The 72,089-nt window shown below is 42.2% G+C and overlaps 4 protein-coding genes across 7 annotated transcripts in view; all 4 read left to right on the forward strand.

The window, feature by feature from the left end:
* Window positions 1-11,703: 11,703 nt before the first annotated feature.
* On the forward strand, window positions 11,704-21,842 carry rnf168 (ring finger protein 168). The gene is made up of 7 exons (XM_023966976.2): window positions 11,704-11,780; window positions 12,205-12,645; window positions 12,869-12,939; window positions 13,168-13,332; window positions 18,296-18,393; window positions 18,769-18,844; window positions 20,854-21,842. Exons 2-7 carry the CDS (start codon window positions 12,306-12,308, stop codon window positions 21,607-21,609), a joined length of 1,506 nt encoding a protein of 501 aa, XP_023822744.1. The 5' UTR covers window positions 11,704-11,780; window positions 12,205-12,305; the 3' UTR covers window positions 21,610-21,842.
* Window positions 21,843-33,253: 11,411 nt separating this feature from the next.
* Window positions 33,254-36,108, forward strand: LOC139022754 (transmembrane 4 L6 family member 1). The gene is made up of 5 exons (XM_070433892.1): window positions 33,254-33,430; window positions 33,908-33,976; window positions 34,425-34,579; window positions 34,793-34,985; window positions 35,073-36,108. The coding sequence occupies exons 1-5, from the start codon at window positions 33,254-33,256 to the stop codon at window positions 35,085-35,087; spliced, it is 609 nt and encodes a 202-aa protein (XP_070289993.1). The 3' UTR covers window positions 35,088-36,108.
* Window positions 36,109-52,086: 15,978 nt separating this feature from the next.
* Window positions 52,087-58,113, forward strand: LOC111949651 (P2Y purinoceptor 14). 2 transcript variants are annotated; one of them, XM_023966992.1, is made up of 3 exons: window positions 52,087-52,383; window positions 54,009-54,079; window positions 56,806-58,113. In XM_023966992.1, the coding sequence occupies exons 2-3, from the start codon at window positions 54,011-54,013 to the stop codon at window positions 57,739-57,741; spliced, it is 1,005 nt and encodes a 334-aa protein (XP_023822760.1). In that variant the 5' UTR covers window positions 52,087-52,383; window positions 54,009-54,010; the 3' UTR covers window positions 57,742-58,113. The 2 variants fall into 2 exon arrangements, with proteins under 2 accessions (XP_023822760.1, XP_023822761.1); XM_023966993.1 differs by having other exon boundaries at window positions 52,087-52,331.
* Window positions 58,114-68,729: 10,616 nt separating this feature from the next.
* The window catches only part of gpr171 (G protein-coupled receptor 171), a 6,273-nt gene continuing 2,913 nt past the window's right edge, over window positions 68,730-72,089 (forward strand). Inside the window, exons 1-3 of one of the 3 annotated variants that reach the window (XM_024014131.2) lie at window positions 68,730-68,843; window positions 70,350-70,781; window positions 71,329-72,089. The exon at window positions 71,329-72,089 is cut by the window's right edge and continues 1,311 nt beyond it. In XM_024014131.2, the coding sequence (XP_023869899.1) occupies window positions 70,420-70,781; window positions 71,329-72,067 (1,101 nt within the window). In that variant the 5' untranslated portion in view covers window positions 68,730-68,843; window positions 70,350-70,419 and the 3' untranslated portion in view covers window positions 72,068-72,089. Of the gene's footprint in view, window positions 68,844-69,091; window positions 70,782-71,328 lie in introns of those variants that run through there. The other 2 variants (XM_024014130.2, XM_024014132.2) reach the window with 2 other exon arrangements.

Consider the following 72,089-nt stretch of genomic DNA (forward strand, 5'->3'; position numbering starts at 1 on the left):
ATCATTGGCAGATTGTCCATTTGTAAATTCAGAGCGTTTCGCTCTCGGAGCGCACACTGGACCCTCGGGCCTAGCAGTAGGGTTGATTTGAGCGTTCTGAACTTACAACAGCAGTCAAGCACCCAAGTTAACATTGGCTAGCTTTCTAGCTACTTCCAGACACAAATGAGACCACTCTGACTATTTTACTCGCCCTAGTAGTTTTCATGTTATCCAGAGCGTTGGTGAATGGAACTGTGCAGCTGGCAACAATTTAATTACGCTTTTTTGCCGACATTTACTGACACTGGCCATATTCAACTGGTGTTGAGTGCTCCTAAATTCATTATTCTGCACTCTGGTACACAGATGAGAGTGCTCTGAAATCGGAGTAGATAGCCAGAGCGAACGACTATACCATTTAGCTCAGCTAAGAATTACAGAAATAACCAAGTCAATAAACGTTGGGTAGTTAGATAGCCTGTAGTTAATATACTGTCAAGTTTGATGTATAAGTAGCCAACTAACCATAGGTAGCTAGCTAAAAACATACCGGTACATACTGCTGTAATGATAAGGTACAGTGGGGAGAACAAGTATTTGATACACTGCCGATTTTGCAGGTTTTCCTACTTACAAAGCATGTAGAGGTCCCTGTTAATATTATCTATAAGGTACACTTCAACTATGAGAGACGGAATCTAAAACAAAATAGCCAGAAAATCACATTGTATGATTTTAAGAGTATAATTTGATTTTTATTGCCTGGACATAAGTATTGATACATCAGAAAAGCAGAATCTAATATTTGGTACAGAAAACCTTGTTTGCATTACAGAGATCATACGTTTCCTGTAGTCTTGACTAGGTTTGCACACACTGCAGCAGGGATTTTGGCCCACTCCTCCCTACAGATCTTCTCCAATCCTTCAGGTGTTCGGGCTGTCGCTGGGCATACGGACTTTCAGCTCCCTCCAAAGATTTCATTGGGTTCAGGTCTGGGACGGCTAGGCCACTCCAGGACCTTGAGATGCTTCTTACGGAGCCACTCCTTAGTTGCCATGGCTGTGTGCTTCGTGGCGTTGTCATGCTGGAAAGACCAGCCACGACCCTCTTCAATGCTCTTACTGAGGAACGAGGTTGTTGGGCAAGATCTCGCGAACATGGCCCACATACCTCCCCTCAATACGGCTGCAGTCGGTCCTGTCCCCTTTGCAGAAAAGCATCCCAAAGAATGAGTTTCCACTCCATGTTCACGGTTGGGATGGTTCTTGGGTTGTACCATACTTCTTCTTCCTCCAAACACGGCGAGTGTTGGAGTTGAGACAAAAAGCCTCTATTTTTTCTCATCAGACTCACATGACCTTCTCCCATTCTCCTCTGGATCATCCAGATGGTCATTGGCAACTTCAGACAGGCCTGGAACAACTGGCCTTAAGCAGGGGACCTTGCGTGAGCTGCAGGATTTTAAATCATGACGGCGTAGTGTGTTACTATGGTTTTCTTTGAGACTGTGGTCCCAGCTCTCTTCAAGTCATTGACCAGTCTCTGCGTGTAGTTTGGGTGATCTCCTCACCTTTCCTCATGATCATTTGATGCCCACGAGGTGAAATCTGCATAGCCCCAGCCGAGGGGTGATTGAGGGTCATTCTTGAACTTCTTCCATTTCTAATAATTCTCCAACAGTTGTTTCCTTCTCACCAAGCTGCTTGCTATTGTCTGTAGCCCATCCCAGCCTTGTGCAGGTCTACAATTTATCCCTGATGTTCCTTACACAGCTCTCTGGGTCTTGGCCATTGTGGAGAGGTTGGAATCGTTTGATTGTGTTGTGGACCAGTGTCTTTATACAGGTAACGAGTTCAAACAGGTGCAGTTAAAAGGGTAATGAGTGAAGAACAGGAGGCTTCTTAAAGAAAAACTAGGTCTGTGAGAGCCGATTCTTACTGGTTGTAGGTGATCAAATACTATATGTCATGCATAAAATGCAAATTAATTATTTAAAAATCATTACCAAATGGATTATTCTGGATTTTTGTATATCTATAGGAATTCCCGTCTCTGCACAGCCTTTCAACGTGTACCTATAATAAATTACTAACCTCTACATGCTTTGTAAGTAGGAAAACCTGCAAAATCGGTAGTGTATCAAATACTTGTTCTCCCCACTGTATGTGGTTAATAACCTCTTGAAGCTAGGGGGCAGAATTTTTATGTTTGGAAAAATAACGTTACCAATGTAAGCTACCTATTTCTCAGGTCCAGATACTAGAATATGCATATAATTGACAGAGTAGGATAGAAAACACTCTAAAGTTTCCAAAACTGTCAAAATATTGTCTGTGAGTATAACAGAACTGATTTTGCAGGCGAAAACCTGAGGAAATCCAACCCGGAAGTGACTCTTATTTTGAAAAATCACTGTTCCATTGCCTGCCTTTCGTCCATTTAAAGGGATATCAACCAGATTCCTTTTCCAATGGCTTCCTCAGGGTGTAAACAGTCTGTAGACATAGTTTCAAGCTTTTATTCTGAAAAATTAGCGAGATTTATCAAAACGCGTCAGTGGATACATGGATGTCCTTACATTAGTTCATGCGCACTGGTTGCTCGACATTTTCTTTCTCTCCAGTATTTTACAGTCCGGTTGAAATATGAATGAACTGCCTAACTATACACACTTGCTGAAATACTCATATAGTAACTCATTCAGTGGATAGAAGACACGGGTCTTGACAACTTCTGAAGTTACATATCTTGAAAATTTGAGTGCTGACAGTCCCAAAATGTTTTGCTTATGTCAACAATGGACTAATGAAACAAATACCAAAATATTGTTTTGGGGTGGAATTTTCCTTCAAATTTGAGACAAATCAATTGGCTAGCTAACCACTGTACTAACTAAACGTTAGCTAGGCTAGTGTCTGTTCTGCACACCATACAGAGAAAGAGGCAGCATGTGCATGACTGACTAAGTAGTAGCTAGCTAGCTAAGTTACATATGGTGTTTTATGAAACTAGCTAGCTACTTATTGTTGTCTATGAACATTTTAAAATGTGATCTAATTTCGTTGGTGGAGTTTAAACACTTGATCGAGGTATATATCATAGAAGAGTGTAGTTGTTTTTAGGCCAGCTGTTTTTAGTCAAGACGTTTGTGTTTGTAATGTAAAATGTTTGTTGTACTGTATGTGTGTTTATAGTTTTGTTTAATGTTGTGTTAGTGTATGTAAGTTGTTTTGTCTGAAACGTTGTTCCCTCTGCTGCTATTGTACGAGGTCTCTCTTGAAAAAGAGATGTTATCTCAATGAGAAAAAACCTGTATAAATAAAGATAAAATAAAAAATATAGCTAACTTTGTTACTTAGGGGGGCTTACTTTAAGATGTCCAATGTTAGCCTAGCTAGCTATGGATAAGGGAAATGTTCATTAGAACAGAACAGTGGATGACTGATTAAATGAATGTAGCTAGCTTACTGTGTAAATAGATAGCTATGTTCACTATATATACAGTTGAAGTCGGAAGTTTACATACACTTAGGTTGGGAGTCATTAAAACTCGTTTTTCAACCACTCCACAAATTTCTTGTTAACAAACTCGTTTTGGCAAATCGGTTAGTATGTCTACTTTGTGCATGACACAAGTCATTTTTCCAACAATTGTTTACAGACAGAATATTTCACTGTATCACAATTCCAGTGGGTCAGAAGTTTACATACACTAAATTGACTGCCTTTAAATAGCTTGGAAAATTCCAGAAAATGATGTCATGGCTTTAGAAGCTTCTTGGATGCAATGCAATCAGTTTAGTCAATTGGAGGTGTACCTGTGGATGTATTTCAAGCCTACCTTCAAACTCAGTGCCTCTTTGCTTGACATCATGGGAAAATCAAAAGAAATCAGCCAAGTCCTCAGAAACATTATTGAAGTCTGGTTCATCCTGGAGCAATTTCCAAATGCCTGAAGGTACCAACTCCATTGTGTCCTCCTCCAGAGTGCTAAGAACCTTGGCGTGATCCTGGACAACACCCTGTCGTTCTCAACTAACATCAAGGCGGTGACCCGTTCCTGTAGGTTCATGCTCTACAACATTCGCAGAGTACGACCCTGCCTCACGCAGGAAGCGGCGCAGGTCCTAATCCAGGCACTTGTCATCTCCCGTCTGGATTACTGCAACTCGCTGTTTGCTGGGCTCCCTGCCTGTGCCATTAAACCCCTACAACTCATCCAGAACGCCGCAGCCCGTCTGGTGTTCAACTTTCCCAAGTTCTCTCACGTCACCCCGCTCCTCCGCTCTCTCCACTGGCTTCCGTTGAAGCTCGCATCCGCTACAAGACCATGGTGCTTGCCTACGGCTGTGAGGGGAACGGCACCTCCGTACCTTCAGGCTTGATCAGGCCCTACACCCAAACAAGGGCACTGCGTTCATCCACCTCTGGCCTGCTCGCCTCCCTACCTCTGAGGAAGTACAGTTCCCGCTCAGCCAGTCAAAACTGTTCGCTGCTCTGGCACCCCAATGGTGAACAAACTCCCTCACGACGCCAGGTCAGCGGAGTCAATCACCACCTTCCGGAGACACCTGAAACCCCACCTCTTTAAGGAATACCTAGGATAGGATAAAGTAATCCTTCTAAACCCCCCCCCCTTAAAAGAGTTAGATGCACTATTGTAAAGTGGTTGTTCCACTGGATATCATAAGGTGAATGCACCAATTTGTAAGTCGCTCTGGATAAGAGCGTCTGCTAAATGACTTAAATGTAAATGTAAATGTACCAAGTTCATCTGTACAAACAATAGTACGTAAGTATAAACACCATGGGACCATGCAGCCGTCATACCGCTCAGGAAGGAGACGCGTTCTGTCTCCTGAAATGAACGTACTTTGATGCGAAAAGTGCAAATCAATCCCAGAACAACAAAGGATCTTGTGAAGATGTTGGAGGAAACAGGTACAAAGATCATACTTTTTAGGGAAAAATGTCCTCTGGTCTGATGAAACAAAAATCGAACTCTTTGGCCATAATAACCATCATTATGTTTGGAGGAAAAAGGGGATGCTTTGCAAGCCAAGAACACCATCCCAACCGTGAAGCACGAGGGTAGCAGCATCATGTTATGGGGTGCTTTGCTGCAGGAGGGACTGGTGCACTAAACAAAATAGATGGCATCATGAGGGAGGAAAATTATGTGAATATATTGAAGCAACATCTCAAGACATCAGTCAGGAAGTTAAAGCTTGGTCGCAAATGGCTCTTCCAAATGCACAATGACCCCAAGCATACGTCTGTCACGTTCGTCATAAGGAGTAGACCAAGATGCAGCGTGGTATGTTTCCATCCTTTATTTTGGAATAGAAAACTTCAAAGAACAGAACAAAACAACAAAACGAACAAACGAACCGTGAAGCTAGAATAATGCTCACGGGCAACTATACATAGACAAGATCCCACAAAGCACAATGGGAAAATGGCTACCTAAATATGATCCCCAATTAGAGACAACGATAAACAGCTGCCTCTGATTGGAACCATACTAGGCCAACATAGAAATATAATTCACCTAGATAACCCACACTTAATGACACCCTGACCTAACCAACATAGAGAATAAAAGCTCTCATGGTCAGGTTGACAACTTCCAAAGTTGTGGCAAAATGGCTTAATGACAACAAAGTCAAGGTATTGGAGTGGCCATCACAAAGCCCTGACCTCAATCCTATAGAAAATTTGTGTGCAGAGCTGAAAAAGCGTGTGCGAGCAAGGATGCCTACAAACCTGGTTCAGTTACACCAGCTCTGTCAGGAGGAATGTTCCAAAATTCACCCAACTTATTGTGGAAAGCTTGTAGAAGGCTACCTGGAAAGTTTGACCCAAGTTAAACAATTTAAAGGCAATGCTATCAAATATTAATTGAGTGTATGTAAACTTCTGACCCACTGGGAATGTGATGAAAGAAATAAAAGCTGAAATGAATAATTCTCTCTACTATTATTCTGGCATTTCACATTCTTAAAATAAAGTGGTGATCCAAACTGATCTAAGACAGGGAATTTTGACTAGGATTAAATGTCAGGAATTGTGAAAAACTGAGTTTAAATGTATTTGGCTAAGGTGTATGTAAACTTCCGCTTCAACTGTATATCTAATACAAAATGTTGGCTAGCTATATTAAAGTTAACCTAAGGCTTGCTAGCTATTGATCGTTAGAACGACTGTCAGTTAACGTTAACGTCCTGGTGCTAGCTGGGGTAGGCCTAGTCTATGCGCACAGATATGTAATTTTTTAGACAAATTGACTCGCCTCCTGAAGTGCCACCATACACAACACAGTCATTGGTTAAGCAGTACAAAAGGGTTTACATCAGCAAGAGCAGGGCAGGCCACTGCTCATGATTGGGAAYGGCTATCCATTGCAGTGTGTAATGCAGTTTAGCCTAGTTTTATATACTCCATCCCAGCAGCGCAAAAACTCGGGAAAGAAGTACATTTTCTCAGAAATATAACTTTACCTTGTGCTTCTCCGGGCATGCTCTTCGTATAGCCTAGACCTATGGCTATGGATCATTTTATTGAGACCACACAAGGCACACTTGATATTGCGCACCCAGCAGAGAATCAGGGATGAGGGGCATCATNGCCTAGACCTATGGCTATGGATCATTTTATTGAGACCACACAAGGCACACTTGATATTGCGCACCCAGCAGAGAATCAGGGATGAGGGGCATCATCAGGCACACATGAGATATTGTAACAAGCAACTAATTCTCAAACACTGAGCAATATGACATTTAATTGATTACACATGGCATGACCCTCCCCTGGACTAAATTTTTTAAATACTAAACCCTCCCCCTGACTGAAATTGAAAAGGCATGACCCTCCCACATTTTCCTCCAGGTAACTACTGTGTACATTTCAGTGGAGGCTGGTGACTTGAACATTGAGGAGGATGGGAGACCCACAATATAGGCGCGGAACACACGGAGACCACAGTGTGTTTCAAAAATCGTCAAAGACTAATTATTTTAATCTAAAGCATTTAATAATTACATTTATAGTACAATATTATGAGGAATGAGAAGGCTACTTACAGTGTTGGAAAGGGATCACAACAGTGATTGAATGAGGGTATGAGGCATGAGTTGAGGTGTTCAGAGGCTTGACCAGTGCAGGACAGGATTTTACTGGGAAGACAAAAATCAATAACACAAGACACTACACAGTTAGACAAAAGAGCTRAGGAGTTAGTCCGATTAAGGAGCAAAATCTTTMATGTTTAATAATGTGATTGTGTATGTCATTGACTCTACATACAGTAATGAGAGATAATTGATAGGGGTACTCACAGTGCCAGTGGATGAGCGTGACATGAGACGTCAAGCCTTCAGTTAATAATGTCAGGAGAAAGTTGACAATGGTAGTGGAGTGGAGTAGTCATCACCTCTTAATCAGGGAACATGATGGGACTTAGCTGTAAATACGAATAGCAAATACATTCCATTACAGCTGCGCCATCGTAGGTTTGGACAACAAGTTTCTCTATGAAGTTAAACTCAGACATCTCAAAATTCATAAAGTCAAACACAGACTGCGCATCTCGCCCACTTGACACATCAAAGCAGCTCAAGAAACGTTCCTGAATAAAGCCCTGATCATCCACATACCTGATGATAACTGACAACTGCAAGCAGACTGGTGGCACCATGGGTCCCAGAGCGGTGGGGCAATTTTTACCCCCTGGGGCCTGGAGTTTTTCCTTATATTTTAACCCAACTAGGAAAACTCTGGACCCTATAAACTATAGACAGTGATTAATCAGTTGTAAAATGGTTTCATATGGGCTATGATGGGACCAGTTTTTCTTAATCAGGTCACATGGTTATAAAAAAAACTCCTGAAAAACACTCCTGGCACTGGGGGGATGAACCCGTTCAAACTCAGCTACCTTATATTTGTTCATATAAATTATATTTGGAATTAAAAACGTATAGGCAGGCACATTTTCTCCTGACACACAAATGGACTATAAATACATAACSTTACCAATTAGTTACCCTGACCAGCTGGACAGGCTGTATGCAGCTGCTCTTACTAGTGGCCTATAGTTGACCAGACGGAAAAATAGTCTTGTTTTCATCCCATACAGCATATCAGATTTCTAATGTTTAGGTGTAGCCTAGGCTGCTGCAACATTTATGTCATGAGTTTTTGCTTGTGTCTGTCCGGAGTGATTATGTTCTATAATTATAATCTTTGCTAAATAAATACCGGAGGAAAGTGCAAAGGCTACTTGAGTGCACGCGGAAAAATGTGCTGCGTCAACCTTTCTCTTTAATCTAACTTTTAATGGATGATGCAATGGAAGCTATCAAATCATTCAGAATTGTTTTCGACATCCCAGAAATTATGTTCAGCATGTAAAGAATCTTAACATGCAATTACAGGTGGCTTGATGATAGGCGCCATGTTAACTAGCTATACATTTGATATCAGTTGGTATTGAACGCCCTCACTTTTTCATCCTTCTTCGTGAAACTGATCTCAGGCAGAGGTCGACCCTCGCTTTTAATTTGCAACTTTTCCGTGTAACCCAGAGAATGAAAGGGGTTCTTCAACAAAAAAGTCCACAACATTTTCGGCAGCGTTGGCCATTCAACCATTCTGGCGAAGAAAACTGCACACTCGCGCTGGTAGCTANATATGGGCTATGATGGGACCAGTTTTTCTTAATCAGGTCACATGGTTATAAAAAAAACTCCTGAAAAACACTCCTGGCACTGGGGGGATGAACCCGTTCAAACTCAGCTACCTTATATTTGTTCATATAAATTATATTTGGAATTAAAAACGTATAGGCAGGCACATTTTCTCCTGACACACAAATGGACTATAAATACATAACSTTACCAATTAGTTACCCTGACCAGCTGGACAGGCTGTATGCAGCTGCTCTTACTAGTGGCCTATAGTTGACCAGACGGAAAAATAGTCTTGTTTTCATCCCATACAGCATATCAGATTTCTAATGTTTAGGTGTAGCCTAGGCTGCTGCAACATTTATGTCATGAGTTTTTGCTTGTGTCTGTCCGGAGTGATTATGTTCTATAATTATAATCTTTGCTAAATAAATACCGGAGGAAAGTGCAAAGGCTACTTGAGTGCACGCGGAAAAATGTGCTGCGTCAACCTTTCTCTTTAATCTAACTTTTAATGGATGATGCAATGGAAGCTATCAAATCATTCAGAATTGTTTTCGACATCCCAGAAATTATGTTCAGCATGTAAAGAATCTTAACATGCAATTACAGGTGGCTTGATGATAGGCGCCATGTTAACTAGCTATACATTTGATATCAGTTGGTATTGAACGCCCTCACTTTTTCATCCTTCTTCGTGAAACTGATCTCAGGCAGAGGTCGACCCTCGCTTTTAATTTGCAACTTTTCCGTGTAACCCAGAGAATGAAAGGGGTTCTTCAACAAAAAAGTCCACAACATTTTCGGCAGCGTTGGCCATTCAACCATTCTGGCGAAGAAAACTGCACACTCGCGCTGGTAGCTAGCTAGCTACTGAAGTTAGCAAGACAAATTTAAATAAATTGCACTAACTGGACACAAAAATAAAGTTCTAAAACCAAGAAAACAATGTATAATATACCTCGTCCTGTAATTTGAAAAAAACGAATTTGAATTGAATAATGTCCAAAAAAATGCTCAACTATCACTCTTCACTCTTAATCTCTATTCAACAATGTCACCAAGCTTCTCACACACCCCCATAATGCTCTGTGGCACAATCCCAATACAACACAGGTTCATTCTCTGATCCTACATCTATGATTGGATGGACAACATGTCAGTTCATACTGCAAAAGCTTTGATTGGTTGAAGGACGTCCTCCGGAAGTGGTCATAATTGCCATGTATGTCTATGGAAGGGGGTGAGGCCTACCAGCTTCCTAGGTTTTGTATTGAAGTCAATGTAGCTAGAGGAGGATAGAAGCTAACTGTCCTCCGGCTACACCATGGTGCTAGCCCAGATTGTGCTGTTGAAGTTACTGTAGACCTTCATTGCAAAACAGTTATTTGGTGACATGACTATATTTAGTATAGTTGTATCTATAAAGGATAACTTTTTWAATGTTTCACTATTTTTATTTTTATGAAATTTCACTGAGGAGGATGGTCCTCCCCTTCCTCCTCTGAGGAGCCTCCACTGGTACATTTCGATCTCTCCCTTAAAGGTCAGCAACACTTCATATTATTCAGAGCCCCCTGAAATGACACCATATATAAACTCAGCAAAAAAAAGAAACGTCCTCTCACTGTCAACTGCATTTATTTTCAGCAAACTTAACATGTGTAAATATTTGTATGAAGATAACAAGATTCAACAACTGAGACATAAACTGAACAAGTTCCACAGACATGTGACTAACAAAATGGAATAATGTGTCCCTGTACAAAGAGGGGGTCAAAATCAAAAGTAACAGTCAGTATCTAGTGTGGCCACCAGCTGCATTAAATACTGCAGTGCATCTCCTCCTCATGGACTGCACCATATTTGCCAGTTCTTGCTATGAGATGTTACCCCACTCTTCCACTAAGGCACCTGCAAGTTCTTGGACATTTCTGGGGGGAATGGCCCTAGCCCTCACCCACCAATCCAACAGGTCCCAGACATGCTCAATGGGATTGAGATCCGGGCTCTTCGCTGGCCATGGCAGAACACTGACATTCCTGTCTTGCAGGAAATCACACACAGAACGAACAGTATGGCTGGTGGCATTGTCATGCTGGAGGGTCATGTCAGGATGAGCCTCGAGGAAGGGTACCACATGAGGGAGGAGGATGTCTTGCCTGTAACGCACAGCGTTGAGATTGCCTGCAAAGACAACAAGCTCAGTCCGATGATGCTGTGACACCGCCCCAGACCATGACGGACCCTCCACCTCCAAAGCAATCCTGCTCCAGAGTACAGGCCTCGGTGTAACGCTCATTCCTTTGACGATAAAAGTGAATCCGACCATCACCCCTGGTGAGACAAAACCGCGACTCGTCAATGAAGAGCACTTGTGCCTGTCCTGTCTGGTCCAGCACTGTCTTAGGCGTCTCACAGTACGGACATTGCAATTTATTGCCCTGGCCACATCTGTAGTCCTCATTCCTCCTTGCAGAATGCCTAAGGCACGTTCACGCAGATGAGCAGGGACCCTGGGCATCTTTCTTTTGGTGTTTTTCAGAGTCMGTAGAAAGGCCTCTTTAGTGTCCTAAGTTTTCATAACTGTGACCTTAATTGCCTACCGTCTGTAAGCTGTTACTGTCTTAACGACACTTTCCACAGGTGCATGTTCATTAATTGTTTATGGGTCATTGAACAAGCATGGGAAACARTGTGTAAACCCTTTACAATGAAGATCTGTGAAGTTATTTGGATTTTTACGAATTATCTTTGAAAGACAGGGTCCTGAAAAAGGGACATTTCTTTTTTTGATGCGTTTACGTTCTACAGACCTTACTGAGTATTCCCTACAATACTTTTACTGGAAGTTTTAAAACCCACATTTAATACAAATGTCACTCAAATATGAATCATCGTTAGACWATTTTTTTCATGTCTCATGAATAGATACAGGTTATTTATTTATTTATACACTTTTCTACTATTACGTGGGGGACTTTTATTTGAATTTTTTWAATCTGAGAAACGGAAGTACTTAGTGCTGCTGACGAAACGCGGATGATTTTCCCGGTATTTCTAGCGCTACACCTATGTTTTTCTGGGGCAGCAAACACAACTCTTGTAAGTAGATGTCAATGTACAGACATTAAAAAGCTATTCATTTCTAAATTCTATCAGAGTTTGTAATATAACTTGTTTTTCGATAGCCAACAATTCTCAACTCCGTTGTTCGTGCTTGAGGTTTAACGTTTGCGCTGATACAAAACTGGCTACCTTGGCTTTAGTTCCGAACTGTATAACGTTAGTTGGCTGGCTAGCTAACGTTAGCTAGCTAGTTAGTTCTCTCAATTGTATTAGGTAGTCATTTATATAGCTAAGCTTACCTAACCAGTTAAATCCTTTAGTTATGGTTTGTCTGAGCATACTCTATTTTGCTAGCTAGATAATTACCTAGTTACATAATTACCTAGCTACATGTCAGTAAATGATTTTAGCAAGCTAATGTGGCTACTGCTTGATTACTTTTACTGTTCCTCCCACAAAGAATTAGCCACTGAAACAACACAGGGACCACAGAACCACTGGTGTGCATTTGGACTTGGCACAACTACAGAAGGAGGCATCCACAGAAATACAAGCGGAGGGATGCCGCCAGTGTCTGAAATAGAGATGGCCGCGCCAGAGGGGGGAGGCACGGGGGGGTTGTCCCGAGCCGACTGCCTCTGCCCTGTGTGCCTGGAGATCTTCCTGGAGCCGGTGACGTTGCCGTGCAGCCATACCTTTTGCAAGCCTTGCTTCCTGGAGACGGTGGACAAGGCCAATCTGTGCTGCCCGCTGTGTCGCAAGCGGGTGTCCACATGGGCACGACTCAATGGCAGGAACAAGACGCTGGTCAATGATGAGCTGTGGCAGCGGGTGCAGGCTGCGTTCCCCATGCAGTGCCAACGCAGGCTCAGTGGACAGGAGGAGGAGGAGGATGAAAACAGTTAAGTGACTGACACAGTGTTTTTCATTTAACAATGAGTGACTTCCAAATGGCTTGTGTCCTTTAGTACAGCTGGGTTGGGTATGCTTTGAGGTAATTACGGGTCCACACGGCACCTTGGAATCAGACAAATCTATTTCTTCTCACTGTTGGGTGGGTTATGCGAGGTCGGTTGACCTGCCGTTTCTCTGTTTGTTTACCTGCCGTTTCCCTCTGCCTCCAGTATTGGTCCCCGGACCCAAAGTCAGTCTGCCTGGAGAGGTACGGAGAGAGTATGAGGATCAAATCAGCAAGGTGAATTCTCAGGGTACACTATACCTCGGGTCCTGAGTTTTTCCTGACCATGTAACGTGACCAGGAAAAATTCTGGGCCATAGGTATGGACCTAGGTTCTACAGTTCTTTCTGGTCTGATTGTGGCCTCATGGAAAACTCTGGCCCCAAGTTATAACGCAAGTTTACATTTTACTATACTCTTCAGTCACATAGAATACACTTGACATGACCTCTGACCCTTTTCCAGATATTAGAGGAGAAGCGTGCCCTGGAGGAGGCAGAGAGGAAAGCAAGTGAGGAGTACATCCAGTGCCTCCTCGCAGACGAGGAGGAGCGCCTGGAGAGGAGGCGGCACGAGGAGACGCAGCTGGAGAATGACAGCAAGCTGGCCAGACTGCTCAGCCAGGAGCTGGTGGGTTTAAGTTCTCCCTCGTTTTTAGAGCCACACAGACCACTTTCACTTTTTCATAAGAACATATAGTTTATTGCTGACAAAAAGGCAAATGGCAATACTGTATCATTTCAATTGATTGGGTTTGTATRGTAGCAGATCAGGTTTACAGGTTGGGAAAGTGCAATTAGTGTTCTAATCTTAAAAGCTTGCATTAGCTTTTCAGGTCGGTGACATGGGCGAAATCTGAAACCAATAACGGAACAAAATGTCYGAAAAACAGCATAGTTCCAACTTTTGAAATGCATTTGGTTACGAACAGTATTGGGGGCAACGCAGAGTATTACAGAGTAATATAACAGTACTGTACCAATTTGAGGAATAATATTACATTTACTGATCAAAAATAGGTTGTTACTTTTGTTATAATTCCTTTCCTATTAGTTATTTATCCAAATAAATATTTGTGATTAGTATTACCCCTGTTTGCACAATATGAAGAAAAACACGTGAGGTTGGGGGTAGCACCCCCTGAAAAATCTTAATAATAAAATATTTGTTTTGATGAAGAAATATATATTTTTAAATCACTGAGGTAGTGCACTGGGCCTTTACTAGTCCTTTATTGGCGGACCGATATAGCCACTGTAACGTCGGCAATAAAACCTAAATCTGGGCCCCCCCCTATGCAAAAGTAATATAACGAGTAGTGTAACTAATTACTTTTTCCAGGGAGTAATAAGTGAAGTAATTTCTTACTGTTGAAAGAAGTAATAGGTCATTTTTGTTTTTTGTAACGACCCCAACACTGGTTACAGATCAATATACATCCATCAATTCAACAATAAAATCAGTAAGCGTAACTCCCGGTATATGCACCTCACACGGGGCTTCTCTCTTACATTGGGGAAAGGGGGATACCTAGTCAGTGGTACAAGGAAAATTATCAACTTGCTTGTACTGTACAACTTGCTAAAAAAATGTATTTGCAAACCTGTAAAATGTCCCTCAATGGCCTCTTGTCTTAAATATATCCTGGTAAGGTAGTTGATTTGCTCTTTTAAAATAAGAAAATACCTTAATACATAAGGCTGTCCCCGACTAAAGAAAATCTTGGTCGACCAAAAGTMGTCTGTTCTTTCTACTGATCAATTGGTCGTAATTGAAAAAATATTTTTCCATATAGACACACCCTATGTGTTTTAATATAATAAACGATATGCAATGAGCTTGTCTGATTCTTTAAACTTACAATTTTTATTTTATTTATTTGTTTACCCCAGTGTCTCCCCAATTTCGTGGTATCCAATTGGTAGTTAGTCTTGTCTCATCGCTGCAACTCCCGTACGGACTCAGGAGACGCGAAGGTCGAGAGCCGTGCGTCCTCCGAAACCCAACCAAGCCGCACTGCTTCTTGACACACTGCCCACTTAATGTGTCGTAGGAAACACAGTGCACCTGGCTACYGTGTCAGTGTGCACTGCGCCCGACCCACCACAGGAGTCGCTAGTGCTCGATGGGACAAGGACATCCCTGCCGGCCAAACTCTCCCCTAACCCGGACGATGCTGGGCCAATTGTGCGCTGCCCCATGGGTCTCCCGGTCGTGGCCGGCTGTGACAGAGCGTTAACTTATTCTTTGATGAAATAAGACACAACTGACTCGAGGGAGCCAGAGATTTAGATAACCAAAAGAAAAAACCTTAACCTGACCTAACCATTCTCCTCCTGCTGGCTGTTGAAGATTCTACCATTACTCTCCTGAAGTTGCCTGTAATGGGCTACATGAGAAGTTTACAACCTTTCTCATGTAGAGTGCCCATTTCTACCGATCTGCGTTTCAGTTTCATAATGTTTTCATATGTCAATCATTGTCATGTTGTTAATCAAAGTTCTATCTATATAAATGAAAATGATACAAACTTAAAAAGTWACTTCTATTGCCAACTATGTAAAAATAGACTAATCCAACAAATAAAAAGATTGTGCAGGTAGAAAATATCCTAATAATGTTTTTGCCTATAAATCACATTGCCTTGTCTGCAAAGAACTTGAAACATTGTATCAACTTGGGTCAGGGCGCCAAGCTTGTGCTAGACAACATGCAACATTGTATGAAATATTCTGGGCCTTCAGAGTTTCCCGGGACAGACAGCTGTAGCCGGTTTGCACAAGGGATAAGAAACAGTGCTTGACTTAGGCAGGAGCTCACCAGAGACGAGTACCGGCACCTCAAATTGTCTGCAGCTTGAGCTTCTGTTCCTCTAATAGAATATTAGCTGAAAAGTATTGTGGAGCTCCTGCACCTAAATAGAAACAGTACCAGCGCCAAAAATGAGAACCGGAACCTATTTCAGTCCAAGTCGAGCACTGATAAGAAGTAATCAAGTAGGCCTTTTTTTAACGTTTCAATTGGATCAGAGCATGACATTTTKTCCTTTCAAGCTGAGTGGTTATCGAAAGGGAGAGCTGGAAATATTTTTCTAATGCATTAAGGAACTATTGTCATTCTCAAAAATGTAAAAATATAATTTAATTTGCTTGCTGTTTGAGGTGGAGAAAATATTTACTATGAGAAGCTCCACAGCTCATTAGTGGTGGTGTTTTAAGCCAATCAGAAATATTATCAGATGTGTATGCCTGCATTATATCCCTACATTTGCACGCAGGCCAGGTACCCTATAGGCCTATATACTCCTATGGGTAATCAGGTGCGCGTCCTAATTTAACATTGACAGGAGCGCTCCAACCAAAAGACCACGACCTAAATTGATTTGACAAAACACGTAAATGGAATGAAATAATCCTAAACTTATTTCTCAGAAGTGTGCTCTGCAAACAATGTGTCCTCTCCGACAATGACAACGGTAAGACTGGAATAATGATAATAATAAATGGAATGCATTAACAGAAATGACCATAACCAAACAAACAGATTAGATTGGAAATTACAGGAATTAACGGTAAATGCACTACTGGTGATGTACAGTACCAGTCAAAAGTTTGGACAACTACTCATTCAAGAGTTTTTTTTCTTTATTTTTACTATTTTCTACATTGTAGAATAATAGTGAAGACATCACAACTRWRAWAWMACACACAGAATCATGTAATAACTCAAAGTGTTAAACTTATCAAAATATATTTTGGATTCTTCAAAGTAGCACCCCTTTTCCTTGACAGCTTTGCACATTCTTGGCATTCTCTCAACCAGCTTCAACTGGAATGCTTTTCCAACAGTCTTGAAGGAGTTCCCACAAATGCTGAGCACTTGTTGGCTGCTTTTCCTTCACTCTGCGGTCCAACTCATCCAAAATCGGGTTGAGGCCGTGTGATTGTGGAATCCAGGTCATCTGACACAATACTCCATCACTTTCCTTGGTCAAATAGCCCATCAAGCTTGAATTGGCTTCTAGTCTAGGCCTCCGCAATGGATTAGTTCACTGAGATGGGCACATACAGTGCATTCAGAAAGTATTCAGACCCCTTGACTTTTCCCACATTTTATGTTACCGCCTTATTCTAAAATGGATTAAGTTAGTTTTTTCCATCAATCTACACACAATACCCCATAATGATGAAGCAAAAAAAGGACTTTATATATATTTTTTTAATAAAAGAGGGCAGAATCTTTACATAAATATTAAGACCCTTTACTCAGTACTTTGTTGTAGCACCTTTGGCAGCGATTACAGCCTTGAGACTTCGTRGGTATGACGCTACAAGCTTGGCACACCTGTATTTGGGGAGTTTCTCCCATTCTCTGCAGATCCTATCAAGCTCTATCAGGTTGGATGTGGAACGTTGCTGCACAGCTATTTTCAGGTCTCTCCAGGGATGTTTGATCAGGTTCAAGTCCGGGCCTTGGCTGGGCCACTCAAGGACATTGAGACTTGTCCCGAAGCCACTCCTATCTTCGCTGTGTGCTTAGGGTCGTTGTCCTGTTGGAAGGTGAACCTTCGCCCCCAGTCTGAGGTCCTGAGCACTCTGGAGCTGGTTTTCATCAAGGTTCTCTGTACTTTGCTCCGTTCATCTTTCCCTCGACCCTGACTAGTCTCCCAGTCCCTGCCGCCGAAACACATCCTCACAGCATGATGTTGCTACCACAATGCTTCATTGTAGGGATGGTGCCAGGTTTCCTCCAGAAGTGACGCTTGGCATTCAGGCCAAAGAGTTCAATCTTGGTGTCATCAGCCGAGTGAATCTTGTCCTTCTGGAAGGTTCTCCCATCTCCACAGAGGAACTGGAGCTCTGTCAGAGTGACCATCGGGTTCTTGGTCACCTCCCTGACCCTTCTCCCCCGATTGTCCAGTTTGGCCGAGCGGCCAGCTGTAGAAGGGTTCCAAACTTCTTCCATTTTAAGAATGATGGAGGCCACTGTTTTCTTGAGGGCCTTCAATGCTGCAGAAATATTTTGGTACCCTTCGCCAGATCTGTGCCTCGACACAATCCTGTCACGGAGCTCTACGGACAATTCCTTTGAACACATGGCTTGGTTTTTGCTCTAACATGCACTGTCAACTGTGGGACCTTTGTAAAGACAGGTGTGTGTGCCTTTCCAAATCATGTCCAATCAATTGAATTTACCACAGTTGGACTCCTCAAGTTGTAGAAACATCTCAAGGATGATCAATGGAAACAGGATGCACCTGAGCTCAATTTCGAGTCTCATAGCAAAGGATCTGAATACTTATGTAAGTAATGTATTTCTGTTTTTGCAATACCTGTTTTCGCTATGTCATTATGGGGTATTGTGTAGATTGGTGAGGATTTTTAAAATGAATGTAATCCATCTTAGAATAAGGCTGTAACGTAACAAAATGTGGAGAAGGGGTCTGAATACTTTCCAAATGCACTGTACATCTCGGTCTACCGACAGCCTATTGACCAAACAATCGACCAGTTGATTAATTGGAGTCAGCCCTAGTGGCACTATGTATTGGGAATGAATCACTATCAGACCTTTTTTTTTATGTTCTCTTCAGAATCCAATACCTATCTCTGAATCACAGAAGATCATGCGGACGAACGACATCACCCCAGCAATAAAGAAACGGAACACCAACGCTGGGGATATAGAGAAGTGAGTCCCCTTACGTGATCAGACTTACGCTGTGGTCCAATTCTCTCTTCTCCCAGAAGTGTGCACTCATTTCCTCGTGTTTAAAAATATTGGTGGTGTAAGGAAAATGGTTGGAGCTCCTACCAATCTAATGCTTGTAAATCCATAAGTGGGAGTGAATAAGTGCACACTTCTGAGAGCAGAATAGAGAATCAAAATGCAAACAAAAATAGAAACCTTGGAAGGTGTGCTGATGGCACAAATAGGCAGATAAATAACTTGTTTGTGATATGTGGTTCTACTACCTTTGAATGCACTTATTGTTTATTGCTCTGGATAAGTGACTTAATTAAATATATTATATGGGAGTGTTCTGACAATTTATTTTGTTTCCAGGTTCTTGTCCCCTATTCCACAAAGACACAACAGCAACTCAGAGACTAGTCCCACCTCCAGCTTTATGGCTAACAAGGTGGGTCTCTGTCAGTCTCCAAAATGCTCATGCAATCAGAATTTACTATTTAAAAAATAACATGCTCTTCTCTCTGAATCCACATACAGCTAACATGTGCCTGATAAACATTATGTACCGAAAGAGCCTACAGACTTTTGCCTTTGGCCATGCTCTTGAGCCAAAAGGGGTCCCATAAATGGACATACAGTGGGGAGAACAAGTATTTGATACACTGCTGATTTTGCAGGTTTTCCTACTTACAAAGCATGTAGAGGTCTGTAATTTTTTATCATAGGTACACTTCAACTGTGAGAGACGGAATCTAAAACAAAAATCCAGAAAATCACATTGTATGATTTTTAAGTAATTAATTTGCATTTTATTGCATGACATAAGTATTTGATACATCAGAAAAGCAGAACATTTAATATTTGGTACAGAAACCTTTGTTTGCAATTACAGAGATCATAGGTTTCCTGTAGTTCTTGACCAGGTTTGCACACACTGCAGCAGGAATTTTGGCCCACTCCTCCATACAGCCTTCTCCAGATCCTTCAGGTTTCGGGGCTGTCGCTGGGCAATACGGACTTTCAGCTCCCTCAAAAGATTTTCTATTGGGTTCAGGTCTGGAGACTGGCTAGGCCACTCCAGGACCTTGAGATGCTTCTTACGGAGCCACTCCTTAGTTGCCATGGCTGTGTGTTTCGGGTCGTTGTCATGCTGGAAGACCCAGCCACGACCCATCTTCAATGCTCTTACTGAGGGAAGGAGGTTGTTGGCCAAGATCTCGCGATACATGGCCCCATCCATCTCCCCTCAATACGGTGCAGTCGTCCTGTCCCCTTTGCAGAAAAGCATCCCAAAGAATGATGTTTCCACCTCCATGCTTCACGGTTGGGATGGTGTTCTTGGGTCGTACTCATCCTCTTCTTCCTCCAAACACGGCGAATGGAGTTTAGACCAAAAAGCTCTATTTTTGTCTCATCAGACCACATGACCTTCTCCCATTCCTCCTCTGGATCATCCAGATGGTCATTGGCAAACTTCAGACGGGCCTGGACATGCGCTGGCTTGAGCAGGAGGAACTTGCGTGCGCTGCAGGATTTTAATCCATGACGGCGTAGTGTGTTACTAATGGTTTTCTTTGAGAACTGTGGTCCAGCTCTCTTCAGGTCATTGACCAGGTCCTGCCGTGTAGTTCTGGGCTGATACCTCACCTTCCTCATGATCATTGATGCCCCACGAGGTGAGATCTTGCATGGATCACCAGACCGAGGGTGATTGACCGTCATCTTGAACTTCTTCCATTTTCTAATAATTGCGCCAACAGTTGTTGCCTTCTCACCAAGCTGCTTGCCTATTGTCCTGTAGCCCATCCCAGCTTTGTGCAGGTCTACAATTTTATCCCTGATGTCCTTACACAGCTCTCTGGTCTGGCCATTGTGGAGAGGTTGGAGTCTGTTTGATTGAATGTGTTTTGACAGGTGCTTTTATACAGGTAACGAGTTCAAACAGGTGCAGTTAATACAGGTAATGAGTGGAGAACAGGAGGGCTTCTTAAAGAAAAACTAACAGGTCTGTGAGAGCCGGAATTCTTACTGGTTGGGAGGTGATCAAATACTTATGTCATGCAATAAAATGCTAATAATTACTTAAAAATCATACAATGTGATTTTCTGGATTTTTGTTTTAGATTCCGTCTCTCACAGTTGAAGTTAACCTATGATAAAAATGACAGACCTCTACATGCTTTGTAAGTAGGAAAACCTGCAAAATCGGCAGTGTATCAAATACTTGTTCTCCCCACTGTATATTACCTAACTTGACTGAGGGGCATAACCTTCCCCACACCCATGAGAACAAAAGCAAATATTGTTTGACAAAAATTATGGGAATTTGTGGTTTTATGAGGGGGGGAAATTCCATATTATCTCAGCCAACACTTGATGCAAAATGTAACAAACAGTTAGCAACTAAACTTTAATATTTTATCTTTAACTTCTGTTTACTTTTGTGTCCGATTGAAGGAGAACATCTTGCACTCGGGGAGTAAGCCTTGGTCTTCCAAAGAGCCAGCAAAGCAAACAATGCCCTTGCTAGAATTCTACCCAGAGAGCTACCGCACGCCGTGTGAGGCCTCAACGTCATCAGAGAGTACGGTGTACCATCTGACCGTCCCCTCAGGATCTTCACTGGCACGCACACCCCTCCACGGCACCCCGAAGAGAGGAGTGACCTCGGCCAAGAGGAAGAGTTGTGACATTGACGAGCCAAACGAAGGGAAAGCAGACGTGGTCAGTAAGTGGCTCTGTCCTTCATCCTCATCTCTCCATGCTGCAGATAGAGGAGAGGTAGGCCTAGGGGAGAAGGCCCTGCTGCTCCAGGAGCTGGCCCAGAGAGAGGAGGCGCTCTTCAGCCGCATGCAACAGGAGCAGGAGGACCGGCAGATGGCTTTCCAGCTGCAGAGGCAGCTGAACCGCGAGGAGGCCGACCGCACAGTAGACCGCAGTAAGGGCTCCAGTGACCAGTACCAGCTCCGCCAGAAACCTGACTCCAGCAGAGAGGGTAGTGGTCGTAGCAGGGCCAGCAGGGGGCGCTCACGCACCTCCACAGAGAACAGGAACACAGTGGAGAGGAGGTGGCTGTCTGGGCCCTCATCTACCACCAATATGGGGGAAAGGAGCTCCACCATCTCCAGCGCTGCTGCCTCAACCTCCAGGCCACTGAAGAGGGGCAGTAAGCAGGGCACCCTTACTGAGATGTTCCCCAGTCTGGGCAGCTGAATCCTGGGTGTTTGGAGCATCTGCATTGGCACTGCTCATCACCTCTTGTTAACTGGTCTTGCCATATCGCCTAGAGGGCTCAGGTGGTCAGGATTGTAATGGAGTTTAAGAAAGTTTTGTCTGTGCCTTTATGAACTTATACCATGGGGAGAAGAGGGTAGATATTGCTTGGACATTTGACCTTCTGGGATTTCACTCTGGTTTGAATGCATTTCAAGGTCTTTGACAGTTTGGGGGCTCACTGGAAATGCCAGAGACTGGCTCGATCGACATTGTTTTGATAGTAGGTTCATTTTACACATTGTTTTCTCTAGAGATTTATATAAGTGATTACTTTGAAACAAAATAAAACATTTTTGAAAGGTCTGTCTTGTCCTGTGGCATGTATTCATCGATACCAAGGGAAGCCATGCTTCCCTAAATATTTGACCAATAAAATTAATTGTGTAAATTTAAAATTTCTCTTTCGTCTGTGTTTTCATAATTTTCAGTCAATTCGCAAGTGGCTGAATCTCACCGGAGAAATCATCCGCGCGAGGGAAACCGCGCCCCTCTGTCTCAATGTGTGGCCCATGTATCTGATGCTGTCTGGATCTAAACAGTATGACCTGCTGTAGAAATTTAGTGATTGATGCCAGCAAGTATTTGGCTTCAATTGATATAATTATTAAAAAAGCAGCTAATCGTTTCGCTGAGCTCAACTGTGGGTTGTCCTGGCGGTGTGGAAAAAGGCCCGTTTGGATTTGGGTTCACGCCAATCATTGAGACAAAGTGTCTGTTTCTGGTCTGCTTGTGTTGATGTCCTGCAGTAGATAGCATGCTAAATCGGCCCTTTCGTAAGCCATAGTTGGAGATGTGGTTTTGACTTAATTCTCTGTACAGGCCAATGATTATGACGGTGATTCTGAGCTAACCATAAATTCATATATTGTTCCACTGGCCTGAAACGATTGAAATTCAATATATAGCATAGCAGACTCACGTTAACTAGCTAGCTAACTTATCTGGTTAATTTTTGCCCGTGCAAGGAAGATAGGCTAGCAAATAGTTTTTAGCTAGGTAGCCTATGAAAACAAACTGAAAACGTACTGTATGACAGCATTAAACCATTTTGCCAACATGAAAGAGAGTAGAATGGTATTGGTGTTGAACTAGTCTAAGTAGTGTGAGTCAACTTTATTTGTTTTACAAACACACAGACAGAAATCACATGATATTTAGCAACATTTATTGGACTAAATTAGTTTTTGCTATCTATGTTTTCAGTGTATTAAACTAAGCATATATAGCTTTGTTGATTTGATGTTTAAGTTGAAATGGTGCTGGAATAGTGGAGGCAGTGCTCCTGTTGCAATGGAGGCTGATAAGGGGAGGATAGCTCATAATAATGGCTGGAAAAGAACAAATGGAAACCAAATACCATTCAACCTATTCCACTCCAGCCATTGCCACGAGCCTGTCCTCCAAAATTAAGGTGCCATCAACCTCCTGTTGTCTTTGTGCTGATTTGCGGTGACTCTGGTTCTAAATCAGTAGTAGTTTAGTAAACTGTCAAACGTTAACTTGCTTGACCATGCTGCAGGTCATATAACTGTTTCATGCGCAATATTTACTTTGTGGACTTAACTGGACAGATGTTGCTCTCTGGTTTTGTGATGAAACAAACGTACAATATATGTAGTTGAATTTATTCTGCCACTGTGACTTGTCTTTTTGTTGTCACGGCCTTATTGTACATCACAGTGGCATATGAACAAATGGGTTATAGAGCAACAGGTTGTAATATGGCTTTTTATTGGCTTGGCCTCCCTAGTGATTTCACTCACGCACCGCTACTGCTTGTGTCTTCAACGTGCAATGATATTGGGGAAGTGAARTGGTATTTGAGTCGGTGCCAATATTCTAAACCAGGGGTGGCAAATACGTTCCATGGAGAGCCTAATGTCTACTGATTTTTGTTTTTTCCAGGTGAGGGGAGTTCCTTACTAATTAGTAGGGGTGTGCCAAGTAGTCGGACAAAATGAGCGTCGTAACGGACATGGGACATTTTCTAGATTATGATTCAAGTATTTTTTGTAATAATTTTTTWAAATAAGTTAATTTCAGGTGCCAGCAAGCCTCTTTCTCATGTCAGTCAGTTCCTAAACCATACTGTGCTGCAGGGTTACCCAACTGGTGGCCCGTGGTTGGTTTTATTTCTTCCCCCCCAAGTTTTCTGAGCAATAAATGTATTTTTATTTTTTATTGTTGGACATAAGAACACCAGGAAGTCGGCTCCAAGTGATTTTCATTTTGGAAATGTGTTCCCAAGTATTCCCACGCATAATAGAGAGATGTGATCATATACAAATGTAATCAAGGTTTGAAATGATTATGTTTTAGTCAAATATATCTGTTTGGGCTTCTTGCGGTCAATTTGCATTCTACAAATTATTTGTAATTATATTCCGGCCCCTCGACCATCTGCTCAAGAAAAAAATACAGATTAGTGCATTCACTAAAGGGAATACAGATTTAGTGCTTTCAGAAAGTATTCAGACCCCTTAAATGTTACCACATTTTGTTCCATTACAGCCTTAATCTAAAATTGATTACATTTTTTTTCTCATCAATCCACACACAATATCCAATAATGACAAAGCAAAAACTGTTTTATTTTAAATTTAAAAAAGATTTAAAAAATCACATTTACATAAGTATTCAGACCCTTTACTCAGCACTTTGTTGAAGCACTTTTGGCAGCGATTACAGCCTCGAGTCTTCTTGGGTATGACGCTACAAGCTTGGCACACCAGTATTTGGGGAGTTTCTCCCATTCTCTGCAGATCCTCACAAGCTCTGTCAGGTTGGATGGGGAGTGTTGCTGCACAGCTATTTTCAGGTCTCTCCAGAGATGTTAGATTGGGTTCAAGTCCAGGCTCTGACTGGGCCACTCAAGGACATTCACTTGTTTTCCTGAAGCCACTCCTGCATTGTCTTGGCTGTGTGCTTAGTGTCGGTGATCTGTTGGAAGGTGAACCTTTGCCCCAGTCTGAGGTCCTGAGTGCTTTGGAGCGGGTTTTCATCAAGGATATCTCTGTACCTTGCTCCATTCATCTTTCCCTCAACCCTGACTAGTCTCCCAGTCCCTGCCGCTGAAAAACATCCCCACAGCATGATGCTGCCACCACCATGCTTCATCGTAGGGATGGTGCCAGGTTTCTTCCAGACGTGACGCTTGACATTCAGGCCAAAGAGTCTTGGTTTCATCATACCAGAGAATCTTGATTCTCATTGTCAGAGTCCTTTAGGTGCCTTTTGGCAAACTCCAAGCGGGCTGTATGTGCCTTTTACTGAGGAGTGGCTTCCGTCTGGCCATTCTACCATAAAGGCCTGATTGGTGGAGTGCTGCAGAGATGGTTGTCCTTCTGGAAGGTTCTCCCATCTCCACAGAGGAACTCTAGAGCTCTGTCAGGGTGACCATCGGGTTCTTGGTCACCTCCCTGACCAAGGCCCTTCTCCCCCGATTGCTCAGTTTGGCCGGGCGGCCAGTTCTAGGAAGAGTCTTGGTGGTTCCAAACTTTTTCGATTTAAGAATAATGGAGGCCACTGTGTTCTTGGGGACCTTCAATTCTGCAGAAATGTTTTGGTACCCTTCCCCAGATCTGTGCCTCGACACTGTCCTGTCTCGAGCTCTACGGACAATTCCTTCGACCTCATGGTTTAGATTTTTGCAATGACATGCACTGTCAACTGTGGGACCTTATATAGACAGGTGTCCAATCAATTGAATTTACCACAGGTGGACTCCCAAGTTGTAGAAACATCAAGGATGATCAATGGAAACAGGATGCACCTGAATACTTATGTAAATAAGATCTGTGTTTATTTTTTAGAAATGTGAAAAAATGTCTAAAAACCTGTTTTCGCTTTCTCATTATGGGGTATTGTGTGGAGATTGAGGAAAAATATTAATTTAATCCATTTTAGAATAAGGCTGTAATGTAACAAAATGTGGAAAAATTAAGGGGTCTGAATAGTTTCCGAATGCACTGTATATCTTTTTAATTTTGTCAGTCGTTTTCATCGAAAGTTAAAGCGCACTGTTAGCTAGCTAGCTAACATCAGCTGGCTGGCTCGCTGGCCAACGTTATGTGTATGATCTGTGTCGTAATATTATTCGTATGTAGTTATAGCTTATTGTTAGCTAGTTAACTAACACTGAACTTTAGTTATCTGCAGATTCATGCATGGTAGTAACTAGAGGTTGACCGATTTATGATTTATCAACACCGATACCGATTTATTGGAGGACCAAAAAAATCCAATACCGATTAATCGGCCTGTTTAAAAAAATAAAAAAAATAAAAAAATCAATTTAGCCTCAAATAAATAATGAAACATGTTCAATTTGGTTTAAATAATGCAAAAACAAAGTGTTGGAGAAGAAAGTAGAAGTGCAATATGTGCCATGTAAAAAAGCTAACGTTTAAGTTCCTTGCTCAGAACATGAGAACATATGAAAGCTGGTGGTTCCTTTTAACATGAGTCTTCAATATTCCCAGGTAAGAAGTTTTAGGTTGTAGTTATTATAGGACTATTTCTCTCTATACCATTTATATTTCATATACCTTTGACTATTGGATGTTCTTATAGGCACTTTAGTATTGCCAGTGTAACAGTATAACTTCCGTCCCTCTCCTCGCCCCTACCTGGGCTCGAACCAGTAACACCAACAACAGCCACCCTCGAAGCATCGTTACCCATCGCTCCACAAAAGCCGCAGCCCTTGCAGAGCAAGGGGAACAATTACTCCAAGTCTCAGAGCGAGTGACGTTTGAAACTCTATTAGCGCGCACCTCGCTAACTAGCTAGCCATTTCACATCGGTTACACCAGCCTAATCTCGGGAGTTGATAGGCTTGAAGTCATAAACAGCTCAATGCTTGAAGCACAGCGAAGAGCTGCTGGCAAACGCACGAAAGTGCTGTTTGAATGAATGCTTACGAGCCTGCTACTGCCTACCATCGCTCAGTCAGACTGCTCTATCAAATATCAAATCATAGACTTAATTATAACATAACACACAGAAATACGAGCCTTTGGTCAATAATATGGTCGAATCCGGAAACTATTATTTCGAAAACAAAACGTTTATTCTTTCAGTGAAATACGGAACCGCTCCGTATTTTATCTAACGGATGGAATCCCTAAGTCTAAATATTGCTGTTACATTGTACAACCTTAAATGTTATGTCATAATTATGTACAATTCTGGCAAATTAATTACGGTCTTTGTTAGGAATAAATGGACTTCACACAGTTCGCAACGAGCCAGGCGGCCCAAACTGCTGCATATACCCTGACTGCTTACACGGAACGTAAGAGAAGTGACACAATTTCCCTAGTTATAAGAAATTCATGATAGCAGGCAATTTTAACTAAATATGCAGGTTTAAAAATATATACTTGTGTATTAATTTTAAAGAAAGGCATTGATGTTYATGGTTAGGTACACATTGGTGCAACGACAGTTCTTTTTTCGCGAATGCGCTTGTTAAATCATCACCCGTTTGGCGAAGTAGGCTGTGATTTGATGAGAAATTAACAGGCACCGCATCGATTATATGCAACGCAGGACACGCTAGATAAACTAGTAATATCATCAACCATGTGTAGTTAACTAGTGATTATGTTAAGATTGATTGTTTTTTATAAGATAAGTTTAATGCTAGCTAGCAACTTACCTTGGCTTCTTGCTGCCCTCGCGTAACAGGTAGTCAGCCTGCTACGCAGGCTCCTCGTGGAGTGCAATGTAAAACAGGTGGTTAGAGCGTTGGACTAGTAACCCGAAGGTTGCAAAAACGAATCTCCGTTAGCTGACAAGGTAAAAATCTGTCGTTCTGCCCCTGGACAAGGCAGTTAACGCACCGTTCCTAGGCCGTCATTGAAAATAAAAATGTGTCCTTAAATGACTTGCCTAGTTAAATAAAGGTGTACAATCGGTGTCCAAAAATACCGATTACCGATTGTTACGAAATCTTGAAATCGGCCCTAATTAATCGGCCATTCCGATTAATCGGTCGACCTCTAGTAGTAACATTGAGTTGTGATTATGGTTCATTGTTTAGCTAGATAGCTGGGCTAGCTGCAGGTCTAAAAAGTCTCCACTATGCAAGTAATCATTTCACTGCACCGTTTACACCTTCTGTATGCTGTGCATGTGACAAATAAACTTAGATTTTATTTGATATAGTGTGTGTTTACCAGAGACATTAATGTGAAGAACAACATGACCTGCACCATAGTCAGATTAGAATATATCGTTAGAATTTGGACACTGTCTTGTTGGCCTAAAATTCTCCGGTAGAATACCATGCTTTTATTTCGTCACACTCACAACCGTAAGCTATTTTCTGTAGTTAGCTTGTCATTAACTTGTAAATAATGATCTTGTTGCAAGTAGAGATGAAATGGTATGAAAATATCACGAATATCAGTATTAGTGCGGTATTAGTGAGGAAATTTTCTAAAAGTACTAATACACACACTGATATCATTTGACCAAGTTTTATATTGAAAAGCAACAAACAACAAATTAGCGGCACGGCACTATAAACATTAAAATAATAACATTAAACATTAAAGATGGYACCATGTGGCCGTGAGAGGTAAGTTTCCCTAGTGCAGGTTTAAATGAACACAACCTTCAGTAAGCAAATCAAATAAACAAACATCAAATAAAATTAGCAGCACTCACTTTGTAGTGAGGCACGGCAACCTTCATCAGCCCCAGAAAGCCAGGCCTCTCAACAATATGAAATGGCATCATGTCCTTTGCAATGTAATATGAAAGGTCTTGAGCATTTTTTGATGTAGGTGCATAAGCAGCCTGCCTTTTAAATGCTTGCTCAGTGTCTGTATCACAACTGTAAATGAGGAGGGACCAGTAGCATCACTGGGTTTGCCTGCTGCAYGCCCACTCTGTAAACAAGGGAATAGCTCATTATTATTATTGGTGTTACATTATTATTATTACTCACACACAGACTATCTTCTGTGTTGCATTTCAGTATTTACAGTGACGCCATGCACAATTGACATAAACACAAATGAGTCTTTATTAGACAGTGATAGCAATTGACATAAATACAGGAGTCTTGTATAGGAGTCTATAGTGTTTCTCCTGTTGGAACACTTTTACAACCAAGTCGAAGTCTGCCGGATTTTAAATGAACAAAATATGTTGGTTGGGTGACTAAACTACATAACGTGTTATCTATCGTGTGCAAATGGCGAATAGAGTCTGCAGACACACGATGCATGCAGCAGCAGAACAACTTGTAGTGTTTTTACAATAGTAGGTAACACCGAAAGCTTCAGTTTACATTATTGACAAGCTATTAGCAAGTTACAGACAAACCATGATATTTTCCCCCATTCCGAAGTCCCTAGCTCATGCATTTATCTAAAAGTGAATTTACCTTGCATTCGCAATAAAGTGGTGGTCATGAAGATAACTCATGAGATTTGAAGTGTTGCCCTCTTTCGCAGCGATTTTTGTTTTGCATGTTCTGCAGAAAGGGTGACCATTTTTGATTAAGTTTCCCTCAGCACTCTTGTAAAACCCAAAATACAACCACACTACACTTCAGATTTGGTCCTCTTAGAAGGCTGAAAAATCTCACTGCCTTCTGCCTTGTTTTCACACGAAACAAAACCCACGTTGCATGCTGCGCCTGCGTCAGACTGTTGCTAACTTTGGTTGATGCTGGACAGTATTTACCGTCAGTTTTACGTTAAATTCACGGTTTTAATGATAATTAAAATGTGAACCTGTAATACTAAACGTCGGGAATTTTACTGTGGTTTATCGTGAAACCGGTCACTGTTTCATCCCTAGTTGCAAGTTTATTTTCCTGTAATTATTAATAAACATTTGCTAAAATTAAGATGTTGTCAACTATGATATGGTCATTATTTGAACTGGCTAGCCAGCTAACTTAATCTTAGCTAGCTAGCTAACAAGCTATAAACTAACCAAAACATTAGTTGCCTGGTTTGTGTGAACGCTGCGTGTAACACATCCGGTGTCAGGATAAATAAAAAGCAAGGTCTGCTAACTTTCTTTAATTATGTTTAATTACCGCAAACAATGAATGGCAAATGCAATTTTCGTATATACGGGTTCGCTGTATCACCGCGCAGGGTTAACAGGGAACTGGCAGGAAGTACGTAAACAGCTGTTCTTATACCGTGATGACGTAGTTTCAACGCGTCTGTTRGCCTATCACAGTAGARGCTGGGCKYGGTTTAGACTTTGCCCCCCTTTGCTGGCCCTTTGTCCAAGCCCCTTGGCGCGTTCCTTTGTCCACATCTGGTTGCTGGGTAGATTAGATCCGTCTTGGGTCTGTCGATTCTACACTAAAACAGTTCCTAGTATGGTATTGTCCAGTATTCTAAACTCCTGGTTGGCCTAGAGAGATGCACCCCTCCCCTCTCCAGACTGTCCACAGCTTTTATGGCCTGTGTTGGTCAGTCCTTACACCTACACACACACCCCCCTCTGTATAGTTTGTGTATGTGTGTAACAAAACAATATTCCTCTTCAACCAATATGCTAACAGCCTATAGTGCATTAACCTAAATCCTAACATTTGCCAGATTGATATATACTAAATTCGGTGTCATGTCCCCAGTGAAAGTCTCATCCATCTACACACAATACCCCATAATGGCAAAGTGAAAACATGTTTTTCGAAATGTTTGCACATTTATTGAAAATGAAATATAGATATCTAATTTACATAAGTATTCACATCCCTGAGTCAATACTTTGTAAAAGCACCTTGGCAGCAATTACAGCTGTGAGTCTTTCTGGGTAAGTCTCTTATTAAGAGCTTTCCACTTCTGTATTATGCAACATTTGCCCATTACTCTTATCAAAATTCTTGAAGCTCTGTCAAATTGGTTGTTGATCATTGCTAGACAACCATTTTCCGGTCTTGCCATAAATTTTAAAGTAGATTTAAGTCAAAACTGTAACTCGGCCACTCCGGAACATTCACTGTGTTCTTGGTAATCAACTCCAGTGAAGATTTGGCCTTCTGTTTTAGGTTATTGTCCTGCTGAAAGGGGAATTTAACTCCCAGTGTCTGGTGGAAACCAGAATGAACCAGGTTTCCTCCAGGATTTTGCCTGTGCTTAGCTCCATCCTGAAAAACTCCCCAATCCTTAATGATTACAAGCATACCCATAATATGATGCAGCCACCACTATGCTTGAAAATATGGAGAGTGGTACTCAGTACTGTGTTGTATTGGATTTGCTCCAAACGTAACACTTTGTATTAATGACAGAAAGTTATTTACTTTGCCACATTTTTTGCAGTATTACTTTAGTGACTTGTTGCAAACAGGATGCATGTTTTGGAATATTTTTATTCTGTACAGGCTTCCTTTTCACTTTGTCAATTAGGGTAGTATTGTGGAGTAACTACAATGTTGTTGATCCATCCTCAGTTTTCTCCCATCACAGCCATTTAACTCTGTAACTGTTTTAAAGTCACCATTGGCCTCATGGTTTAATCCCTGAGCGGTTTCCTTCCTCTCCGGCAACTGAGTTAGGAAGGACACATGTATCTTTGTAGTGACTGGGTGTATTGATACACCATCCAAAGTGTAATTAATAACTTCTCCATGCTCAAAGGGATATTCAATTTCATCTTTTTTATTTTTGCCCATCTACCAAAAGGTGCCCTTCTTTGCAAGGCATTGGAAAACCTCCCTGTTCTTTGTGGTTGAATCTGTGTTTGAAATTCACTGCTCGACTGAGGGACCTTACAGATAATTGTTTGTGTGATGTACCGAATTAGGTAGTCATTCAAAAATCATGTTAAACACTATTATTGCGCCTCCCGAGTTGTGCAGTGGTCTAAGGCTCTGCRTCGCAGTGCTAGAGGTGCTACTACATACTCKGGTTCATTCCCGGGCTGTGCCACAACCGGCTGTGGCCGGGTGTCCCATAGGACAGCGCACAATTCGCCCAGTGTCGTYCGGATTAGGGGAGGGTTTGGCCGGTGGGGCTTTACTTGGCTCATCTCGCTCTAGCGACTCCTTGTAAACATTTCGAAAAACCTTATTCCACTTTGAACATTATGGGGATTCGTGTAGGCCAGTGACAAAAAAAGAATAATACCAAAAATCATCCACAATTGCTGCAGCAAGCATAGCTGCTCATCTTKCCGCGTCCATTTCAGTTAACAGAAACAAACAGAAATGGAACGTTCGCTGCCAGTGTTCGCAAATGGAAGCTTTGTTGAACGCACCTCTGGTCTGACAAACAGCGCTGTAGCGCTGACACTTTCTACTGCAGATGCAGAAGGCCCTATATTTCTATCTTAAACAGACAGACTTTTATAGGGGAGTAATCTCAATACATAAATTAGCTTCAAGACAGTTTCTTTAGTAGCTGAATATGTCTTCACTAGAGTGTGGTACTGCACTGAAGGCGATCATAGCTATCTTGGCAGCCATGACATGCTAAGCTAGTGTGATCAAGACATGCTAAACTAGTGTGATCAGGCGTTTCTGTTGGAAACAAATGGCCGCCATGTTTTCCAAAATTAGAACGTCAAAATTTTGAACGACAGACTGATCACCTGACAATTGCCTATGCTTGGATTGGATTCCTTCACATTTCCCACTAGGTGGCACTGCGGGTAGACTAAAAGTGCAAACAGAGCGGGTGGCACTACTATTTGATGTACGTAAATGAGCGGAAATGGGGCTATAAAAAAAGCTAGCCAATTAAGGTTTCAGAGTGTTACAACAATGCTTTATTGTTATTTCTTAGTGCCTTTGAAAATTATCCCTAATGTGCTGATATGCTCCTATTTTGGAATGGATCCCACAGCTGCAGTGATTCACTTTTCCCACATCCTGGCATCCACATCCAACTCCACTACCAGACACAGAATACACAYGAAAAAGGATGAAGAACACAGACCAGGATAGTGTTTATTAGGTACAAAATGGAAGAAAATGGATTGAAACCACGCTTTCCATTGCCTACCCTAATGAACATGACTCAGGCTTTTAACAGCTTGGTCTTACCTTACCTGCACCATTACCAGGTATATTGTGGAATAGAGCAAGGAGGGGGTTGGGTGCACTGATTATAAACAAATTTAAAGTAATCTACGTAATGTGTGTGTGTGTGTGTGTGTTGGTGGGGGGGATTTACATATACTATTTGTGGGGGCGGGCATGTGTCACTGCATGGAGGCTATTTAAGTTTTGTCAAGCAGTGAGTTTATGTTCCTCATCCAGTACTGCCGCAGTTACCAGGATCTCTCTTTCTCCCTCTCCGTCACATTCGGTCTCACTGGGTTATTCTGTCTCACTCCATCAGGTAAGACTCAAGATTATAATCATTATGTGGTCATTCTCTTGGCTAATAACCCTATTCATTCTCTTGACTGATCTCAGACCGGTTTTTCTGAGTGAAATAGAACTTCTCTGTAGGTGAGAGGGTTGTTGTGTATTTCAAGAGCTACAAGATAAGGAACAGTGGCACTCTAAATATAAAAAAACAACAAGACAATAATTACTCTGAAGTTATTCTGACTGTCTTCTCTTCATCCTTGCCGGATGTCTACCACAGAGATGTGTGTCGCCAGCTGCTCCAGGTGTGTGGGTGTGTCCCTTGTTCCCATGGCATTTGTGTGCATGCTGGCCAATTGCCTGTTGCTGTTGCCAGACCTTAAGGCATGCTACCTGTTGGACGGTCACGTGACCAGAGAGGCCAGGTGGGGCACAGGCCTGTGGGCCTCTGGAATCCTGGTGAGACAACAATGTGCTGTGTGTGTGTGTGTGTGTGTGTGTGTGTGTGTGTGTGTGTGTGTGTGTGTGTGACTGGTGTGTGTGTGTGTGGTGTGTGTTGTGTGTGTTGTGTGTGTGTGTGTGTGTGTGTGTGTGTGGTGTGTGTGTGTGTGTGTGGTGTGTGTGTGTGTGTGTTGTGTGTGTGGTGTGGTGTGTGTGTGTGTGTGTGTGTGTGTGCCTGAAACACCCCATTGTCCAAAAAAAGGCAGATTGTGGTTTGAGGGTGGATTGTCATGTGTCTAATATGTCTCTCGTCTGTTTTTAAGCTAAATTTAGAGTCAGTCACAGTGCTAGGATTTTGTGCAAGTTGTTTCTGCTATTTTTGACAGTAGTACTGTAATAACGTCAACTATTGGAGGGAAGTGAATGTGTAGCATTCTACTGAAAAGGGATTCCATGTAAAACTAAATATTCAGCCTTTTATGCTTTTGTCTGTAGGTTCTTATTGGAGCTCGGGGGTTTGTGATTGGCAGCTCAAGGGAAGGCTGCTGTGCATACAGGATAGAGGTGAGGCTGTGGCTTGTTTTCATCCAAATCTATGCACCTCAGGACCGCATTAGCTCGGGCGAGGTTACTAATCAAACTAGTCTGGTTCACCAACCGATCCACCTCCATTACATCTTCATGTCCTCTTTCTGAGTAGTTTTAACAGTCTTCCGTGTACGTATGTGACCTGCCTGCTTGGTTGTGGTGTACATCCTGAACGAATTATTACTCGTCTGGGAGTGCTTTGTCCTTTCTATCAAATTCTCATGGGTTATTGGATATAGACGGAGAGAGAGACAGAATAGTTAGGAGAGTTTTTGCATTGAAGGGCAGTTGGCCGGAATCGAACACACGCCAACTTCAGTTTACATGTGCTACTACAGAGATGTGCTCTAACCACTTGCAACCACCCCAGGCCCCCTTTCTATCAAGTTTTAATAGTATGGATCTTCCGCCCTCTTGTGGCCAGATGCTGTGCCAAGTGGGTTGTTCCTGCGTGGCTCTGGCTGCTGCAGCCTTTTGCTGCCTAGTGAGCGCTACAGGACTGGTACAGGGACCACTGTGTCTGCACAACAGCACACAAGGTCTGGCCTGGGAGATGCCACTCAAACCACAGAAAAGCGGGTGAGTGTGTGTGTGTGAGGGGGGAGGGGTGTTCTCAATTGGTCAAAAGCAGTTTCGAAAACTTAGGTGTGGTCTTAAAAAGCAGAACAACAATGATCAAATTGTTGAGTTGCACAATTACCAGTAATCATTTTCTACACTTTGCACAGCTTGTGTTCACTAGTTATATGTGTTATGAATGTCAATTTAGTTTAACCTTACTTGTCTTTGTAGAGATCCCGTCTACCTGTTTGATAGAACATTATGGCCGGCGGCCTGCGAGGAGCCACGGAACGTTGTTCAATGGAATGTAGTGCTGTTTTCTGTTCTCATGGCAACCAGTGGACTGCAGGCCGTCCTTTGTGCAGCACATACAATCAATGCTATCCTGGGCATAATATTTGGGCCAAGATTCTGCAAAAACAAGGTGAGGTGTGAATGTGTGTGTGTGTGTGTGTGTGTGTGCGTGCGTGCGTGTCCTTTCACTCACTGTGTGTCTGAATGTGTGTTACAGGTCAGTCCAGCTTGAGGACATGATCCAGGAACCTAATTAGGAGCAGGAAGGAAGGACCTCCCGAAGGAAGTACTGTAGTTACTAGATGCTGATCTTAAGTCAGTTTTACATATTTCCATCCTAATGGATGAGGTCAGGATTGCGGAGGTTTAGCTGATCCTGGATCTATGCCTACAGGGAGCTTCTACCACCGCTAAACATTGGTTCTGGCCACCAGTCAGCGTTTCACGAACTAAGAAGCAGACTTGCACTTTAAAGAAAAAATCATAAAATAGCATATATTTTTTTATATGATTTTATTATGTTTTGATAAGCTAACAGTGTAAAACAGGGAGACAAAARGGCAGATTTAGATGAGGATAGAGGTAGATGGGATGGGGAGAAGCTGTTTGAGGGATTTCAAAAAAACATCTTTAAGTTTCATATACCTAGATGATACCATTCAGACAGCGGTCTCTACACTTTGCTTGCAAGTTGGCACTCTTCCTGTTGACTGTATATACACGTTATTATATTGCAAACATTATTTAAGAGGCACATAGTGTGTACTGCTGAACAATTGTGAAGCTGTGATCTTATATATAGTAATTTTGTTAATTATATTAATGTCATAGTCTAATTTCATGAAGTTTGATCAAACCTACATCATCTAGTGGGGTGCAGGGCAAAAAAAAGTTGGTATGAAAGAAATAGAACCCGCACACTCAAGCTCAATCACGTACCTTTATTCAAATCAAATCCAATTGTATTGTTCACATACACATGGTTAGCAGATGTTATTGTGACTGTAGCGAAATGCTTGTGCTTCTAGTTCCGACAGTGCAGCAATATCTAACAAGTAATATCTAACAATTCCACAGCAAGTACCTAAAACACACAAATCTAAGTTAAGGAATGGAATAAGAATATATAAATATATGGATGAGCAATGTCAGAGCGGCATAGGCAAGATGCAAAACATAGTATAGATTACAGTGTTTACATATGAGATGRGTAATGCAAGATATGTAAACATTATTAAAGTGGCATTATTAAAGTGACTAGTGTTCAATTTATTAAAGTGGCCAATGATTTCAAGTCTGTATGTAGGCAGCAGCCTCTCTGTACTAGTGATGGCTGTTTAACAGTCTGATGGCCTTGAGATAGAAACTGTTTTTCAGTCTTTCGGTCCCAGCTTTGATGCACCTGTACTGACCTCGCCTTCTGGATGGTAGCAGGATGAACAGGCAGTGGGTCGGGTGGTTGTTGTCCTTGATGATCTTTTTGGACTTCCTGTGACATTGAGTGCTGTAGGTGTCCTGGAGAGCAGGTAGTTTGCCCCTGGAGATGCGTTGTGCAGACCCTGCTGTTGTGGGCGGTGCAGTTGCCATACCAGGCGGTGATACAGCCCAACAGGATGCTCTCCATTGTGCATCTGTAAAAGTTTGAGGGTTTTAGGTGACTGGTGCTGTTGCGCCTTCTTCACTACACTGTCTGTGTGGGTGGACCATTTCAGTTTGTCAGTGATGTGTATGCCAAGGAACTTAACTTTTTACCTTTTCCACTGCTGTCCCATTGATGTGGATAGGGTGTGCACCCTCTGCTGTTTCCTGAAGTCACGATCATCTCCTTTGTTTTGTTGACGTTGAGTGAGAGGTTATTTTCCTGACACCACACTCCGAGAGCCCTCACCTCCTCCCTGTAGGCTGTCGTTGTTGGTAATCAAGCCTACTATGGGCCTCCCGAGTTGCGCAGTGGTCTAAGGCACTGCATCGCAGTGCTAGCTCTGCCACTAGAGATCCTGGCTCTGTCGCCGCCGGCCGTGACCGGGAGACCCATGGGGCGGCGTACAATTGGCCCAGCGTCGTCTGGGTTAAGGGAGGGCTTGGCCTGCAGGGATGTTCTTGTCCCATCGTGCTCTAGCGACTCCTGTGGCGGGCCGGGCGCAATGCACGCTGACTCGGTCACCAGGTGTACAGTGTTTCCTCCGACACATTGGTGCGGCTGGTTTCTGGGTTAAGCGGGTATTGTGTCAAGAAGCAATGCGGCTTGGCTGGGTTGTGTTTTGGAGGATGCACGGCTCTCAACCTTCACCTCTCCCGAATGCGTACGGGAGTTGCAGCGATGAGACAAGACTGTAACTACCAATTGGATACCATAAAATTGTGGAGAAAAATGGGTAAAAAAATTAAATAAAAATAGTCTCAAAGCACTTCATGATGACACAAGTGAGTGCTACGGGGCGATAGTCATTTAGTTCAGTTATCTTTGCATTCTTGGGTACAGGAACAAATAGTGGCCATCTTGAAGCATGTGGGGACAGCAGACTGGGATAGGGAGAGTTTTAATGAGGACACGGCTAGGGATGACGTCTGGCTTTGCGAGGGTTAACGCGTTTAAATGTCTTACTCACGTCGGCCACGGAGAAGGATAGCCCACAGTCCTTGGTAGCGGGCCGCGTCGGTGGCACTGTATTATCCTCAAAGCGGGCAAAAAAGGTGTTTACTTTGTCTGGAAGCAAGACGTCGGTGTCTGTGACTTGGCTCGTTTTCCTTTTGTAGTCCCTGATTGTCTGTAGACCCTGCCACATACGTCTCGTGTCTGACTCGTTGAATTGCGACTCTTTTGCTCTATATATACTGCCATTTTGCTTGTTTGATTGCCTTGCGGAGTGAATAACTACACTGTTTGTATTCGGCCATATTCCCAGTCACCTTTCCATGGTTAAATAAGGTGGTTCGCGCGCCATTTATCCACGGTTTCTGGTTAGGGTAGGTTTTAATAGTCACAGTGGGTACAACATCTCCTATACACTTCCTTATAAACTCAGTTACCGAATCAGCGTATACGTCAATATTGTTCTCTGAGGCTACCTGGAACATATCCCAGTTCGCTTGATCAAAACAATCTTGAAGCGTGGATTCCGATTGGTCAGACCAGCATTGAATAGTCCTTAGCACGGGTACTTCTTCTTTGAGTTTCTACCTATAGGAAGGGAGAAGCAAAATGGTGTCGTGGTCAGATTTGCCGATAGGAGGACAGGGGAGGGCCTTCTATGCATCGCGGAAGTTAGAGTAACAAATGTCCAGTGTTTTTCCAGTGCGAGTGCTACAGTCGATATGCTGATAGAATTTAGATAGCCTTGTTCTCAAATTTGCTTTGGAAAAATCCCCATCTACAATAAATGCAGCTGCAGGATATCTGGTTTCCAGTTTGCATAAAGTCCAGTGAAGTTCCTTTAGGTATCGGCTTGAGCGGGGATATACACGGCTGTGACAATAACCGAAGGGAATTCTCTTGGGAGATAATATGGTTAGCATTTGATTGTAATGAATTCTAGGTCAGGTGAACAAAAGGATTTGAGTTCCTGTATGTTGTTACAATTACACCATGAGTCGTTAATCATTAAAGCATTCTTCTTCCTGGAGAGATTTTTATTCCTGTCGACGTGACGCACTGAGAATCCAGGTGCTGTACCAACTCCGACAGCATATCTCGAGAGAGCCATGTTTCCATTAAACAGAATATGTTACAATCCCAGATGTCTCCCTGGAAAGCAACAAACAACGTTTAGATCCTGCAAGGATCTTCGTTAGGTCATTTCACCGGAAGTGTACCACATCCATATTTATAGACATATAGTACCAGCCAAAAGTTTGGACATATCTTCTCATTCAAGGGTTTTTCTTTATTATTACTATTTTTTACATTGTAGAATAATAGTGAAGACATCACAACTATGAAATAACACATATGGTATCATGTAGTAACCAAAAAAGTGTTAAACAAATCAAAATATATTTAATATCTTGGATTCTTCAAAGTAGCCACCATTTTCCTTGATGACAACTTTGCACATTCTTGGCATTCTCTCAACCAGCTTCAACTGGAATGCTTTTCCAACAGTTTTGAAGGAGTTCCCACATATGCTGAGCACTTGATGGCTGCTTTTCCTTCACTCTGCGGTCCAACTCATCCCAAACCATCTCAACCGGGTTGAGGTCGGGTGATTGTGGAGGCCAGGTCATCTGATGCAGCACTCCATCACTATCCTTGGTCAAATAGCCCATACATAGCCTAAAGGTGTGTTTTGGGTCATTGTCCTGTCGAAAAGCAAATGATAGTCCCACTAAGCGCAAACCAGATGGGATGGCGTAGCGCTGCAGAAGGCTGTGGTAGCCATGCTGGTTAAGTGTGCCTTGAATTCTAAATAAATCACTGACAGTGTCACCAGCAAAGCACCCCCACACCATCATACGTCCTCCTCCATGCTTCACGGTGGGAACTACACATGCGGAGATCATCCGTTCACCTACTTTGCGTCTCACAAAGACACGGCGGTTGGAACCAAAAATCTCAAATTTGGACTCATCAGACCAAAGTACAGATTTCCACCGGTCTACTGTCCATTTCTCATGTTTCTTGGCCCAAGCAAGCATCTTCTTATTATTKGTGTCCTTTAGTAGTGGTTTCTTTGCAGCAATTCCACCATGAAGGCCTGATTCACACAGTTTCATCTGAACAGTTGATGTGGAGATCTGTCTGTTACATGAACTCTGTGAAGCATTTATTTGGGCTGCAATTTGAGGCTGGTAACTCTAATGAACTTATCCTCTGCAGCAGAGGTAACTCTGGGTCTTCCTTTCCTGTGGCGGTACTCATGAGAGCCTGTTTCATCATAGATCTTGATGGTTTTTGTGACTGCACTTTTTCCAGATTGACTGAACTTCATGTCTTAAAGTAATGATGGACTGTCATTTCTCTTTGCTTATTTGAGCTGTTCTTGCCATAATATGGACTTGGTCTTTTACAAAATAGGTCTATCTTCTGTATACCACCTGTACCTTGTCACAACACAACTGATTAACTTTTAACAAGGCACACCAGTTAATTGAAATGCATTCCAGGTGTTTACCTCATGAAGCTGGTTGAGAGAATGCCAAGAGTGTGCAAAGCTGTCATCAAGGCAAAGGGTGGCTACTTTGAAGAATCTCAAATATAAAATATACAGTATTTTGATTTGTTTAACACTTTTTTGGTTACTACAGGACATGATTCCATGTGTTATTTCATAGTTTTGATGCCTTCACTATCATTCTACAATGTAGAAAATAGTAAAAATAAAGAAAAACCCTGGAATGAGTAGGTGTGTCCAAAGTTTTTGCATATAGTTTGTGTATAATGTATATATTTATGTTGTACTATCTTTAAAAGTGCCTCCCTCACCATCTTAAGTAAGCATGCCCCAGATATAGCCCGTGGTTCACTCCAGACCTGACTGCCCTTGACCAGCACAAAAACATCCTGTGGTGTACGGCATTAGCATCAAATAGCCCCCCGCGATATGTAACTTTTCATGGAAGTTAGGAACCAATATACACAGGCAGTTAGGAAAGCAAAGGCTAGCTTTTTCAAACAGAAATTTCATCCTGCAGCACAAATTGGGACACTGTAAAGTCCATGGAGAATAAGAGCACCTCCTCACAGCTGCCCACTGCACTGAGGCTAGGAAACACTGTCACCTCCGATATATCCACAATAATTGAGGATTTCAATAAGCAGTTTTCTACGGCTTGCCATGCTTTCCACCTGGCCACCTTACCCTGGTCAACACCCCTGCACCCCCCACAGCAACTTGCCCAAGCCTCCCCCATTTCTCCTTCACCCAAATCCAGATAGCTGATGTTCTGAAAGAGCTGCAAAATCTGGACCCCTACAAATCAGCTGGGCTAGACAATCTGGACCCTCTCTTTCTAAAATTATCCACTGAAATTGTTGTAACCCCTATTACCAGCCTGTTCAACCTGCCTTTCGTATCGTCTGAGATCCCCATAGATTGGAAAGCTGCCGCGGCCATCCCCCTCTTCAAAGGGGGAGTCACTCTAGAACCAAACTGTTATAGATCTATATCCATCCTGCCCTGCCTTTCTAAAATCTTCGAAAGCCAAGTTAATAAACAGATCATCGACCATTTCGAATCCCACCGTACCTTCTCCACTATGCAATCTGGTTTCCGAGCTGGTCATGGGTGCATCTCAGCTACGCTCAAGGTCCTAAACGATATCATAACCGCCATCGATAAAAGACAGTACTGTGCAGCCGTCTTCATCGACCTGGCCAAGGCTTTCGACTCTGTCAATCACCACATTCTTATCGGCAGAATCAATAGCCTTGGCTTTTCAAATGACTGCCTCGCCTGGTTCACCAACTACTTCTCAGATAAAGTTCAGTGCGTCAAATCAGAGGGCCTGTTGTCCGGACCTCTGGCAGGCTCTATGGGGGTGCCACAGGGTTCAATTCTCTGTATATATCAATGATGTCACTCTTGCTGCTGGTGAGTCACTGATCCACCTCTACGCAGACGACACCATTCTGTATACATTTGGCCCTTCTTTGGACACTGTGTTAACAACCCTCCAGGCGAGCTTCAATGCCATACAACTCTCCTTCCGTGGCCTCCAATTGCTCTTAAATACAAGTCAAACTAAATGCATGCTCCTCAACCGATCGCTGCCTGCACCTGCGCGCCCGTCCAACATCACTACTCTGGACGGTTCTGACTTAGAATATGTGGACATCTACAAATACCTAGGTGTCTGGTTAGACTGTAAACTCTCCTTCCAGACTCACATCAAACATCTCCAATCCAAAGTTAAATCTAGAATTGGCTTCCTATTYCRCAACAAAGCATCCTTCACTCATGCTGCCAAACATACCCTTGTAAAACTGACCMTCCTAYCRATCCTTGACTTCGGTGATGTCATTTACAAAATAGCCTCCAATACCCTACTCAATAAATTGGATGCAGTCTATCACAGTGCCATCCGTTTTGTCACCAAAGCCCCATATACTACCCACCACTGCGACCTGTACRCTCTCATTGGCTGGCCCTCGCTTCATACTCGTCACCAAACCCCCTGGCTCCAGGTCATCTACAAGACCCTGCTAGGTAAAGTCCCCCCTTATCTCAGCTCGCTGGTCACCATAGCAGCACCCACCTGTAGCACGCGCTCCAGCAGGTATATCTCTCTGGTCACCCCCAAAACCAATTCTTCCTTTGGCCGCCTCTCCTTCCAGTTCTCTGCTGCCAATGACTGGAATGAACTACAAAAATCTCTGAAATTGGAAACACTTATCTCCCTCACTAGCTTTAAGCACCAGCTGTCAGAGCAGCTCACAGATTACTGCACCTGTACATAGCCCATCTATAATTTAGCCCAAACAACTACCTCTCCCCCTTTTGTATTTATTTATTTAGCTCCTTTGCACCCCATTATTTCTATCTTTACTTTGCACATTCTACCACTGCAAATCTACCATTCCAGTGTTCTACTTGCTATATTGTATTTACTTCTTCACCATGGCCTTTTTTTGCCTTCACCTCCCTTATCTCACCTCATTTGCTCACATTGTATATACTTATTTTTTATTCTACTGTATTATTGACTGTATGTTTGTTTTACTCCATGTGTAACTCTGTGTTGTTGTATGTGTCGAACTGCTTTGCTTTACCTTGGCCAGGTCACAATTGTAAATGAGAACTTGTTCTCAACTTGCCTACCTGGTTAAATAAAGGTGAAATAAAATAAAATAAAATAAATACATTGATTGCCTACCTCCCTACTCTTCTACATTTGCACACACTGTACATAGATTTTTATATTTTTCTTTTGTTTTGTGTTATTGACTGTACATTTGTTTATGTGTAACTCTGTGTTGTTGTTTTTGTCACACTGCTTTGCTTTATCTTGGCCAGGTCACAGTTGTAAATGATAACTTGTTCTCAACTGGCCTACCTGGTTAAATAAAGGTGAAATATACACTGCTCAAAAAAATAAAGGGAACACTTAAACAACACAATGTAACTCCAAGTCAATCACACTTCTGTGAAATCAAACTGTCCACTTAGGAAGCAACACTGATTGACAATAAATTTCACATGCTGTTGTGCAAATGGAATAGACAAAAGGTGGAAATTATAGGCAATTAGCAAGACACCCCCAATAAAGGAGTGGTTCTGCAGGTGGTGACCACAGACCACTTCTCAGTTCCTATGCTTCCTGGCTGATGTTTTGGTCACTTTTGAATGCTGGCGGTGCTTTCACTCTAGTGGTAGCATGAGACGGAGTCTACAACCCACACAAGTGGCTCAGGTAGTGCAGCTCATCCAGGATGGCACATCAATGCGAGCTGTGGCAAGAAGGTTTGCTGTGTCTGTCAGCGTAGTGTCCAGAGCATGGAGGCGCTACCAGGAGACAGGCCAGTACATCAGGAGACGTGGAGGAGGCCGTAGGAGGGCAACAACCCAGCAGCAGGACCGCTACCTCCGCCTTTGTGCAAGGAGGTGCACTGCCAGAGCCCTGCAAAATGACCTCCAGCAGGCCACAAATGTGCATGTGTCTGCTCAAACGGTCAGAAACAGACTCTTCGTATCATACTGCGATGACTGGTTAAGACCACCCAGGTCGTGAGGTAATTTTTTCAGTTGATCAATTTCAGTTGACACATGAACATGACAGTTATAGCTAGCTAATAAAGAGCTACGTTTAGAAAGATCCTGTCGTACTGCATTTTATTATTTTGTACAAAGTGTGAAAAGCAAGCTATGTCATTGAAATCAAAGCTATTTCCATGTGAAAATGTTATGGGATTTGCTCTATTGGTTGGTAGGCCTACATTATGCTCAAATAGCCTCAATAGCCTATTGGCTACTGTCTAAAACTGCCTCAGTGTTCTCTGTAAACGTGCGCCGGAAGTTGCACAAAATTCTCACAATGTTCAAGGGATGTACATTCAGTCCATAGTAGCCTACAACAACATAATTTGAAGGAGTTCATAGGCAGGTGCAATCATGTCTAATGAGGTTGCAAGGTAAAACTGGAAGTCGGGCACATTATCCGCTTAATGACAGTGGGGCTAGTTAGTGCCAATTGTGTGAACCTTTATGCAGAGCTGCACATGCACAGCCTAATATGACATACAACACAAACTTTAGTGACCCGTTTTAGCACTACTACTGGCTAAAATGATGGAAAAACTACGCAGAGCCTTTCAAAGTGAGTTCATAAAGAATTTAGACTGTGTTTCCTCTCAATGTCCCAAGGCAAGACCTTTACCATTGGAACTATGAACAGACACAATCCATCAGACATCAGATTGCAGTCGTGTTATTATTAGATACTAGTATCTCCATTGTTTCAGCTTTTTCTGTTTGTTATTTTTTTCAGTCTTTAGTTCTGTCTGCCTTGTGTCCTCTTCCTCATGCATCATGCATCACCCTCCCTCTCTCCCGCTACCTTCCGGTCTTCTCTTTCTCTTCTCTCGTTTATGTCGCTCTTCTCATCCGGACCCGGCGCCAGAACGAATCAGTTGGACGGTCTTTGATTTCCAAAGGGGAGCATGTTTTTTTTAAGGGATCTCCTATGTGTGCAGGTGCTTGCACGTTCACACATTTTTTAATGGCTGTAATAGTAAAGAACATAGGCAGCTAGTGAGTTTCAAGATTGGGGAGGATTACAATTTATCTTGCCATTTCTACCCATCTGCGTGACAGTTGTATTTTTATATGCGCATTTCCGTGGATCAGTTTAATTTCAATAATAATGTTTTGCTTTTGTCACGTGGTTAGTCATACCAAGTAAAATGATAAAAATCTAAAAGTTCAAGTTCAACTATGGTGAGAGCACTAGCCTCTGCCATATGGATGAACACATTGATACACTATGATCCATTATTAATGGCTAGAGCGCATAGAACTCAGAGATACAGGAGTAAGCCTATAACTTCCATCATCAACTAAGTAAAACGAATAGACCTAAAGCCGACAAATAAAAACAGTAGACAATATCCTGATGAAAAGTCTGGTTATTTCAAACACATTAATCTCTCTACTCTGCCTGTCTGCTTCCCTTTCTATCTGTCTTGACTTGAGCTATTGCAACATTGTATCAAATAATCACTTGATCCATCTAGAAGCTGTCACTAGCGAACTTGCAACATTRTATCAATAGCCTATTCTGGGCCCTCAGAGTTTCCTGCACCAGTGAGCTTGGGACAGAAATCTGTTTTTTAATAAATCTTCTTGAAGCTAGGGGGCAGAATTTTTATGTTTGGAAAAATAACGTTCCCATTGTAAGCTGCCTATTTCTCAGGTCCAGATGCTAGAATATGCATATAATTGACAGAATAGGATAGAAAACAGTTAATTTACAATTGGAAATATGAACATATTATGAAATATGAGTTCCATGTCAAGAGGATGGAGACGGAGCAAGACTTTAACCAACGAGAGAAGCAGCTCCAAGGTGTGGATGCACAGAATCTGATGGTGAAATTTATTTTGTAGATTTGGTCAGCATTTTTCACACTACCTAAAGCGATACAAAAAGCGATGCCTGTAGAGTATTTTTTTWWAAAGTAGTCATACTGAGACAGTGGTTACTGCATAACTTCTGGTGTATCAAACAAAGTCTCTTGACACAGATTGCAAGGTTAACTTCTACTTGGTACTCATCCCGGATCCGGGAGCACCCTCATCAGTAAAAAAGCTGACTAGCATAGCCTAGCATAGCGCCACAAGTAAATACTAGCATCTAAATATCATGGAATCACAAGTCCAAGACACCAGATGAAAGATACACATCTTGTGAATCCAGCCATCATTTCCGATTTTTAAAATGTTTTACAGCGAAAACACAATATGTATTTCTATTAGCTAACCACGATAGCAAAAGACCCAACCRCATATTTTCACAATTTTTTTACTGCATAGGTAGCTATCACAAATTCGACCAAATAAAGATATAAATAGTTCACTAACCAAGACACAACTTCATCAGATGACAGTCTTATAACAGTCTATACAACATTATTGTATAGCATATGTTTTGTTCGAAAAATGTGCATATTTCAGGTATAAATCATAGTTTTACATTGCAGCCACCATCACAAAATCTCACCAAAGCAGCTAGAAATAACTACAGAAAACCAACGTGAAATACCTAAATACTCATCATAACAATTTATGAAAACTACATGGTGTTACAAGCAAAATGATAGACAACACTCTTGTGAATCAAGCCAATAATTCAGATTTTTTAAGTGTTTACAGCAAAAACACAATATGAATTATGTTAGCTTACTACAAAGCCTACCACACAACCGCATCTCATTCTTCAACGCAACCGTTACGATACGAATAAACCAGCAAAAGATATTCATTTTTTCACTAACCTTCACAAACTTCATCAGATGACAGTCATAACATCATAATACACAATAATACATTATGGTTTGTTCGAAAATGTGCATTTAGCGGTACAATTCTGGGTTGAACAATGTGAATACGGTAGCCAAAACTGCAACAAAATTATCCGGATATATTTCTGACACTCACACTCATCTAATCAAATAATTAATCATAAACTCTTACTAAAGAATACAGGTTGGACAGCAAATGAAAGATACACCTAGTTCTTACTGCAACCGCTGTGTTAGTATTTTAAAAATAACCTTAGTACGACATACCAGCTTACGTTATAGCGAGACACGCGTCCAAAATCAGCGCCCAAAAAACGACGACACGTTTTCGCACAGAGAAAATACGAAATAACATCATAAATGGTTCCTACTTTTGATGATCTTCCATCAGAATCTTGTACAAAGGGTCCTTTGTCCAGAATAATCGTTGTTTGGTTGTAGAATGCCCTCTTCATCTGTAGAACGCTAGCAACGCTAGCCATGCGGTACAGAAGTGTCCAACTCACCATAACGCATAACAAAGAAAAATACCGAAAATTGCAATAACCTGATATAAACATATAAGCGGTTAATATACAGTGGGAGAACAAGTATTTGATACACTGCCGATTTTGCAGGTTTTCCTACTTACAAAGCATGTAAGGTCTGTAATTTTATCATAGGTACACTTCAACTGAGAAGACGGAATCTAAAACAAAAATCCAGAAAATCACATTGTATGATTTTAAATAATTAATTTGCATTTTATTGCATGACATAAGTATTTGATCACCTACCAACCAGTAAGAATTCCGGCTCTCACAGACCTGTTAGTTTTTCTTTAAGAAGCCCCCTGTTCTCCCACTCATTACCTGTATTAACTGCACGTGTTTGAACTCGTTACCTGTATAAAAGACACCTGTCCACACACTCAATCAAACAGATTCCAACCTCTCCACAATGGCCAAGACCAGAGAGCTGTGTAAGGACATCAGGGATAAAATTGTAGACCTGCACAAGGCTGGGATGGGCTACAGGACAATAGGCAAGCAGCTTGTGAGAAGGAAACAACTGTTGCGCAATTATTAGAAAATGGAAGAAGTTCAAGATGACGGTCAATCACCCTCGGTCTGGGGCTCCATGCAAGATTTCACCTCGTGGGGCATCAATGATCATGAGGAAGGTGAGGGATCAGCCCAGAACTACACGGCAGGACCTGGTCAAAGCCTGAAGAGAGCTGGGACCACAGTCTCAAAGAAAACCATTAGTAACACACTACGCCGTCAAGGATTAAAATCCTGCAGCGCACGCAAGGTCCCCCTGCTTAAGCCAGTGCATGTCCAGGCCTGTTGAAGTTTGCCAATGGACCATCTGGATGATCCAGAGGAGGAATGGGAGAAGGTCATGTGTCTGATGAGACAAAAATAGAGCTTTTTGGTCTAACCCACTCGCCGTGTTTGGAGAGAAGAAGAGAAGTATGAGTACAACCCCAAGACACACATCCCAACCGTGAAGCATGGATGGAAACACATTCTTTGGGGATGCTTTTCTGCAAAGGGAAGGACGACTCGCACCGTATTGAGGGGAGGATGGATGGGGCCATGTATCGCGAGATCTTGGCAACAACCTCCTTCCCTCAGTAAGAGCATTGAAGATGGGTCATGGCTGGGTCTTCCAGCATGACACACGACACGAAGTACACACCATGGCAACTAAGGAGTGGTCCTCAAAGCATCTCAAGGTCTCTGGAGTGGCCAGCCATCTCCAGACCTGAACCCAATAAAAATCTTTGGAGGGACTAAACTCCGTATTGCCCAGCGACAGCCCCCGAAACACTGAAGATCTGGAGAAGATCTGTAGGGAGAGTGGGCCAAATCCCTGCTGCAGTTGTGCAGTTGAAGTGTACCTATGATAAAACTTACAGACCTCTACATGCTTTGTAAGTAGGAAAACCTGCCAAAAATCCGGTGTATCAAATACTTGTTCTCCCCACTGTACTAGTTTATGATGTTTTTAACACATATATCAAATAAAATCAGAGCCGGATATATCTAAAGGCTATAACGAAAGCTTTTCAGAACGCAATCCTGASGTCCCTCTCGCGCCAAGCTGAAMGGTGAAAASACTAGACCCACSGYTCCAAGAGGTCTTGTTCGGCCTCAGATAGAGCTATACAMCCCATTCCAACTCTCACTGYCTAYTGACATCTAGTGGAAGGCGTAYGCAGTGCATGTAGACCCATAGATTCCATGCAAATTAATAGGCTGACCCTGGAACAGAGCCCCCGATTTCAGATTTCTCACTTCCTGACAGGAAGTTTGCTGCAAAATGAGTTCTGTTTTACTCACAGATATAATTCAAACGGTTTTATAAACTAGAGAGTGTTTTCTATCCAATAGTAATAATAATATGCATATTGAATTGAGTACGAGGCAGTTTAATTTGGGAACGATTTTTTACAAAGTGAAAACATCGCCCCCCCTATTGAGAAAAGGGTTAAGCTAAATTGCTGTTAAGGACACAAAGGACTGTGCCAACAAGGTCATGGACAGGTATGTCATATCTTCAGAATGGATCCAATAAGAAAGTAATTTTAAAGGTATCGTTAGTGATACAAACTGTCTGCAACAAAGACAGTAAATCCAGCCTCATCTCCTCAGCAGTTTGAAAGTGTTCAATTCACAAAGTACATCCTATGTGTGCTTGACTTTCAGGCTCTTTACCAATGGCCTGATGTCCTTGTTCAACTTCAATGGCCATCACGCAAAGCGGGGACTAGGAAACACAACTGTGTACTCTGTTGTCAACGGTACCTACAAACATGTCATTATTCTGTAGTATTTGTATTAATAATTGGGTGGTTTGAGCCCTGAAAGCTGATTTGGCTAACAGCCATGGTATATTTAAGCAATAATACATGAGCCCATGTGTTATGATGACATTTTTATCATGGCTGTGAGTGTCATAGCCTTTAAAGCAAAGTCCTCTGGGTTTTGTGGTACCGTAACCACACAATATATGGTTACAGTCTGTATCCAGGCGCACTGAGTTGCGTTGTGCATAAGAAAAGCCTTTACTACACCTTCCCATTGCTTAAAGGGTCACTAAGGTCGCACAATCAAAATGACCTGCTCTGTCTGTTTTAATAGGCTACGTTATTATTTTGTCTTCTAAACCAATTATTCATTTGCATGGTGGTAATTTATGTGGTCCCTTTTTGAGAAGAATGGTTTTAGGAGCTTGGCAATTTTGAATGAGGTGATCATGTGACCWTAATGGCCTTTCAACCTATTGACGCGCAAGTTCTAAAAATGTATAACGGTCCGCCCAGCGTGGCATTTTCTTGAATTCAGTTTTTTTTWTTTTRCTATGCTGTAGCCCTAATAAATGCTTTACCATTTTTTTTCTTCGTTAGAGCAGACTCTAGTATGTCATTATGCTGGTTTTGTTTAGCTTTCTGGCCTGTTATCAATTAGGCCTTATTACTTAATTTCATCACACAGCCTACTAGTCCTGCATTTAAATGCAGTCAAGCATTCTCTTGAATAATTAGCCTACAGTTTACAATGGCCTAAATAATAATAAAGGCTTTATAATTTTTTCATTAGTACTGRTCAACTCTCTGGTACACCTATAATTTATTTTGTGTTGTTTACACTGTACCAAGCAATCAGGGGAAATTATATAGTAGCCTAGCTTGTTTGGCACATGCAAGCAGCGCTGGCTCCTTCCTCTTTCTATGAGCTCAAGTCAAATGTCTTCCATACGTCTGATTTTGCCTTTGTCTTTTGAGCAACCTATYGGCTAAACATCCCCCCCATTTCAAGTAGAATTTTTTACTTGCGATCTCCGCATACTGACAAATATATTAGGCTATAGTGTTCAGAGTTTACCAATGAATGTGATTATAATAGTCTATTAGGAAGGAGTGAAAGAGACAAATTGCGCCATACAAACAGGCCCTTGTCTTTTCTACACTGCGTGCAAGTTTGAGCCCGGCCCTAATCAATTGTCAGCCCCTCAGAAGGACAACTTTAACCAAACGTATCTTTTAAATGCCGTTTTGTCTTTGATAGACACGGAAAAGCAAACACATTTATCCACTTCTAAATTATTCGGAATAAATGTAATACATTATCATTATTACTGCACAACACAAAATAGCCACCATTGCTTAGTGATAAACCGGTGGTTTGAGCCCTAAATGCTGATTTAAGTGCCGTGGGGAACCTGTAAGATGCTCAATATCCATTAGTCTTTTCTATAACTTACTGTGTTTATTTTGGTGTTACAGCTGCAGTCAAGAAATGGAACAGCAAGGCCACTGACCATGATGTTCGGAGAGCTGTGGCAGACCACCTCCATCATGCTCCTGGTAGAGCCAGGGGTGGTGGTTTCCACGTCACCACCACACAGGACCATTACTAACGCAGCAAAATATATCTATACTTTTGATGGATAATTATTCAGTGTATATAATTTATTATATTAATTTCAACTTAACTTTATTTTGTCTGTTATCACTGTACTAGATAGTATTCTTTGACTGAGTGTTTTGTGCAAATACTGGACTAATGTAACGAGTAGTGTGATTGTTAATTAAAAATTACGAACCATTTTTTGGTTACTGCGTCCATGTGTATAGGCTACAAGTACATTGAAATTATGACATTTGAAAGTCGTTAAAACAACGACCTGAAAAATATATCTTTTCAACTTTCACTTTCAACCAAAACAGGCCGTAGAAGGACGTCTTTTTATAGGTGTCTTTTCAACGACACGAAGGTCGTCTTTTCAATATCTTTTTTATTTTATTTTTTTTTGCCCTTTTTCTCCCCAATTTCATGGTATCCAATTGGTAGTTACAGTCTTGTCTCATCGCTGCAACTCCCGTACGGACTCAGGAGAGGCAAAGGTCGAGAGCCGTGCGTCCTCCGAAACAACCCAACCAAGCCGCACTGCTTCTTGACACAATGGCCACTTAACCTGGAAACCAGCCGCACCAATTTGTCGAAGGAAACACTGTTCACTTGGTGACTGTGTCAGCATGCACTGCGCCTGGCCTGCCACAGGAGTCACTAGTGCGCAATGGGACAAGGACATCCCTGCTGGCCAAACCCTCCCGTAACCCGGATGACGCTGGGCCATGGGTCTCCCGGCTGCAACAGCCTGGACTCGAATCCAGAATCTAGTGGCACAGCTAGCACTGCGATGCGGTGTCTTAGACCACCGCGGCACCCGGAAGGCCCTTTTTCAATGTCTTTTTAACGACAGTTTGCTGGGTGGGAAGCTTCCCCAAACTTGAAACTCACACGCCACGTATGGTGTTTAATATAACACTCATAAATTCCAACTAATTCGTTCTGGCGCCAGCCCTGGTGAGACTTGACTCACATTCATATCACTTGTTCACTTGATTAGCTCAGCATTCTCCTTAGTGGGTGACATGTCGGGCGGTGAATGTGAAGAGAAACATTTTGTGTTTGTTGCACTCACTGGTAGTGATTCTGCTGATATATTCTGAAACATGTTTCGAAGAAAGGTCCTCTTGCAGTGACTGTGGTATGTTATTGAATTTCCCCACTAAACTTCACTAAATGACTCAAATGTAAAAATGGGAACCAAATCATACAGAAAACACAGATCCTCAAATTTGGAAGGATAGCGAGGACACCCCACTTCCCATTTCATGCAATGCCCTAGCCTAGACACCGCCCCCCCCAACCCCCGCTGATTTCCTCCGATTCTCATGAAGGAGCCGTGTGGGAGGAGGACACATGCAGAGAGAAAGAGAGAGAGTAAGACAGGGGACAACAAAGCCTGAGCATCACAGGGAAAACTTATTGTGTGTATTTGTCCGACAAAAGGTAGCCCTTGAGACCGGAGAACACAAGGCCGTTGTTGGAACATCAGTGCAAGGTCTGAGTAGCATCCTGTGTTGTCAGCAGTAAGAGAGATCCCCCCCACAGACAGACAGGCAGACAGAGATACTCTACCATCCAACAGGACTGGAGCCGTGTCCTCTCATCACACAGCCAGGAGGTAGAGACCTCCACCACTTTTCCCCTCAGAGAATCTGTCCTGCTTGCTGAAGGTTAGTCTGTATCAGACTACTTAAATATATAGGAACTACCTTTCTATTTGTATATAAGAAGCTACTGTAGATAATAGTTTGTGGAGATATGTCTATGTGTACTACTCCACATAATTTTGCTGTACATATGACAGAGGTATGCAGGTGCTAATTGTTACAAAAAGGAATGTGTTAATTGTTCCCTTGTATGTTAACTTTACACACGGACACGGTGCAGAATGTTTTATCTTTGTTTCACAGAGTTTTACTCATCTATAGCCCCATTTATACCTGGTGCTAACATGCCCCCTTTGTCCTGATCTTGTCTTCATTCTGCTTGTGCCCACATTTTTAGACAGGTGTAGACGATTAAAATACACATTGTGATCTGATTTTCATCACATTTTCCTAACCACCTCCGGAGCTAGTCAGGCACGCATTGTGTCTGGATATGAATCAAGTGTAAACACATCTGGATGGTCAAACCATTTAAATCATTATACCGGCACCTAAAATCATTGACCGGTAGCACTATTGATTTATGGCATCAGTCATTTTCTTAAAATAAATAAATTCCTATTATTTTGAAAGAAATCTGTTAAATAATTTGCATACAGGGAGACATCAGCCAATCTGGTCACAATGCGGACACATTGAACAGATAAGACAAAGATTTTAATACAATGTGTAGATGTGACAAACCTTGATCAGATAGTGATTGGATCATAGAATTATGAATTAGAATACTAGAATGGACATGAACCTTCTTATGRTGGGATAAAGGACAGACATTTTGGTCAGGGAGTTGATCAGCCATGGTTTGCCAGCACTGTGATAAGATAGTGTAAATTAATCCATTTAAAGAATTTATCTGCACTGTATGTTTGTTAGCTAGCTAGCTAGCCAGACAACTTTAGAGGAATTATTCAAATTAACTGCCAATATGCCATCATTCCATTCAAACAATGCATTCAATCCACAGCCATACACTGGCTGAAATCAGTTGAGGATAGGACTTAGACAAGTTGTAAATGCAACAAATACGGATATTTTATCATATAATAGCACTCACAGCTTCCCAAGAAAACAGAAATGTAGACATTTATGGCCGGTATACATATATTTTAGAGGCTATTTATACAGACAATTTGTATAAAACCCATATGAACTGTATTTGTAATTATATGACTATTTTATGCCTCTACTGCCATTAACTCCAATTAGACTGGTTTGGATTTGTCCCTGACCAATACAGCTGCCATTTTCACCACATTCTGGAACTTTGAGGGTTTATGACATAGCCCCTTTAGTAATTTAATAGGATCTCTCTGGATTGGATCATATTATTATAACTTGGCTGAATCATTCTTACTAAGCCTATTGTTTAAAGTTTTATGTATTTTAAAAAACAAACACAAAAAYGAGTAGGATTCAGCCATTTATAAGTTCATACTTGGGTGAAGTTGTACAAATGCTACAGAATGTAAAAATGTTCTAACTTGATTTGGTTTTCTTTGACCACCAGTTATCCATATTTACAGCTATTGACTTTCTCTGCACTAAAAAGAGGCACATCTGTAACCAAATTCTAGTGACAGCATTTTACGAGACTGTATGTATGTTGAAATATACACTGTCTCTCTCAGGCATGGCCGGCAACTGGATCACTGGCCCGTCCAATCAGACAACAGACTTCGGCAGCGTGTTCACTCACCAGGTACAGCGCTGATGATGTCGTAACATAAGGCACCTGTGCTTTTATGTTTATACCACACAAGAATGCAATGAAATTATTTAGACATTGAAAATTTAAATATTTTATAATACCCTAAGCCTATCATTTATATGCCCTCTCATAATAATCTCATAATGATCCTGACTAAAAACGGACAATAATACCAGTTATAATATCAGATGAAAAGTTGAAACATAGAAACATAGCATATTATAAGACTCATTATAAGACATTATAGGCTGTTACCCACCCCCAGTCCTATCCACCCCAAGTCAAAATGATCTTGGCTTACATGTCAGTCTATACTGACAAGTGGGCTTTGCTAATCGTCATGGCACAAATTTGTCAGCTAGGTGGAAGCCTTAATCTAATGTAAGGCCAAAGAAAATGTTCAATGTTGTGAAATATGGGGTGGCAGGGTAGAGGTATGTGGTTGATTACCTTCCACTAGGTAAAAACTGATTGAATTAACATTGTTTCCACATAATTTAAACCCCCAAAATCTATGTGATTAAGTTGAATCAACGTAGAAAACTGATTGGACTTTAAAAAGTCATCAACATAAGGGCATTTCGGGKTTTTTTTTCACCAAACTTTTAACCTAAATGCTGACATCTTTTGTTGATTTCATGTTGACTTCACATTAGTTGGAAACCAATGTAAATCAAAACTAGAAGTTGAACTGATGTCTGATGTCTCTTTTTGTTTCCTTTTCTCATATCTGCGATGAGGCTCTGGCTCAAAGAAAACAGCTATAGGTTTAAAAAGCGAATGTTATGTGTAAGAAAACGATATGAATGACTGATAGCTACATGTACACTAGAACCTAAAATGGTTATTTGGCTGTCCCCATAGGAGAACACTATAAAGAACCATTTTTGCTTCCGAGTAGAACCCTTTTTGGTTCTATGTTATACAGTGCCGTGCAAAAGTATTCACCCCCTTGGCGTTTTTCCTATTTTGTTGTATTACAACCTGTAATTTAAATGGATTTTTATTTGGATTTCATGTAATGGACATACACAAAATAGTCCAAATTGGTGAAGTGAAATAAAAAAATAAAACGGAAAAGAGATGCGTGCATATGTATTCACGCCCTTTGCTATGAAGCCCCTAAATAAGATCTGGTGCAACCAATTGCCTTCAGAAGTCATATAATTAGTTAAATAAAGTCTACCTGTGTGCAATCTAACTGTCACATGATCTGTCACATGATCTCAGTATATATACACCTGTTCTGAAGGGCCCCAAAGTCTGCAACACCCCTAAGCAAGGGGCACCACCAAGCAAGCAGCACCATGAAGACCAAGGAGCTCTCAAAACAGGTCAGGGACAAAGTTGTGGAGAAGTAAATGGGGGGGGGGGGAAATTGAAAGAATATGGCACCACAACAAACCTGCCAAGAGAGGGCAGCCCACCAAAACTCACAGACCAGGCAAGGAGGGCATTAATCAGAGAGGCAACAAAGAGACCAAAGATAACCCTGAAGGAGCTGCAAAGCTCCACAGCGGAGATTGGAGTATCTGTCCATAGGACCACTTTAAGCCGTACACTCCACAGAGCTAGGTTTTACAGAAGAGTGGCCAGAAAAAAAGCCATTGCTTAAATAAAAAAATAAGCAAACATGTTTGGTTTTCGCTAAAAGGCATGTGGGAGACTCCCCAAACATATTGGAAGAAAGTACTCTTGTCAGATGAGACTAAAATTGAGCTTTTTGGCCATCAAGGAAAATGCTATGTCTGGTGCAAACCCAACACCTCTCATCACTCCGAGAACAACATCCCCACAGTGAAGCATGGTGGTGGCAGCATCATGCTGTGGGGATGTTTTTCATCGGCAGGGACTGGGAAACTGGTCAGAATTAAAAAAATTATGGATGGCACTAAATACAGGGAAATTCTTGAGGGAAACCTGTTTCAGTCTTCCAGAGATTTGAGAAAGGGACAGAGGTTCACCTTCCAGCAGGACAATGACCCTAAGCATACTGCTAAAGCAACACTCAAGTGGTTTAAGGGGAAATATTTAAATGTCTTGGAATGACCTAGTCAAAGCCCAGACCTCAATCCAATTGAGAATCTGTGGTATGACTTAAAGATTGCTGTACACCAACGGAACCCATCCAACTTTAAGGAACTGGGGCAGTTTTGCCTTGAAGAATGGGCACAAATCCTAGTGGCTAGATATTCCAAGCTTATAGAGACATATCCCAAGAGACTTGTAGCTGTAATTGCTGCAAAAGGTGGCTCTACAAATTATTGACTTTGGGGGGGTGAATAATTATGCACGCTCAAGTTTTCAGTTTTTTTGTCTTATTTCTTGTTTGTTTCACAATAAAAAATATATTTTGCATCTTCAAAGTGGTAGGCATGTTGTGTAAATCAAATGATCCAAACCCCCCAAAAATCTATTTTAATTCCAGGTTGTAAGGCCACAAAATAGGAAAAATGCCAAGGGTGAATACTTTCGCAAGGCACTGTAGATGGAAAAGTGTTCTACCTGGAACCAAAAAGGGTTCTCCGATGGGGACAGCTGAATAACCCTTTTGAAACCCTTATTTTCTAAGGGTGTATAGGTGCAGTACACTTACACTGATGCTGAGACATAGCATAAGCTTCTTCAACAAATGTGTTTGCGTTATCCTATTTTTATGCATCAACCTCTCTATTCGTATTCTCCACCCAGACTCTCATCCTGCTTCTCCCCACCAGGTGCTCCCAGTTCTCTACGTGCTGATCGGCGGCGTGGGCTTGGCTCTCAACAGCTTGGCTGCCTGGATCTTCTTCCGGGTGCCCAGCGACTCAGGCATGGTGGTCTACTTGAAAAACATGGTAGTGGCCGACCTGCTGATGCTGCTCACCTTYCCCTGGCGCGTGGCCAGCGAGCTCGGTCTGGGCGGCTGGCAGGTCCGCGTGGCCGTGTGCCGCTACAGCGCCGTGCTCTTCTACTCCTCCATGTACGTGGGCATCATCTTAATGGGCCTCATCAGCCTGGAGCGCTACGTCAAGGTCGTAGGACACTCGTCTTCCTGCACACACCTCCTGCAGCGAGTGGGGTTCACCCGGGTCGTGGCCCTGCTGACGTGGAGCCTGCTGCTGCTTTCCGTCCTCCCCAATGTTGTGCTGACCAGCAAGCCTGCGGACGAGCAGAGCTCCAGACACTGTGTGCAGCTAAAGACCCCCCTGGGTCAGCAGTGGCACAAGGTGTCCTCGTATTTCGGTGTGGCCCTGTTCTGGGCCACCGTACTGGTTCTAGCCTTCTGCTACTCTTCCATTGCCCACCACTTCTACAAGTCGTACCGCCGCGTTCGCCAGGACGACAGCGGGGTGTACAGCAAGTCCAACTGCAGTATCTTCAGCCTCCTGGTTGTGTTCTTCATCTGTTTCGTGCCCTACCACATCTGCCGCGTGACCTACACCCAAAGCCAGTTACCCGGCTCCGGCTTCAGCTGGCACAGCCGTTATATGCTGTTCCAGGCGAAGGAGGTCACCCTCTTCCTGTCAGCACTCAACGTGTGCCTGGACCCCGTCATCTACTTCTTGATGTGCACTAAGTTCCGCGAGTCACTACTGAAGAAACTGCCCAGAGGCAAGGGAGGGCCAAAGAGATGTTCCCTTACCACAGAACAGACTGTTAGTAATATGTGATGAGAAGAGGAGAGGAGAGAGAACAGGTGAGTTGAAAGAAGAAGCATATGTGGAAAAATAGTAAACCAGTAAAAGGAAAGAATTCTAAAACTAGATACAGTATGTGTTTATATATTGCAGGGAGTTCGACTGACCCTTTTGTAATGAACTCCACTGTTATCATCTATCAACATTGATAGATGATGAGACATGTCTGCACTACATTAGAAATGATAACARCAGACATTTGTTTGTAGAAAACACCTTTACAGTATTAAAAATGCTTACATTTCATTGCTACTGATGCCATAGGATAAGACATGGGTTAAGACATTTTTTGTTGTTGCTTTAAATCATGTCAATGTTGTTTTGAGGTTTGATTTAATAAAAATATGTTTTGCTTTAATCATGTCAATGTTGTTTTGAGGTTTCATTTAATACAGCGTCTGAGTAAAAGTGAATAATTGAAATTGAAAGTTGAAATTGAAACCTTATTCTGGTGCTGGTTTTAAAGATGATAGATGATACACATCAGAGTTTCCTTAACTCAGACCTGCAACCCCCCATTTWGTTTTTTACCCTAGCACTATACAGCTGATTCAAATAATCAAAGCTTAATGATGAGTTAGTTATTTGAATCAGCTGTGCAGTGCTAGGGCAAAAACCATGGAAATGGTTTAATCCCCACAGGGCATTGTGCTTAAGCACACGCACACACGCACACGCACAGATACATCCCCCCTGTGGTTGTAATAGATAGAGCCATGCAAATGTAGCTCTATCTATTACAACCACAGCCATGTGGAACCGCTAGTCGGTGCCCTATCATGCTAGCGAGATCCTATTGGTGCGTTCTAGTCACATTTGCATATTTCCGTAAGGGAACGCCTACTCTTTGAAGTGCGCATGTGCAATACCTCAATTTGGCTCCGCACTCCTAAACAATGCAATTTAAAAAAAAACTTTGGCAAAAGGTAAAGTCCAAAAAATGTGTTGACTCTGTTCACAACAGATTCCAGAGTTATAGCTTTTCAGCCTCTGCCATATGTGACCGCCCGCTTGATTCGGTCTTATGTAGCAAAATTTAAAATGGTGTTTGTTACACTGGATAAAAGTAGATAATYAGAGCAAGAAAATGGTATATCATACACTACAGTTGGGCAACATGGGAAAGTAATTCTGCTTTGAAAGTTGATGAACTTTTGAGAAAATGTCTCTTGAATAATTTGGCACATCTACTGGAGAGCTCTTATTTGCCAACACCCATTCAGTATCGTTCACACATTCTTAAGCCTTAGCCCCACCCATCTCTTTAAAGATTCACATTTGAGGCCATGTGGTAAACACACGCTATATCAAATAAAATCTGAGTTTATTTGTCACATGCACAGGATACAGAAGGTGTAAATGGTACAGTGAAGTGATTAGTTGAACGTGACGGACACATACGTCTTGCCTCCAGACAAACTAAACACCTTCTTTGCTTGCTTTGAGGATAATACAGTGACACCGATGCGGTGGCTACCAAGGACTGTGGGCTCTCCTCCTCTGTGGCCGACGTGAGTAAGACATTTAAACGTGTTAACCCTCGCAAGGCTGCCGGCTCAGACTGCATCCCTAGCCGCGTCCTCAGAGCAAGCACAGACCAGCTGGCTGGTGTGTTTACGGACATATTCAATCTCTCCCTATCCGAGTCTGCTGTCCCCACATGCTTCAAGATGGCCATATTGTTCCTGTACCCAAGAAGGCAAAGGTAACTGAACTTAATGACTATCGCCCCGTAGCACTCACTTCTGTCATTGAGAAGTGCTTTGAGAGGCTAGTCAAGGATCATATCACCTCCACCTTACCCACTTCAATTTGCTTACTGCCCCAATAGGTCGATAACACTGCACACTGCCCTATCCCACCTGGACAAGAGGAATACCTATGTAAGAATGTTGTTCATTGACTATAGCTTAGCATTCAACACCATAGTAACCTCCAAGCTCATCATTAAGCTAGAGGCCCTGGGTCTCAACACCGCTCTGTGCAATTGGGTCCTAGACTTCCTGACAGGTGGCCTCCAGGTGGTGAAGTTAGGAAACAACATCTCCACTTTGCTGATCCTCAACACTGGGGCCCCACAAGGGTGCGTGCTCAGCCCTTTCCTGTACTCTCTGTTCACCCATGACTGCGTGTCCATGCACGCCTCCAACTCAATCATCAAGTTTGCAGATGGCACAACAGTAGTAGGCTTGATTACCAACAACAACGAGAGCCTACAAGAGGAGTTGAGGGCACTCGGAGTGTGGTGTCAGCAAAACAACCTCTCACTCAACATCAACAAAACAAAGGAGATGATTGTGGACTTCAACAAACAGTAGAGGGAGCACCCTCCTATCCACATCAACAAGACAGCAGTGGAGAAGGTGGCGTACACATCACGGACAAACTGAAATGGTCCACACATTCAGTGTGGTGAAGAAGGCGCAACAGTGCCTCTTCAACCTCAGCAGGCTGAAGAAATTTGTCTTGTCACCTAAAACCCTCACAAACTTTTACAGATGCACAATTGAGAGCATCCTGTCGGGCTGCATCACCGCCTGGTATGGCAACTGCACCGCCCACAACCGCAAGAGGGTGGTGCGGTCTGCACAACGCATCACCGGGGGCAAACATATTATCAGCCAACATAACGTGTAAGGTAACTTATTTAAAACGTCATTACTTTATTACATTGAGTAGCAAGCTWCCGCAAGGATGCGCTCTATCGACTCTGCAGCTTGAGCATGCTTTTGGTGCACAGTCGATAGTGCGCTGGACTTCGGGCAAGAAGGTTGAGGGTTCGAAACCTGCTCCCTCTTGTTTCATTTGAAGTCGTGCACAATTATCAGTTTATTTTTTGGTTTATATTGCCCATTCATTGTCAGTTCGAGACACAGTAGTGCATTGGGACCCAAAAGCATAATCAGTGCTCTAACTCCCCCTTGGTCGTTAGGGCAAATCTGGTCTGTGATAGGACGGGGKTTTTTCACACCTAGCTCGGCTATTAGGCTATTCTTTAGTAAAGGTTGAATAGTTTATTGTTCAGCTATTAGCCCCCCTTCCCCAACTTGCAACAAATGGATGTCTTTTTGTCGAGAGAAAAACTTTATTTTMAATCAAAAAAAATTATAATCTGAAAGCCACTTTTTTATTTTCAATCAAAAATAATAGTTTTGAAGCAAAAACGAGGCTTCAAAGTAAAAATATTTTGCAATCAAATATTTTGTAATAGAGCGCAAAATTCTATGCATTTTATTCCCCAAAAATATTTAGAGAACAAAAYATGTATTTGAAAACAAAACTCCAATTTAATTTCACTATCAACCACCCTCCATTTTGGCAATTTTTTGAGTGTCAGTTTGGCTACAACCAATACTGTTCAGCCTTTCTTTCCGACATAAAGAAAGTCATAGCGGACACCTACGAAGAAGGACTGTGTGATGATGGCATCTCAGGTAAGCAGCACTGGGCGTTCTTCCATCCAACTTTTACATAGTTAGTAGTTAGCTCCTACGATTCAGTGTCGGTTCATAACATTGTACTATATTTCATATACACATACCGTATGTATGTAATACATCATCCCTCTCCCCCTTCTCCCGAAATCCTCTAGGTTATATCAGCTGTGTTGGTGAACCCCTCCCGCATCTGAACTGGCTGGCACAGAGGCCACAGCATGATCGTAGGTGAGAGGTCACTTGGTCGGGTCAACAGGAAGTATTATTAAAGAGATAATTTACATTGAAATACAGATAGAGATGTAGTAGTCCCAGAGTTAATGATCCAAGGTCAGTTTTTCATTTCATCACCTGATGATTATGATGACTGACCGTGTTAGAATTTAAAAAACAAGACTTAATCATGCTCTCTCGTCTGCAGGTATGTTTTGATGTGAGAGAGGAAGCCAGTCCCGTCATCGCCACCTCACCCGCTCTTAAGATAACCTWCGGGCCAACTGAGGGCCCAAGGCTGGTTAGGAGACACCGCTAGAGACACTGTAGTTGTGATGAACTGAGAGAATATTAGGGTAGCACTGTAATTCATTAATCATATGCTGTCTGCCTCTGTTCTTATCGCTTTCCCTTTCTGTCTCGTACACCTCTCTCACATCAAGAGGTAATATAATATTACAATTATCATAATTATAATGCATGTATTATGTATTTAGAACACCTGGATAATGAACTAGTTTCAATAAAGCGTTTCACATTCTCCACTGGTTGAAATGAAGTATCTCATTGAAATACTATCCTGTGTCCTCAGATTAATGCAGATGAAGGGAGTTAGATATGCATAGTAGTAAATCATGTTTCTAGTCTATTGCAAAGTTACAATGTGTAATCATTGCTGTCCCAGGAGCAGGAGTGGTAAACACTGTTGAAGTGTATAATTCTAATACATACATGCAGACACCGCATCATTCATAGAATGGAGTTTGATACACCTAGTATTGGATATGACTGAAAAATAATGTCTCACAGAGATTCATACCTGATCCACACCTTTAATTGCCAAGGAAGAGTACATGATCAGTGAATATATTCAATGTACAATGTGGGGATCTCATGTGTGGTAATAACTACAGTACATGTATATAGGACTTGCATCCTTGGCACAATAAAGTTATTACATTGTACTCAATCCATAGGCTTCATTAATGCCATTCAGACTTGAAGTTGATACAACAACTATGATAGCTTAGGTTCATAGATTGGTATGAATATTATTTCAGAACCTAACATTTTAGGCTCCATACACAGATCGGCTACATACCGTAGCTAGCTACACATATATAGGCATACAGTTATTTTTATCCTCCACTACACAATAAGTGTAACGGCTGTCGTAGTCGTTCTCCTCCTCAGACGAGGAGGAGCATGGATCGGACCAAGATGCAGAGTGGTAAGTGTTCATATTTAATGAAAAAACAACAAAACACTTCAAAATACAAAAACCAGCAAACGTGACTAACCCGAAACAGTCCTGTGTGGCCCAAACGCTGACACAGGAACAAACACCCACAAAACACAAGTGAAACCCAGGCTGCCTAAGTATGATTCTCAATCAGGGACAACGATTGACAGCTGTCTCTGATTGAGAATCATACCAGGCCAAACACAAAATCCCAACATAGAAAATCAAACCTAGACCAACCCACCCAACTCACGCCCTGACCAACTAAAACAAATACAAGACAAAGAAAAACAGGTCAGGAACGTGACAATAAGCAAGTAAATAGTTAGCTAGCTATGTTACTTCAGCTGCATTGCACGGCAAGGGAAGCTTACAACATTGTACATACAATTTGCAGTAAAGGCTTTAGCTAGCTAGATTCTTTACATCCACTGTTTCCCAAGACGACAGCCTGGTTGGCTGGTTTTCTCAGGAGTCCCTACAACATTAAACAACACGAATTATAATGTCATACTTATGTCACTACACCAGCTAACGTAAACTCACCCAATCACAAATGTGCGCAACCGCAACATTCAAACGAGGCTACAAAGAAAACTAATGGGACTGTAGCGACTGTGTTGACTTCAAAATCGGGGGTGTGAACTACGTTTCTATTCAAGCGTTGATCGACATGGTAATGGCTCTATAGTATTGGAGAAAAGTTGAAAAAACTGACCCTCCGTTACATCGTGGCGTGTCATAACGTACAGCACGAATGAAGCAACTATTTCTGTCTTACAATCTCTCTCCACCAGGTGTAGCACTTCTCTCATCGTTTAAAAACAATAAATGGACAGTGACGAGGGTAAGGGGGATACCTAGTCATTTTTTGCGTCATCATCTCTAAAACTAAGAGCATTGTATTTGGTACAAATCATTGCCTAAAAGGTCTAGACCTCAGCTGAATCTGGAATTGAATGGTGTGGCTGTTGAACAAGTTGAGGAGACTAAATTACTTGGTGTTACCTGAGATTGTAAACTGTCATGGTCAAAACATATAGATTCAATGATTGTAACAATGGGGAGAGGTCTGTCCGTAATAAAGAGATACTCCGCTTTTTTGACACAACACTCCACAAAGCAAGTCTGCAGGCTATAGTTTTATCTTATCTTGATTATTGTCCAGTTGTGTGGTCGAGTGCTGCGAGGAAAGACCAAGTTAAGCTGCAGCTGGCCCAGAACAGAGGTACGTCTTGCTCTTCATTGTAATCTGAGGGCTATTCTCTCAGATGCCAGTCTCTCTTGGTTAACAGTTGAGGAGAGACTGACTGCATCACTTCTTTTAATAAGAAACGTTAAAGAGTTGAAAATCCCAAATTGTTTGCATAGTGAACTTACACACAGCTCTGACACACACACACACACACACACACACACACACACACACACACACACACACACACAACACACACACACACACACAACACACACACACACACACACACACACACACACACACACACACACACACACGCCACCTGCGGTATTTGTGTAGTTCTGTCCTTGAGCTGTTCTTGTCTATTGATGTTCTGTATTATGTCATTTGAATTTTTTTGTGAAAGAGTAGCTGCTGCTTTTGCAACAGCTAATGGGGATCTTAATAAAATACCAAATACCGATGGCCACTCTGACAGAGCTCTAGAGCTCCTCTGTGGAGATAGGAGAACCTTCCAGGAGGACAACCATCTCTGCACCACTCCACCAATCAGGCCTTTATGGTAGAGTGGCCAGACGGATGTCACTCCTCAGCCCACTTGGAGTTTGCCAAAAGGAATCTAAAGGACTCTCAGACCATGAGAAACAAGATTTTCTGGTCTGATGAAACCAATATTCAATTCTTTGGCCTGAATGCCAAGCATCACATCTGGAGGAAACCAGGCACCGCTCACCACCTGGCCAATACCATCCCTACGGTGAAGCATGGTTGTGGCAGCATATTGCTGTGGGGATGTTTTTCCATCGGCAGGGACTGGGAGACTAGTCAGGATCGAAGGAAAGATGAACGGAGCAAAGTACAGAGAGATTCCAAATAAAGGTTTGCCAAGCTTGTAGCGTCAAGCTTGTAGCTTCAACAAAGTACTGAGTGAAGGATCTGAATACTTATGTAAATGTAATTCTTTTGTTTTTTCTTTTAAATAAATGTTTTWAAAAAATTGACTTGTTTTTGCTTTGTCAATATGGGGTATTGTGTGTAATACATTTTAGAATAAGACTAACGTAAGAAAATGTGGAAAAAGTCAAGGTGTCTGTATACTTTCCGAATGCACTGTATCATATCATGATACAGTATATTGTTTTGTCACTCAAACCAGAGAACAGTACTGTATCTTGAATGTCTGCTATTTTCAGTGTATATATATATATATACAGTGGAGCAAATAAATATTTAGTCAGCCACCAATTGTGCAAGTTCTCCCAGTTAAAAAGATGAGAGAGGCCTGTAATTTTCATCATAGGTACACTTCAACTATGACAGACAAGATGAGAAAAAAAATGCCAGAAAATCACATTGTAGGATTTTTTATGAATTTATTTGCAAATTATGGTGGAAAATAAGTATTTGGTCACCTCAAACAGCATAGATTGCTGGCTCTCACCAAGACTGTACTTCTTCTTTAAGAGGCTCCTCGTCTCTCACTCGTTACCAGTGCTATCTAATAGCACCGTGTTGGAACTTTGTTATTAGATGAGTAAAGATACAACCTGGCCAACTCAACAATCACACCCAACTCACTAGGTAAGACGCAAAGAAGTGTCCAGTGCTACCAGAAAATCAAATAATTTAGACGCTGCAACAGCTGGGAAAGATGAATCTTGCAATATAGGTAATGTCAGCTTGGTATGAGAAATAATGTGGGAGCAATTATTAGGTAAATGGAAGACATACAAGAACTGATAATCTCCCCGGATTCTGGCTTCACGCAAGATCTCACCCCGTGGGGTTCCAAATGATCACAAGAACGGTAGCAAATGTCCCATAACCAAGGGGACCTATTGAATGACCTGCAGAGAGCTGCGACAAAGAACAAAGCTACCATCCAGTAACACACTATCGCCGCAAGGCGACTCTAAATCTGCAGTACCGAGACGTGTCCCCCTGCTTAAGCCAGTACAGTCCAGGCCCGTCTGAAGTTGGCTAGAGAGCATTTGGATTGATCCAGAGAGAAGATTGGAGAATGTCATATGGTCAGAAGAACCAAAATATAACTTTTGTAAACTCAACTCGTCGTGTTTGGAGGACAAAGAATGCTGAGTTGCATCCAAAGCAACACATACCTACTGTGAACATGGGAGTGAAAATATCATGCTTTGGGGCTGTTTTCTGCAAAGGGACCGGAGGACGACTGATCCGTGTAAAGGAAAGAATGAATGGTGCCAATGTATCGTGAGATTTTGAGTGAAAACTCCTTCCATCAGCGAGGTAGCGGTCCTGCTGCTGGGTTGTTGCCTCCTACGGCCTCCCTCCACGTCTCCTGATGTACTGGCCTGTCTCTGGTAGCGCTCTATGTCTCTGGACACTACGCTGACAGACACAGCAAACCTTCTGCCACAGCTCGCATTGATGTGCCATCCTGGAGAGCTGCACTACCTGAGCCACTTTGTTGGTGTAGACTCCGTCTCATGCTACTACTAGAGTGAAAGCACCCAGCATTCAAAAGTGATCAAAAACATCAGCCAGGAGCATAGGAACTGAGAATGGCTGTGGTCACACCTGCAGAACCACTCCTTTATTGGGGTGTCTTGCTAATTGCCTATAATTTCCACCTTTGTCTATCCATTTGCCAACAGCATGTGAAATTTATTGGTCAACCAGTGTGCTTCCTAAGTGGACAGTTGATTTCAAAGAAGTGTGATTGTATGGAGTTACATGTTTTGTTTAAGTGTCCCTTTATTTTTTTGAGCAGTGTATATATATATATATATTATAATATATATATATATTATATATATATACAATGTATATGGTATAGTTTGCAAGAAAAATAAAAGTTAAGAAAATTGAAAAATTGTTTAATCACATGGGGCAGTGTACACACACAACATCACACACACACACACACACACACACACACACACACACACACACACACACACACACACACACACACGACACACAAGCGACACACACACAAACAAATCTCCTCTGTGGTTGTAATAGATAGAGCTACATTTGCATGGCTGGAGGAATGTCTAGAAGAGAGGATGTTTCAGGAAACTGGAGGCCTGAACAACAGGATTCCAGAGTACCAGGCAGCCACCAACTCCTCCGTAGGGCTCTGACGGGCCGCGCCCCTCATTTCATGGTTGTGGTTCCCGGAACTGACATGGCCAGTCATTTTTAGCATATACATTTCAACAACATGCTGGTTAACGTTGAATAAAAAAAAAAGTGATATAAGAAGAAAAAAAGTCAAGAGTTCAAGACTGTACATACCGGTGTTGGGTGGAAAAAACGACTTATCCCATACAGCATTGAGGTATATGTCATCCAGTCACAGAGCAGATGCAAGTCACGTGATCTGCTGTCAGCTGCCGTCATGTGTTCGCTGGCGGATCACGTGGCTTGTATCTGCTCTGTGATTGGACAATACAATCCGCAAGGCTCACTACTTCAACATACGAACGGTCTTGCAATCTCGGGAGAAAATAGAATGTTGCACAGTAATATCGCTATCGCTAATATTTATTATCACAACGGGTTCCAAGCATTGAGGATCCACTTCCTGGAACTGCTTGTCGGTTCCCTATCATCCTCCTCACTTTCACTAATTTCCCCATTCACCTTTAAGTTGCTGTATAAGGGGAAATAAAAACATATAACCTGCTAGCTTGATATACCACTGGTGTATTTATGTGGTTCTTACTGAATTAAATGTATTTGTTGGATGTGTGTGAGTGGATGACAACTCCAGGCAGTGCTACAGCTTGTTTGTGTCAAACTGCACAGACAAGGGCTGCGTTTCAAACACGTAAAAGACGTGTTTGAAGACGGGATTCCCCCGTCGGTCCAAACAATTAGCCAAGCAAGGGAAGTTGGCAACGTAAGCCCCTCAGCCCTCGTTTGTGATCGAGTGTACAATTCTGTTCCCTCCGGGGCCCGAAACACCCCATAATTCAATTTGCGATAATTGTACGTACATCCGCTAAGAAAAGTCAGACAAAACTTAAAACCAACATCAATATGGAGAAGTCAACATACAAGTGTAAGTAAAAAACGAATGTAAATAAGTTATGCTACTAATGCATATGACGGCACAAACACGTATCGTAAAAGTAAGGATGTTTTTGTTTGGTTAGCTTTTGGAAACGTTAGCTAGTGCATACAACCTTCCCTGGCATCATTTCTGATTTACCAGATATTGTCGAATGGCTAGTACTCGATGTCTGCGGATGCATTGTCTTCTAGCCAATATATGAAATACAATCATAATTGACTGTACCACATGTAAAACACACACAGCAGCTATGGGTGGTTCCATGATGACTGAAAACACAACTGTGGGACGAACGAGTGACGAATTTCCGGGCAAGGAATTTATTCCTCCCTCACCCATTGCCCTGCAAGTGTCAATTCATCATACGTCATGATACGTCTTCAGAACTGTCCACTTAATTTGAGGGCTGAGGGGAGAGGGTGTCTTTTACTTGTTTGGAACACAGCCAAGTAGGGAATTCAAGAAGTGATGTTTCTGTGGATGCTCCAGATGACCTTACTACACCATCGGAATGAACTCAATTCAGTGAGGAGAACTGCCACGGGGTAAAAAGGTAAATCATATTTGTCAAGCGACCTCTTGATTTGACTTCCAAATGCAGTATCTGAGACCTGCATTAATAGTATGGAGTGATGACCTATTTAGCTATCACTACATCACTGTTTCTTGACGAGACAAAATATTTCCATGCGCCCTCTTCCTCTGTCTCTAGAACAAATGCACGCTCACACACATGTACACACGTGCATTCAGACATTCTCACTCTCGCTCTATCACAAACACACACACACACACACATTCATACGCATTCACACTAGCTCATACAAATACAGTGAGGTTCTTCCTTATGAAAAAGGAAGTTGTAGAGAATATAGAGAACAGGCGGTCCAGCTGACATACTGTATCTTTGGAACAGAAAAAAGGGTAAGGAATATATCCATAACAACATTCTCTATTACATAGTGATAACTTAATAATTCTGCAACAAATTAGGGAACGATTATTTTTTAAAGTAACAGCTTACGAGAGCAATAGTGGAGCAATGAAGATAAGCATATCTATTTCCCTGTCAGTTACTGCGTATTTTACATATGCATAAGCATGAATAAACGACTTATGGTTTACATTCTATTCATAAATTTGTATTTTCAAATGTATACTATTACTTTTATTTAAATGTATACTATTACTTTTATTCAAATGTATAGTATTACTTATAAGCATTTATAATGATTTATTGATGACTACTTACAAAGCTTAACCAATATCATTAATTAATAGTTGCAGATTGACAAAGATGCTGTAAGGAAGTGAGGCAGAAGAAAGTTGATATTCGAGGATCTGTATAACAGATAGATAGGAGGGTTGTTCCATGAATAGAGAGACATGTGTCCCTTTGACGTTTTAATTAATTTGAACATAGACCACATGGAAAATTCAATAAATATATATATTTTTTTATATGAATAATGACTTGCTAAAGTGGCAAAATGTAGAATTTTGACATGCCCCTCTGTGCACCCTCTGCGACTTCTAGGAAGATTTTTAACCACTTAACACCAGACCTTTTCCAAGTTTTCACCATTATTGTAAAGCCCTAGTTGTGTTATTGCTTTGACAAAGTCATTTCTGAAGATTATTATTTAATTCATGTGATTAGATGAATCACTAAATCACATAAAATAAATCTTAAAATGCCTGTCCCTCAATTTAAGGTCAACCTTGTTATGTGAACTGGCCTCCCATTTTAATATGGTGCAACTATTCCTTTTTTTTTTTAATAAAAAGCTGGTTCTCTTTTTGGCCATTTTGTGGTGGAAAACTGAGCACGTCAAGCATAACACGTCAACCCTGTTACCCATAGATAGACGAGCTAGAAATGTTTTAACGATTCAATTTTTTTTGTGAAGCTTGAATTCAATTGCTCCTCCCTGTGGCACACAACAAGCTTCGATTCCCCCTGTCACAAGGGATTTATGGCTGATTTAAGATGAAATCGTCAAACCTGTTACGGTCAACCCTGTTACTTTATTTGACACTTAATAGGCACTTACTACAGTATATTTTTCATTTAACCTCAAGATGGGAAAATGTATTATTTATTAAGTTGAACTCTTATGACAGAATGTTAAAATTAGGTTTCAAAAATGATATATTACACAAAGTTACACGACTCAAAAGGTGTTCATTTGGTGGAACGATCAAGGCACTTTAGAGATTTTGGGGGGGATATTGTCTGAGTTAGTTCTCTATAAAGAAATCCTGTTGTTTTAAACTTAAAGCAAGCACAGTAATTATCGTTTGATGAGAGAACACCGTGTGCTGCAGATCAACATAATTTCAAACAACAAATATTAGAGACAAAAGCTAACAACAAATCACTCCTCTTTACTCTGCTCTCTATGTATAAACCTGTATACAAATGGATAGCCAGGCTGCATACACAGTGAAAGGAGTGGGAGGAACGGACAGCTATTTCAACACATCCTCTGTACAGACCATGAACGACACTGTGGGGAATGGTTCCGAGTCAGCCTCTTGCGGCTTGATGGAGGTCTCCGCCCACCCATTCTTCACCGTAACCTACTCCCTGGTCTTCCTGGTGGGCCTGGTTCTCAACGGCTTCACGGTGCGGGTCTACTTCTGCCAAGCCCAGCGCCACCAATCCAGCGTGACAGTATATCTGCAGAACCTGGCTGCGGCAGACTTCTTCCTCAGCCTGTGTCTGCCGCTCCGCATTGCCAACTACGCCACCTACAACTCGACCCTCATGCGCCACGTCTACTGCAACTTTGGCGCCACGGCCTTCTACCTCAACATGTACGCCAGCATCCTCTTCATGGACTACATCGCAGCCAACAGGTATTTATTGATAACTGAAGTGTCCATGTCTGTCAGCCTGTATGCCATGGATTTGGTTGTTCTGTCTGATAGCACAGGCAAGAGGTTCTATAAAGAGGGAAATAGCAGTGGAAAAAATGAATGGAAATGAACCTGCTAGCCAGCATAAATTATTGAGACATTTTCCCATTGTTTACAACAGATACTGTATGTGTTGTGTATATATAATCTTTATCCATTTAATTTTCTTGGACTGTAAAGAGAAAAGGCCAGCTGACCCTATCAAATGCCTTTACCACATCCAGTGACACAACTACAGCAATCTTGTTTGATTTGGATATGTGAATCAAGTTGAATAGTCTTCTTGTGAAGCTGCGTGTCATCAGCGCTAGCTACCCTTCAAATGTATAATTTTTTGTTGTTGCACATTTCACATTCAAAAAGGTGCACATTTCACTGACACCATTCAGGTTGGCAGCCATGTTCATGAATACAACATCAGCAAGACTCAGTAATGAGTCGGTTCTCAATTCCTCTCACCCCTGCTAAGTCATCCTACTGCCTACAGGTACCTGAAGATCGTCCGTCCTCTGGAGACCCACACCCTGCAAAGGGTGCGCGCAGCCCGCTACATCTCCATGGCAACCTGGGTCACCCTTCTGGCCTCGTCATCTGCGTACCTGACCGTATCCCTCCTCACCACTTGGGGTGCAGATCTCATCCCCGGGACCATAGGCTGCGACGCCCTCCACAGCACCCAGCTTCAACTGCTCTACAAGATCATCCACAGTTTCTCGGCGGCCATCTTCCTCTTCGTTCTGTTTTCCCTCCTCTTCTTTTACTGGGGCACCATCCTCAGGCTGCGGCAAGCACAGCTGAACCAGCAGAAACATCCTTCCTGTGGATCCGGAAGCAACCTCAGCCGCTCCAAGAGAAACATGCTAGTTCTGGTCGCTGTGTTCTGTGTGTGCTTCGTGCCGTACCACCTGGTGCGCCTGCCCTACGCCTTCCTCCGGCCCTTCTTGCACAACTGTTACTGGCATCAGGCCTTCTACTACATGAAGGAGCTGACCGTGCTGCTGTCAGTCCTCAATGCCTGCCTGGACCCACTCATCTACTTCATCTTCTGTAAGTCCTTCAGGGCCCAGCTGGGCATACAGAGGCGTTTTAGTACGTCAATGGAACAGCCAGACAGTACAGCCCCACCGCCAGGAGCTAGGAGAATTAGCCAGGGGAACCTGACCACCCTGCCACGCACCCAGACAAGGACGTCGTTAAGTATGTCGAGACGGGCCAGTGTCATTTAGGACACACCGCACTGCCCTCCTC

Source organism: Salvelinus sp. IW2-2015, linkage group LG22 (assembly GCF_002910315.2).
Source record: "Salvelinus sp. IW2-2015 linkage group LG22, ASM291031v2, whole genome shotgun sequence".
Classification (NCBI taxonomy): Eukaryota; Metazoa; Chordata; class Actinopteri; order Salmoniformes; family Salmonidae; genus Salvelinus; species Salvelinus sp. IW2-2015.

What these genes read in the sequence shown, in the direction of transcription:
- LOC139022754 (XM_070433892.1), top strand. Translation starts at nt 33,254, where the DNA reads ATGTGTGTCGCCAGCTGCTCCAGGTGTGTGGGTGTGTCCCTTGTTCCC. An exon ending in TGTGGGCCTCTGGAATCCTG is followed by an intron (nt 33,431 to 33,907) that starts GTGAGACAACAA and finishes TTTTGTCTGTAG; the next exon opens with GTTCTTATTGGAGCTCGGGG. An exon ending in CTCAAACCACAGAAAAGCGG is followed by an intron (nt 34,580 to 34,792) that starts GTGAGTGTGTGT and finishes TTGTCTTTGTAG; the next exon opens with AGATCCCGTCTACCTGTTTG.
- rnf168 (XM_023966976.2), top strand. Translation starts at nt 12,306, where the DNA reads ATGCCGCCAGTGTCTGAAATAGAGATGGCCGCGCCAGAGGGGGGAGGC. An exon ending in GGAGGAGGAGGATGAAAACA is followed by an intron (nt 12,646 to 12,868) that starts GTTAAGTGACTG and finishes CTCTGCCTCCAG; the next exon opens with TATTGGTCCCCGGACCCAAA. An exon ending in GACTGCTCAGCCAGGAGCTG is followed by an intron (nt 13,333 to 18,295) that starts GTGGGTTTAAGT and finishes TGTTCTCTTCAG; the next exon opens with AATCCAATACCTATCTCTGA.